The sequence below is a fragment of the Pinus tabuliformis genome, chromosome 8 (genome assembly GCF_031772625.1).
Source record: "Pinus tabuliformis cultivar Carrire ecotype Pingquan chromosome 8, CPIR1, whole genome shotgun sequence".
NCBI classification, from domain to species: Eukaryota; Viridiplantae; Streptophyta; class Pinopsida; order Pinales; family Pinaceae; genus Pinus; species Pinus tabuliformis.
This window is the reverse complement of record NC_142294.1, coordinates 923,240,095-923,312,183: the sequence shown is the minus strand read 5'-3', so window position 1 is coordinate 923,312,183 and position 72,089 is coordinate 923,240,095. Positions and strand designations below refer to the sequence as shown.

Here is a 72,089-nt window from a genome sequence, read left to right as displayed (position 1 = left end):
ACGATTTCCTTTGGCTTTCAAAGTATTTTTCACTCTTTGAATGAATGATTAAATAGGGAAGCTTTCGATTACATGCATTTATTTCTCTGCTCTAGTTTTCTTTGCAAGTTCATTTCTGGTTAGAATACTTTACATTTCATGCAAATGGTTTGGAAGCTTAGTACAGGAATATGGACTTCTTAGTACATGAATCTCTATTTTGGTACAAGAATCGATACCCTAGTATGGGAAGAGAGTGCTTTGGTACAGGAACCCATAATTATTGTATGAAATCCAAAATAGTTAGTGTAAGAATAGAACATACTTTCGGTACAATAACATCGTTTTAGTATGGGAATATCATTCCAGTGCAAGAACTTTGTTCCAATACAGGAACATTGTTGCAGTGCAGGAACGATGGTTCAGACCAGGAAGGAAAACATGTAACATAGACAAATTCACCTCACAGCCTAATTATTTATCTATCTTATGAATACACTGACGTTTAGTCTCGGATATATACTTTTCCATCTCTTAGTGATCAGGATTGTTCATGTTGATTTGAAGTCCCCTTCATTGAGTTTTCGCAATGTACTTTCCTTTTTCATTCCGACACCAAAATTCTTTTGGTATTATTTGCTTTGAAATTTTTTGATTCTACAAGTGTGATTAAGGAAGTTAGGAACATATTTGGTGAAATTTTGTACCATTGATCTTGGCATTTCCTGTGTTATGCTTCTAAGCTTACGTAGCCTCGGGTTGACAATTAAGTGTTGAAGGTGTTAGCTGAACTGAAATTCCTGCACCCAACAATTCCTATTCAACTTTCTTCCCTTGTTATGAAGATTTTACAAGATTATTTGGAAGATTCAAATGACTTTACTAGAAAAATCAATCAAATAATTGAATTAAAAAATGTTAGGGAATAGATGGATGAGACAATGTAGAAATATTAAGCCAAAATGAAGGACCTCTTTAATCAAAGAGAATAGGAAATAAATTTTTTTGAGAGAGATTTAGCAAAAATATGGGATTCCATAAGAGTGAGGAAAACATGTGAGGTTTGACAAGTTCTGGTTTGGACCATTTCAAGCTACAATGGTAAAAGGAAACAACAATTTTCTTCATTATATTTTGGATGGTGAACCATTGGAGCCACCTGTGAATGGGAAGCATTTAAAACATTTTATCTAGTTTGAAACCTGTTGTAGATGCTGCAACACCCTCCAAAATTTTGGCTTACACTCAATTTGAGAGCTTTCCTTGGTATTTTATATTTTTGTTGCAAACATAGAGCTCATTTCAGGAGCCTTCTTGCAGTGTTTTGGTTGCTTTTGCATGTTGGCTTAATTGTCGTCTTTTGGCATGGTTGGTTGTCGTACAATGTTTGTAAGCCTTTTTAGATGGCTTTGAAGGTCATTCTTTGTGTATATGAGTTGTCCCAACCATGTAAATATTTTTCACGTCCATACACAAAGTCTTGAACATTTTCCCAAAAGTGTCATCACAGTCGTACTAAATCCTATCTTAAGTGTCACACTCGTCGTATCTTGTGATGAGGAAGTCACATGGAGGGAAATTAGTTTTTATGTGTTCTGATGATCTATATTTTCATGTCATCAAAGTATCTTAAGTGTGTGATCATAGTGACGGTTCACCTAAGTTCATCACCCATCCAAGACTTAGCCGTTTTGGAAAAACCTTCCTAACCAAGTGTTATCAGGAAAACTAATGTCCATTCAGAGCTGCTAGTACCACTAAGATGGGTAGCTATCTTAGAAATAAACAAACTAAATCTACTTGTGTTTTCCTTTATGAGAGATAGATGAGAGAGAAGCAGAGAGTACCAACCTCAGTCTTTCGCTAGTCTCCTTGCTCGTTTCCTCTCTCCCTTAATAGAGCTTTTGCCACTCCTTTCTCACTTGTCCCACTTCAAAGAACACCTGTAGAGTTAAGGCAGCAAAATACCATCAAAGAATAGATATCTATAACCATAAACAATGTAGTATCAGATGTACATTAACCATATAAATGCATATACAAATACAAGATTCAGAGATATACAAGCATATGGAGGAAAACTCAAATAGCTTTATTGATAGAAGTAGTAGAAGAGAGGATTACAACCAAGATTTCTGATCCAGCATCATCCTCCCAACATGAAAGCCCTCTTCACCTCATACAAAGCAGGATCACCCAACAATGTCTTCAAAGAGAAACCAACAGCACTTCCTTGCAATTACAAAATTCCAGCCTCTGGATCTCTAGGATGAGGGATCCATATATAGATGTTTGCAAGAGAGAGAGTCAGCTTCTGGGATTTTGATTAGTGTTATTTCACTGATATTTCTTGGTTCCACTTGGAGATTTCATGATCTCTTACTCATCCCTGGGTGAATTCAGAGAGGCAAGTGTCATATGAGCAGTTTCTAGAAGATTCTCTGAGTTTCCACCTAGGAAACTGCTTCTACCATTTGTCTGCTCTTGCTCATCACGCCCTACAGAAGGGATTTTTAGTATGCATCGCACCCCCCGTGTGTAATAGGTGAGATGCATCGCACCCTTAGCATGGAGCAGTCTGTATGGTCCAGTTTTGACCAGTTCTAAGCAGTTTTTTAGGGAGAACTTCTGGGAAATGATGTAATCAACTGACCTTGTTCCTTTAGGGTATGAAACAAAACTTTTAGGGGTTTATAAGCCCTTGTTTCATGGACATATGTGATTGGGGTTGCAGTGCCCAAATATGTCTATAACACCAAGCAACTTAGTTGTTTCGTAGTCTCATCCCTCTAGGTTGTGACCTTGCTACTTCGAAGTACGTAATGTGCAGTCCATATCCTCTAGGGTTTCTCCTCTACAAAAATCCTGAGCCCAACTCCTAATCTTCACCCCTAGAATTTCGTAATTGTGTCTCCTATTTTGCCTTGAACTATGAACTTTGCATCTTCAACCCTCAATATTTTCCCTTTTCTACTAGAACTATGGAATGTGAAAAACCCCAACCTCACTTGGCATCCAAAATTATGCAGATTCTTTTCCCATTGTCATTTCTCTCAGTCGGACCCCACTGCCTCCAGAGGTTGCACAGTTATGTCCTTCACACCCCCTAAGTTGCACTTTGTGTGGTCTCAAAGCCCAAGCTCTCCTCCTAAGCTCCTAAATTAAAAATCTACGCAGTTTCCTAATCACTGTTTCCTTCAAAAATTGTGTAGTTTGTCCTCCTAGGGCCTCATCTCACAGCCTTCACTGCCTGCTTTAACTACAAATATTTTTCCCTCTGTGGGGACTACACAATTGTTTCCCTCAGTGGGGACTGTGAAATTTTTTCCCTCAGTGGGCACTACATAATTTTTTCCCTCAATGGGCACTATACAATTTATCCCCTTAGTGGGCACTGTGCAAAGTTTTCCCTCATTCTGGCCTAAGCTACACTACACAGTTTCAATGATCAAGACTAACCCTTGGCTACTTGAACTACACAATTTCACTATCGTTGGACCTTCTCTGCTAATATTCCACCCGATCCCAGCCAAATTCATGAATCCAAATGCTCTATCTTAGGATAGGGGTTTTCAGACTGATGTTGTCTCGTCATGATTGAGTTGCAGATGCAGTTACTCTCTTATACCATGACAGTAGGATGAAGAAGGAGATGCAGAAGGGGAGCATGCAAAAATACATATTTGCATTTGGAACATGCAAGCTCATCTTTCAAAGTAAAGTAAAGTGACACTAACTAGCGACCACAACTCAAGACTTAAGATCATCAAGGACTCCCATCATTAAGCCATAAGGAGATGGAAGGAAAAGTTTTCTCAAGAAGATATCAAAGACACAATAATATCAGTGGCGTGACATTGCCACATCATCAAGTAGTCCATGTCAGCAGTGTCATGTCAAGTTGTGTCATGAATTATCATATGCCACATCATCACTGTGGATCATATATATTGTATTCAAAATGCATTGTAAAGTGGAATTTGAAGGGACACATGTGAATATGAAGATTCATGTAATTTGAAAAGCTATAAGAATTTGAACGATCATGAGGTAGTCAAAGAGTCACAAGGGGGAAGCATCACCCCTTGGTAATATATACACCCTCATTGTATGAGTAGGGAAATTTTCACCTTGGCTCCTCCCACAAGGCATTAGAGAGATCAACTAGTTCTTTGAGGAGGAAGGAGTGGCCCTAATTTCTCACTATTGGGGCCAATGATGTATATTCTAAACATGTGTCTTGGAATTTTTACTTAATAAGAGAAGCCTTCAAGGCCAGCACATTCTTCATGCATGGACTAGGAATGCTTGTAATACTATTCTATGGATGTTAGTATATCATGTTTGCTTTCACATGTGCTAAGATAATTAAACTACTTCAGTTATTTTAGTGCATATCTTATTGAGAAATTTCTATAATGGTTGTTATTTTTGTCCCATCCTTGTGGACTATTTTGTGGGATATTAGACATATATTTCCCTATTTTTTGGTTGTAAATACCATCGCATCCACTATGGACTATTCTACTGGATGTTGGATGGATCCTTCTAGTTCATATGTGTCTCTTCCTGGGTAGTACTACTACCTCTCACTTAGAGGCTCACTTTTATCCACCCTTTGCATTAGAATAACCTTGACACAGTCGCAACTGCACACTCACCAAACATACCTCCCTTTATTTTCGATGACACCATTGCATCCCTCTCTCATGCTAACAGTTAGAGCCAAGGCATATCTTTTAGGTATATGGAATTCGGGCAGATATTCTGGATGGGGATCCTAAACCAAGTAGTGTCAGGTCTAATTGGTTCTTCACATTAGGGAGAACCCTTGGTTGACATATTTCCAGCACCGTCAACAAATGGTGTGAGAGGGATGCGCATATGACAAGCTGAGCCCATTGCATCTCGTTTGAATCTCTTAACTAAAATGGCTCATTCCCAAATCATACTCCCGGGTTGTTTCTCCAATTTTTCCCTTTATCAATTTTCAATCCCTAATGAGCCTCTCGATCACTTGTTCCAATTAAATTTTGATGGTGAGGATGGAACATCCATAACCAAGCACATTTCTGATTTTCTTAAATTTTGTGAATCTTACGATATCAATGATGAAGTGTTTTCTTGTGTGCTTTTCTTCCTCAGCCTTCAAGGTTGTGCTAGTCGACGGTCATGTACCTTTCCACCTTCTCCCATCCATTCCCCTTATAATTTCCTCAGGGATCTCCATCAAGCCTATAACAGGTATAATTACCGAGATGTGTGTAAAAGAATCAATCTCTTAAGAATGAAGCCTAATGAATTGGCTGGGGATTTTTCTAATTGATTTGTTCACATTTGTTGTGAAATTTCTTAAGAAGATGTGAATCAGGATTTCTTGAAACAAGAGTTTGAGTGCTTGGTTCTTATCTTTTGCATGGTGAACCTAAACCCCCTGATTTTTCTTCTTCCCCAGCTCTTGTGAATCATGTGACACCTCTAATTTCAGAGGAGGAATTTATTGTTCATTTGCTCTTTATCCTCCTCCTTTTCTAATTCCAACACGAGTGCCTCTCTACGATGGCAACAAAGTTGAAAAATATGAAAATCAAATTCCCAATCCATCTTCTCCTTCTTCTTTCATTTCTCATGACTCAAATTCAACATAGTAAACCCCATAACAGATCATGAAGCCTGCAGGGAAGACTAACTTCCCCATTCCACAACATGATGTTATCATTCATAACTCTTGCCTCCAATCTTATTAGGATTTTTGTGATCCTTTATCATAGACATGCCTTGAATCTTTGTACTGTGATCTTCCCGATCAATTTTATCCACCAGTTAGTCTTTCACACCCTCTTAATTTTTGTGTTGCTAGTTCAAATTACAATTAGGTACAAGGTTTTCACTTTAAATAGATAGAGGAGCAGGAAGGTGAAGATGCTCTCAATCTTTCTTATTTTTTTCGAGATCCTTCATTTCATGATGATGTGCTTCCATTCTTGGATGATTGTTAATCTGCTAATCTCGGTAGTGAATCAAATGCAATCAACCCTTATGATCAATATGTAGCCTTTGAAAACAATCATTCCCATGATGATGACTACGATCACAAATGCCCAGCTACATGATGTATTTTTTTGGATACTTCAGAACATGTTGATATGACCAAACTAGATCTAGAATCTGATCCTCCCAAAGAAAATGTTTGTATTACAACTTCCTCTTCATCTCACAATCCCTTGTGCTCTACCATTTTTTATGCACCTACTTGCAATAGAGATACTCCATTCTCTTCAAGTTCTTCATCCAATGAGTTAAATTATCAATTAATAGAAGGTGTTGAGATGATCCATAGTGAAAATGAACACAATCAAATCATTGAGTACTCTTCCCATCCTCATCATCTTTTCTCTTGCATGAAGACAACTCTCCAAAACATATTGCTCGTGACATTTTTCATTTCATACATCTTCATATTTTTTTATCATATGAATCCTTTAACTTGAGTAATATGGTCATTGAAGTTGAAATATATGATCAAGTTAGTGACAGAGATGGTTTCCACTCGGTTAATAGTGATCTCATCAAGATCAGTGAAAGAAACTATCCTCGGACTATGCAAAATCTGGTTCATTCTTTAGGATGCAATTTTACAATTTTGGAAAGTTCTCAGATTTTCCAGGGAGTCAGGGCACTTCAATTTTCATTGATGGTTATGTCAGGATCCTGTAGCTCTGGTAAGACCCCTAACTTAAGTCAAATCTTGTTTTCCTCAAAAAACCCTTCTTTCCGCATGGTTTCACTCGATGTAATTTCTTTCTTGAAATATATTTGGGATTGCGGATATGATCGCTCAAATTTTCAAGATCTGATTTCTAATTGGATTCAAGATGTCTTATCTTCATGCAAGTATCTTGTATCAAACTCGGTTTTGGGATGTGTATCTCTCATAGAATCATTGAATTACAAATTTTATTATCCTAAACATTATCTTTGGCTGAAGGACTCATACATGTCACACTCTTTTGAAAAAATAAACTCCTCATCCTTATTGTAAATATTCTAATGCTAATCCTTTTCTTCATCGCACCAAAAATCCTCTTGAATGTCAATGAATGCATGGATTATTTGATGAATCAAATTATTCTTCACTTGTTTTTCCCTAACTGGTTTCATGTGTTTGTTATACTAGCATTCCTGTTCACTTCTCTTGGTGATTACAATGCTAGTACAATGTGCAACCAGTCACAGGAAAATGGTTTGTTACGCCTGTTACATGAGGAAGACAATTCTGCTATGTGGAGCATTTCTGAAATAGTTTCAGTCGATTTACCTTTGTTAGTTACAAGTTTGGGATTTAATGCTTTAATCAACTCATCTAATCATTATTCTATATTTGATGACTGTCATTCATGTTATTACTTTCGCATCTGTATATCCAATGGGAGTTTTTTTACATCCTTCGATCCTCATCGTTCAACATCTTACTATTTATATTTTTGTCAAATGATTGAGGAAATTTAGTCTCTATTAATTATTATGTCAGGTCCTCACCATCTCAACATGACTATTGAATATGATCAGATTTATTCCCCCCCACAAGGTTCTCGTTATAATCCCACACCTCTAATTGAAAATCCATATTTTCAAAGATTTCAGGGTTTTCAAGAGGACCATCATGTATTTTATGATCCAATCATTGAATGGTTGAATTAATCTTACTTGGCAAGCTCCATTGTAAAAAGTAGGTTTTGGCCTTTTCTTGTGCTTTCTAAGCAGGATAACACATAAAAAGGTTCATTCGCAATAATTCTTCAAGGTTTGTCTAATTATGATTTCTGTCGGAGAGGTAAGAATGTGGATTCAATGAAAGTAGTGGTTGTGACACATCCTTCTGCCCACAGGAAATACCTTCATATGTTTGTGCAAGTTATTCAAGTTTTTATCTTTTCTATTGCACATCACTTTATATATGTTTTAATTGTTCATATCTTTGTGGATGTAGGTCGGGAACAACTATGGTGGCTTCACTGGAAATTCCATTATACGTGGCCCCGACCTCCTAGCTATTAGTTTAGGAGTGGGATTAGTTGCACCTTGTTTCCTTCTTTCACACCCATCTTGTGTTGTTCTCTTCAGTCTCTCTTTTCTTTCATGCTTTCTCTTGCATCATTCTTTAATTTAGCTTCTTTTTTTGTCTTTTAATTTTGTTCCCTTGTTGTGTGTTGTCTTTTCTTTCCTTTTGTTTATTTTTTTCTTTCTTTCTTGTTGTTTTTCTCTTTTTTCTTTCATTGTGTGAATAAGTGTTGTTTGGACATATTGTGGCTTCTTAGTATGTGTAAGGACGAACTATAAAGAGTCTTGTGACACTTCAGCATTTGGCTAGCCTTCTATCTGTTTTACTTGTATTGGTTACCTATTTTGGTTGATGAAGTTCCAATGGAAAATATGATCCCTCTGTAAGGAAATTTTTGGTCAAACCATGAACCCATGTCTAGTCTCGAAACCTCATGCCTATACTTATTTTTTTTCTACTTTGGTGTTCTCAGGCTCATCCAACTAGTAGAAACATAGAAGGGGGAAAATTGAAATGCATAAACCTAAAGCAAAGGTCTTTATATGCTTCTCTGAAGGAACAACCTCTTCTTCTCTCAACAAGTTGAGATCCCTCTTCCACCCGAAAATAAATAAGTGCCAATGCACAATTCTCTTCAAATAAATAAATAAAGGCGAAAGAAGGGAAACGATTCCTACACAGAGAGGTGAAGGAAGCAACTCCACTAGGGTACTGTCCAAGCTCACTCACAGTGAAGCAATGTTGTGTTCCTATGTGACTCTGTCAGGGTACTTTCCAGGCCTGCTAGTAGTGGAGCAACACTAGAGATGAAAAATTATACTCTGAAAATATCAAGCTCGCGAGCTACACTACCCTTCCTAACTCGAAACATTGTGATTATGTTGAATCTTATGTTGTGTGTGACTCGGAAGGTTTAGAGGGGGACATGTACATTCATGGGGTTAGTGGGAAGGCCAAAGTAATCTGCACGATGAAGCAATAGTCCCTAAAGAACCAAGGCCCTGCACGAAAGATATTAACCAAGATAGAGAAGTTGGAGTTCAACCAATGTGTCACCAAGTGTTGTAGCTGCTACAACACCCCCCAAAATTATGGCTTAAAATAAATTTTGGAGCCTTCCTTGGTATTTTATATTTTTTTTACAAACACTAGAACTCATTTCATGAGCTTTCTTATAGTGTTTTGACCACTTTTGCATGTTGGGTTAACTGTTGTCTTTTAGCATGTTTGGCTGTCATACAATGTTTATGAGCCTTTTCTGATGGTTTCAAAGGTCAGCCTTTGTGTATATGAGTTTTTCCAACCATGAAAACATATGTCACATCCATACACAAAGTCTTGAACATTGTCGCACAAGTGTTGTCACAGTCGTTCTAAATCCTATCTTAAGTGTCGCACTTGTCATATCTTGTCATGAGGAAGTCACATAGAGGGAAATGCTTTGTTTATGTGTTCTAATGATCTATGTTGTCGTGTCATCAAATTATACTAAGTGTATGATCATAGTCAAGGTTCATCTCAGCTCATCACCCATCCCATACTTTTAGCCATTTTTAGAAAATATTCTCGACGTAGAAACTTAGCTTCATCAAGCCACATGACTAAATTGTGCATTATGCAGTCTCAGCCCTCTAATTAGTGACATTTTTACTTGGAACTATGCAATGTGAAGTCCCTGTCCTCTAGGGCTATTGCTCTACATAATTCCTTAGCCCAACCCTCGATCTTGACCCGTATAATTGTGTAGTTGTGTCTCCCGGTCTGCCTTGAACTACGCACTTCACATCTTGAACCCTTAAATTTTCTCTTCTCTACTGCAACTACTCAATGCATAGAATCCCTGCCTCCATTCGCATCCAAAATTGTGCAGATGCTTCTCCCAGTTTCCATTCCCTCAGCTGAACCCCACTGCCTCCAGAGATTGTGTAGTTCTATCCTTCAGGCCCCCTTGATTTAAGCATTGCACAGTCTCAGAGACAAATATTTCCCCGTGAGTGATTGAACTGGCAATTTGTGCAGTTGCCCAGTTCCCATTTCCTCCTGATACTATGCATTTTGTCCTCCATGGCCCCATCTTGCAACCTCCACTACTTGCTTAAACTGCACAAATTTCTTCCTCAGTAGGGACTGCACAAATGTTTCCCTTAGTGGGGACTACACAAATTTTTCCCTTAGTCGGCATTGTGTAATTCTTTCCCTCAGTGGGCAATGCACAATTTTTTCCCTCATTGGGAATTACAAAAAAGTTTCCCTAATTCTGTCCTGAGCTATGCATTGTGCAGTTTCAATGATCAAGACTGACCCTTAGCTTCTTGAACTGCACAATTTTGTAGTCACTAGGCCTTCTCTCCTGATCTGCCACCCAATCCCAGTCTAGCTCATGAATCCAAATGCTTTATCTTAGGTTAGGGATTTTCAAACTGATGTCGTCTCATCATGAGTGAGTTGTAGATGCAGGTACTCTCTTATGCCATGACAACATGATGAAGAAGCAAATGCAGAAGGGGAGCATGCAGAAAGACATCTTTGCAGTTGGAACATGCAAGATAATCTTTCAAAGTAAATTAAAGGGACGCTAAACTAGCAACCACAACTCAAGACTTAAGGCCATCAACGACTCCCATCATTAAGCCATGAGGATATGGAAGACAAAGTGTTGTCAAGAAGACATTAAAGACACAATAGTAGCAGTGGCTAGACATTTCCACATCATCAAGCAATCCATGTCAGCAATGTGATCTCAAGTTTTGTCATGAGTTGTAATATGCCACAACATCATTGTGGATCATATATATTGTATTCAAAATGTATTGTAAAGTGGAAGTCCAAGGGACACAAATGAATATGAAGAGTCGTGTAAGTTGCAAAGTTATAGGAAGTTGAAAAATCATGAGGGTAGCCAAAAAGTCACAGGGGGAAGCATAATCCCTTGGTTATATATTAACCCTCATTGTTTGAGTAGGGGACTATTCACCTTGGCTCCTCCCGCAAGGCATTAGAGAGATCCACTATTTCTTTGAGGAGCAAGGAGTGTAGAATTTCCTGTAAATTCTCTACAAATCTACCTCTGAGATCTATGTAGAAAATATGACTATAAATTAACTTGATAATGCAATATACCAAAGCAAAATACTATAATATACTTCTACTATCGAACTTGAGGAAGCTTAAAGATCGAGCTGAATCATAGCTGAACACATATAACCAGAAGAAGAATAATCAATACACATGAAACACAGAAAATACTAAGGGGAAAGCCTCAGCTAAAAACCCCACTATCTGTATTATGATACAAGGTGTAAATATATCAGAATTACACAAAGCCTTAGCTCTCACAGCTAGCCAATTCTCAGTACAATCCTCCTGGATGTTCAAAAGAAAACAAGGCTTCTCACAAACCTTCTCCTCTGCCCTCCAAGCCTCCTATTTCCTTGCGCAGTTTCTCTGGGTGATCCTCCTGTTACCAAGTGTAACACTGATTTAACACACTGTCAAAATTGCACAATCCTCAAGGAACCTTCCCTTGACTGCATGAATGAGTTTCCTTTATAGGAAAACACATGCAACTAATAGTAACATGTCCTTGACATTTAGCTCAACTGGGTCTTTCTCTAAATAGACATGTATGAGTTATTGATGAGAGAATATTCAGTTATCTAGAGTACACTAGTTGGATTCATGCATGCCTTAACTGACTGAACTCACAATTAGTTCCTCAAACAATTTGGAACTAGTTTAACTGGACTTAACTCAGTAAACTGAGCTAACTAATTGCAACTCAAATATAACTCAATCTTATCTCCTTAATTTAAGGGATAACTGTTGCATGACTTCAGAAAGACTTCGAGCTTGAATTTCTCCAACTAATTAACTCAAGATGAATTAATTAATTATTTTCCAAGTAGCTGGTGAGACTAAATTCAAATTTTAATTCAAGGACAAATTAAAATTGGAATATTCTGGATTCTATTTTTATCATTTCTTGTTTCTATTTTCAACACTCCCTCTCAACAAGAAAGGAATTCAACTTGATTCCGATCCTGAACCTTTGGAATGTTCTGCATGCAACACTTCTCTCGAGTGTTCTAGCTCCAACAACTCCAAAAACAAAAAAACATCCAACCTGAATCAATATGATGCATCTGTCATCAAAGTCTCTAACTTCTATTGCCTCTGTTGACTGAAAACTCTGCACTTCTGCTGACTCTGCCTTTCTGCATTGTTGTCAATACTTCTCTGCGTGCTTCAGTTTCTGACTGCTCTAGCCTCTATCACTTTGATCTCTGACTGCATCAATCCCATTGATTCATCCCACTACTATGTACTTTGGGCTCCTGTAGGAAGGTACGATCCATGAGATAAAACCTCTCAATGGACCCTACCCAATTTCAACCTTCTTGGGACTATCACTTCACATCGGCCCACCTCACACCTAGAGGTATGGATGCATGTGATCCCTTTGCTGACTTGGCTCAAAATTTCCCCCTACTGGAGGTCTCTACATGAGTGGATGCCGCCACTCAGTTTCCTCTCAACATATCCAATTGTGGCTCCTCCAGAATTGTCTGAGACTTCTTCTGGGACTGCATGTTGAGAGGTAATTTACTCCCCCTCTCAACCACCAAGTCTCTAACATTTTCCTTGCTCCTCAAGGCTTTGCATGCATCTTGAAACTCAAGAGAATACAGGTTCTTTACTTGTGAATTGATCTTTTTCACCTGTCTCGTGGTGATGTGCCTAAGGAAAACCTTTCCCTTACTGAAGATAAGGTCATAGCCTTTGTCCTCCAACATTGCAATTGATACCAAATTCTTCTTCAGTCCAGGCACATACCTCACATCTGTCAAGGTGTTAAGAGCTCCATGTTCCCTCTAAAACGCAACCGTGCCCACTCCTGAAACACTATACCTTTCATCATCACCCATCTCTATGTGCATCTTGAGGTCTTTCTCCTCCAAGGTACTAAATAAAATTTTATCGCCGGTCATGTGGAATGAGGCTCCACTGTCAAGATACGAACCACAACCCATCATCAATGACACCATGCATGCGATGAGGGTGAAGTCTATCTCGAACTAAGAGGCTAATGCCTCACCTTCAAATCCTTCCAAGGATCCATTCTTGGACTTCTTCGATGGGAAATTAGTCGCATAATGACCCATCTCGTGACAATTAAAGCATCTCACTTTAGACTTGTCAACCTTCTTCCCTCCATGAGAAGAATTTGATTTGGAATGAGAATCATTCTCCTTCCCTTTCCTTGCCTTGCTTGCTAAGGCCATATTTTCTTCATCATCATCCTTGGATGAAGAACCATCTCGTGTTCTCCTCCAAATCTCCTCCTGCATGAGATCCGACCACAGTCATTCCTAATCCGGCAGTTTCTCCCTTCCATTGACAGAGTCTTGGTAGCTATTCCAGCTCTTTGGAAGGCCAAGGAGAGCGAGGCTCACCATATCATCATCGGAAATAGTTATTCCCACACTGCTAAGCTGATCTCTGCATGTGGTGAGCTTGTTCAGATATGTGGAAATAGTATCGCCCTTCTCCATCTTGATTCTTCGAAGCTTATTCTTGAGTGCCAATTTCCTTTGGTTGCTACTGTTCTGGTAGAGGTCCTTAAATGTCTTCCACATTGAAAATTAAGTATCATTCCCATGGAGTCTCGAGACAATATGGTCTCAAACTCCCTCAAGGATGATCTGTCTCACCCTCGCCAAACACTTCTTCCATTCATCCAACTCTTGTGCATTAGTTGAACCTGGTTTTGGGATTTCTTGATCAATGAAATCCTTCAAGCCGTTGTCTTCTAATACAACTTCCATGTGATCTTTCCATGCTATGTTATTCGAGCTGCCATCCAAGGCATACTCGATTCTCAAGCCATAGAACGCCATTGACCAACCTTGAAGTATGAGATGAATTTGATTTGCACCTGCAACCCCAAACTTCAAACTTTGAATTATCTTCTTCGTATATTGTTCACTACTCTGATAAACTTGGCTCCGATACCATGTAGAATTTCCTACAAGTTCTCTACAAATCTACCTCTGAGATCTATGTAGAAAATCTAACTGTAGATTAACTTGATAATGCAATATACCAAAGCAAAATACTATTATCTACTTCTACTATCAAAGTTGCGGAAGCTTAAAGATCGAGTTGAATAAGAGCTGAACACATATAACCAGAAGAAGAAGAATCAATACACATGAAACACAGAAAATACTCAGAGGAAAGCCTCAGCTAAAAACCCCACTATCTGTATTATCATACAAGGTGGAAATATATCAGAATTACACAAAGTCTTAGCTCTCACAGCTAGCCAGTTCTCAATAAAATCCTCCTGGATGCTCACAGGCAAACAAGTCTTCTCACAAACCTTCTCCTCTGCCCTCCAAGCCTCCTATTTCCTTATGCAGTTTCTCTTGGGTGATCCTCCTATTACCAAGTGTAACACTGATCTAACACACTGTCAGAACTGCACAATCATTAACGGACCTTCCCTTGACTGCATGATTGAGTTTCCTTTATAGGAAAACACGTGCAACTGATAGTAACCTATCCTTGACATTTAGCTCAACTAGGTCTTTCTCTAAATAGACATGCATGAGTTACTGATGAGAGAATCTTCAGTTATCTGGAGCACACTAGTTGGATGCATGGATGCATTAATTGACTGAACTCATAATTAGTTCCTCAAACAGTTTGGAACTAATTTAACTGGACTTAACTCAGTAAATTGAGCTAACTAATTACAACTAAAATATAAATCAATCTTATCTCCTTAATTAAGGGATAATCTCCTTAATTTAAGCGATAATTGTTGCATGAATTCAAAAAAACTTCTAGCTTGAATTTCTCCAACTAATTAACTCAAGATGAATTAATTAATTATTTCTCAAGCAGCTGGTGAGACTAAATTCGAATTTTAATTCTCAATTTTAATTAAATGACAAATTAAAATTGGAATATTCTGTATTCTATTTTTATCATTTCTTGTTGCTATTTTCAACAATGAGTGGATCCAATGTCCCACTATTTAGGCTAGTGATGTACATTGTACACATGTGTCTTGGAATTTTTACTTAATAACAGAACCCTTCAAGGTCAACACATTCTTCATGCCTGGACTATGAATGTTTGTAAGAGTATTTTGCGAATTGTGTTATGTTAGCTTTAACATGTGCTGAGATAGTTGAACTATTTCGGTTATTTTAGTGATTATCTTATTCAGAATGTGTTATAACGGTTTTTATTGTTGTCCCATCCTTGTGGACTATTTTGTGGGATATTAGATAGACCTTTCCCTATTTGTTGGTTGTAAAGACGGTCGCATCCATTGTGGACTATTCTATTGGATGATGGATGGATCCTTCTGGTTCATGTGTGTCTCTTCCTAGGTGGTACTAGTACCTCTCCCTTAGAGGCTTACTTTTCTCCACCCTTTATAGTGGAAGAACCTTGACACAGTCGTAATTGCACACTCACCAAGCACACCTCCCTTGCTTTTCAAAGACACCATTGCATCCCTCCCCCGTGCTGATAGTTAGATCCAAGGCATATATTTGAGGTATATGGAAACAAGGCCGATATTTCAGATGGGGTTCCTACAGAAAACAGTGTGATGTCTAATTGGGTCTTCACATCGGGGAGACCCCTTGGTTGACATATTTCCAGAACCGTCAACCAAACCATTGTTGGATTCATTTCAATGTATATATCTATTGAGGATTTACATTGGTAAGTGTCATTTTCAATAATGAAATGTATTACTCCATAGCCCAAGGTGAAGGCGCATGATCTGTGGGTTCTTAGCGTCTTAAAGGGAGACATTATCCTTAGATGTAGTTAATGTTGTGACATTAAAATGCTATTCAAATTTCATTTCAGTTAAAGAACAAAAATTGAATGCAAAGAGAAGATTTTGAACTAAGGGTTTATTCATTAGAAAAAGGAATATTTAAAATATTTTTTTCATAATAAATGGTGTATTAAATAAGCTTACATATATTATATAGATTAGGATCTCCTTTTCACAAATATATGACTACTGGCCATTTTTACTACCACAACATACACAATAATTAAAAAATGGGGGGTGGGGAGGTGGGTTCTGAATGTTTACCATTGGTTTCAGTGAGTGTAACGTGGTAGTAGTTCATTGGATCCATCCCCCCTTGATGGTTTTCGAAAACACCAATGGCCCCTCAAAAAGCACTAGGTGATGTAATGTAGTGGATAACCAATGCAACAAGGTGCCAACATATCAAGTGACATGGCAATGCTTTGGCATCTAATGTGGCACACAAAATTAGAATGATGTATGATGACAAGGAACATGGTCATCAAAAAGTGTGTTACAATTGTATCTCCAGCTAATTATCATGTGCAACACCATCATAGCTCAAATTTTAAGGAATAAAATGATAAAAAAGGTAAATGGATCACCATAAGTAGGGATAAAGGAATATGAAGGTATTATACAACACTAAGAAATGAGCACTTTCTAGCCATACTTGTATGAACTGAATAATCAACAATTGTACACTATTGAAGTAGAGTATCGACTAATCTCTTTCGTTTTTCTTGTTTTTATTTTCAGAATAAAGAACTCTCAAGTTTTCAAATCAAGTCAACCCCCATTTGTTGAGAAAAACACCTAGTACATCAATATGATAATATTTTTGATATTGCGTTATCTTAATTTGAGATGTTTACAACTAACATTTGAACACTTTTGAGAACTTCATAAGTTTTTATGTTCATGGGAATATAATCTAGCTAAATTTGCAGTCCAACAAACCTATCAATTTCCTGAATTTATGTCATGGTGTGGAATGAATCACATTGCCAATAAGAGAACTGTGATATCTAAGAATGGAATATATCTCCTTATGCTAGATTCACAATCAATTCTTCAAATGTTGAAACTCACCAAAACCCCTAATACTCAAATTCTTTAGAAAGAAAAATTAACCATTATTTACAATGATTTAACCACTAAAGAGAAAGGTTCCCTACTCTAGTCATACCTTGAGAAGATTACATTGTACCCAAAAATACACCTCCTTACAAAGTTAGCATTTTTCCTAAAATCTTGAGACAAGTGATAATTATAATTTTTCTTATCTTAGGTTATGATCACAATAGGAATGTGAATGAATAAATACTTGGTTTTATGTCTTCCATTTGTTCAACCTTTGATAAACCATCGATTAGTTTTTATTATAGTCAATATATAAATGACAAATGCATTTTCAGTCAATAAAGTTTCATGTCAATAGGTATTTGAAACGTTGACAAAATATGGGTATTACTGTGGATTCTCCGGTTACTAACTCAGAAAATATAAACCACAGATGTCTAAAATCTAGGTATTTTATGTTCCAATCGTTTTTAGTATACTTGTTACTATATTCTCAAGCTATGTACTTTGAACATGTTCAGTTAAAAATAGAGAAAGGGATACATAATCCATGCTCAGTAATTCAATGGACTCCCATAGATAGAAGAAAAACATTAAATGTAGGTTTTAGTGAGTACATCAATAAATTTGTGTTCATTATTTATGTAGACACCCATGAGGAATTACCTCCAAAGGTATTTGTTGAGTTCAAAGGACTACTTCAGTTGAAACCTTGTACAAGAGTGAGAGGCTCATAATTCTTCCAAAATCATACAGAGATTAGAATATATGGTTTTGAATCTCAGCCTTATCAACCACTAGTGTTCCTAATAATGAAAATATTTGTCATAGAGTATATTAGGCAAATATTAGAGTCACTCTATTCCCATTTTTTCTTCTACCAAATAATAGTTTACATTTAAAATGAAGAAGGAGATTTTTTATTTTAAATGCAAGTTTAATATTGGAGTTGGATGATAAAACTTAAGGAGATGGGATTTCAACTAGGAGAATCGTGGTATTATGACCCTCATATTATCATTACTAAGAAAAGAATGGAACAATGGTTTTCTCCTCATGACTATATATATATATATATATATATAGAGAGAGAGAGAGAGAGAGAGAGAGAGAGAGAGAGATATATATATATATATATATATATATATATATATATATATATATATATATATATATATATATATATATATATATATATATATAGAGAGAGAGAGAGAGAGAGAGAGAGAGAGAGAGAGATGGGGGAGGATATATAACAAGTTTTTCAAAGCCAAATCCATGATTCTTTGTGACAAGACCAATAAAATGGCTCATCTATAAGTTTCTCATACAACCTCATATATGGAAAATGCTAAGCACTTTAGTAGGAAAAAAACATGAGAGGACAAGAAGATGAAGGAGACAAGTCAACAAAGAGCCAATAGGAAACATAACCAAGCAAGCCTATCTTTTCAATAGAGTTTTTCCATTAACATATTTTGGAACTTCTATTTTTTCAAGAGATAATGAAGTTACAGTAACAAGAGACTGTCAAAGAAAGAAAATATGTTTTCCCAATACCAGGGGATGAAAAATAAAAACACTCAAATAGAGAAAGAAATGTATTCACAAATATGGAAGTAAGGACTTTCCCACACTAGATTGCTATGAAACTTGGACCTTGAGAAAAAAAAAAATCAATATGGCTATATTGGTGCCTAAAGCTTTGACTTTAAAGATTGCAAATGATTACAAGGAAACAAGGCTGACATTTGACTTACACAAGATAAACTTAGCTGACAAGATGGAATTGCATAAAAAAACTTGGAAGAGGGTATTCAAGGACATAATACAAAATTCTATAAGTGAAATAAAGTACAAACTGTGGTCACTAATATTAAGAAGTAGCTAAGAAAAAAGAAAAGGTTGGAAAATAGAACTAAACAAATGAACATTGATGGACTTCAAAAATGGACAATTGACTTGGGAACCAACCCCAAAGATGTAAAATGTGTATAGGTTTTATTTAAAATGAAAGAAAATGAAAAATTTGCTATGAGAAACAAGATGAAAATCCAATTGTAAATCATGTTCAAATTCGAGAATTGTAGGTAGTGAAACAATGGAATGATTAGTTGTCATGTCAAATGGTTCAAATGAATAAATAGCTTGAAATATATGAGTAAAAAATGGAAATATTAAAAGGAAAATAAACATAGAATCTTTTTTAGAGGCCTTCACCTTCCCAATCTATAATGCTAGTTGATCTACTGAAGGATTGGATAAAACAATAAAATACAAAAATCTTTAAGAGGTTGAAGTTGAAAATTTGAAAATAATTATTTTTGTCAAGGATGATGAATTAGGTATTCCTAAGGAATATATGGTGAAGAAGGATGGCATCATCATGTAACACCAAAAAATCAAATCCAACCTATATGGACAATTGGAAGAAATGTAATGTAGGTTAATTTGTAAGTCTTATTTAATTTGACCTAAGCATATCCTTTAGGATCCCATTATAGATGAGTTCACAAAGTTATGGAATTCATTCAGATAGATTCGAGATGAATCTGCATTAGCTTATCAAACACAATAATTAAAAAAAAATGGAAGAACTAAGAAAGAAACCCTAGATGCCAAATAGAATGATAAAGTTCTTGAATTCTAAATCTTAGGATAAGTTAAGAGCTCTTTCACTTGCTAATAGAACTTCAATGATCATGGAGGCCAATAAAGTTCTAAAAAAGAAGAGTCTAGTTCAGCAAGCTCAAAACAGACAATTAGAGATCATATACTTGAATTAAGAAGTAATTTTCAATACAAATTGTATTGTCCAAGCAAGTAATTTTGAGCTTCAAACCCCACCAAGGGATTTGAATTCAATGGCATTATATGTATGAAGCAAGATCTTATGCAACATAAAGGTGTTTATAAGCCAAGGCTTTCATGATCACCCTAACCACATTTCCAAATAAAGAACGCATACAATGTATAAAATTTATAAGGAAGAAGACTATGGAAATATTCAATGGAACCAAGCTTGCCAAACCATTAAACTACTTATGAAAACCATTTATAAACCTTACTAGTGCCAAATGTCATCTAGCTTCTAAATTATATAGAGGTGTACATACTTTACCCGCTCTAAATTTAAACTTGTGACCTATTTCAAGGAAGCACATTCTCTTAACGAGTGAGGCCACTCAATGTGTATCAATTTGAAATACGAAAACTTACATCTACTTACCTTTATATAGTACAAATTAATACGCCTACACAATGACATAATAAGTTTATTCTTGTTGTACTAAGACATTCTTGGAACACATGGTATGAGATACATGTTTATAGAGTATTTGCGTTCTTTATCTTGTCAAGGAAATATGAGTCGCCTTTGACATGTTAAGTTTTGACCTAATCAACTAAAGAAAATTAAGAAAGAAAATTCATGAATGCAAGAATACATTTGTGAATAATTACTTTCTAATTTTGTAACATGTGCTACATAGTAAGAGGTCATAGGTATAAATACAACAAAGTTAGAGTATGTACACTTTTATAAACTATAATAGCCAAATCTCTATAGAGATGAATCCCTTATTTTAGAAATAAAATAATCTCATACACCAATTTAATGTATAATATTACCATCACCTTAAAATAATAATAATAATAATTATAATTATTAATATAAATATTATTATAAAGTATTATATTAAAAAAAATTAAATGTATTAAAATATTTGTCTGAAATTTCAAATTTACTTTAATTTATATTTTTCAAAATTATTATATTTTTCAAAATTATTTATACCGTTTAAAACCAAAATTGGATAATTATATATATAATATTTTAAATTTTTATTTTTATATAAAAACTTAATTCATAAAATTGTTTATATATATATATATATATATATATATATATATTCCAAAATAAATCACTCAAACAAATTTTCACAAAATTGTTTTATACAAGGAAATTTCAAGTTTATATTTTATAATATTTGTAATTTTATATATATATATATATATATATATATATATATATATATATATATATATATATATTCCAAAATAAATCACTCAAACAAATTTTCACAAAATTGTTTTATACAAGGAAATTTCAAGTTTATATTTTATAATATTTGTAATTATTTAGATGGTTTGTAATATTAAATACTATGTATGAAAGGGCACCACAAATAAGTGGCTATTCAAATAAATAAATTTAAGAAAAGGATATTTAAATAAAACGTGTACAAGATTGTTTCAACTATCCTCTTTACTTTTCGTCCATTCAGTAAGCGTGAATAGCACGGTAACCATTCGGACAAAGTTATTTGATTTCTTTAAAGCTGCCACGTAATTGACGATGATGGTGACTAGGCGCACACCGAGGTTTTGATTCTCTATTTATATTCGGCGTATTTATAATTGCCGCTTCAAAGTTTAAATAATGAGACTTTATCTTTCGACGGACTATTTTAATAGTTGACCTTCAATATCTTATAATGCAACAACTGGCCGTAGTCGACGGACTATTTTAATAGTTGACCTTGAATATCTTATAATGGCAACGCCAATTCTGCCGCCGTGGTTTCTCTACTGCACCTTGCGTGCACTCGATTTTTATTTTTATTTTTTGTTGTGTCAACTCTACGAATGCAGATATACCTTTGCAGCAGAGCACGAATATATAGAAATTTAATGCTATATTGAAAGCGTCAGAATGCGTTCCTGGATAACTGGTCAAATAAAGTTGCAGAGAGCTAAAGCCCGTGCAAAAATAAAGAGTAGTGTAACCGAGCCACAATCTAGTCGGAAGACGATGGAAATTTCCATAAAATTGTAATAAAATGGGGTTGAAATTTTGAAAATCCAAATTACAACTGTCAAGTTTATAGCAGCCACAGCTTGCATTTGCTCCGGCCGCATGGATTCTTCATACCCATTGTCGTCCTGCAGTAGTGTCATCGTAGTCGGCGCAGGCATTTCAGGTAACGTAACTGGGTTGTAAACAGGGATGTTATGTTAAAGGTACTTTCTTAGTTTCCTGATCATCTCTTTATTTCTTCTGTTTGCTCACCCTTGTCATGTGTAACTTGGGTTGCAGGAATTTCGGCTGCGAAGGTTCTCTCAGGCAATGGAGTCGAAGATTTTCTCATTTTGGAGGCCACGGATCGAATCGGTGGGCGGCTGACGAGCCATGAATTCGCCGGCATTACAGTGGAGAGTGGCGCAGGATGGATAGCAGGCGTTGGGGGTAACAAGATGAATCCCATCTGGCAACTTGCCAACAAACACAGCCTCCGCACCTGCCATTCTGATTATAGCAACGCCGTGTTCAACATTTATGATAGCAGGTAAATCCAAACGCAGGAGCGGCACTGTATTGATTTTATTCAAGATAACTTCATAGTATGTTATTTACATTAATTTACAATTATGTCATAATTCAAATAAATAAATATAATACGATAAATATTTTATCTACTTATACTGCTTCAGCTTCTTCTTTACAGACGAGCAGAGTAATTTCAAGTCGTATGGTTTTTTTAATAATATTGATGTAAAGCTTTTATAACAGAATAATAGTTAATAATAATTATCTTCTTACTAGTTTAAAAATTAAATTATACTAAATTTTCTCATTATATTAAACAAAAATAAAACATTACATTAAACATCCCAAATACCCCTGACATCCTCTACAATTATAAGGTGCTTGTATTTATGACAGCGGTGCTAGAGTAGCTGAATCCGTTGCCGCCGCTTCGTATAAATTGGCAGTAGATTCTGCTAATCGTGCTTTGGCCATTGAAGCTGATTTCATAATGACCGACGGTACGGCAGATGATAATTCCCTTTTGCCGCTGGAAAACATGAAGTCGCAGGAATTGTAAGTATTACGACGATTAAGCCTGATTTAGCTACGGTGGTACTGTTGATTAAATTCGCAAGCTCTAATGGAGTTTTGCCTTTCATTCTTGTATTGCGTCAGCGTTCCTTCAACGCCGCTGGAATTGGCCATAGATTATATTTTGCATGATTTTGAGATGGCAGGTATGCTTTTATAATTCTTAATTTGGTAAGGTAAATTATATATATGTTGTAGTAATTAATAATTTTGAATTTATAAAAATAAAAAATAAAAGAGAATCAAGTGATTATTAATTTTCTTAACTCTTTTTATCTTTCAATGTTTTTCTTTTGCAAATTTCTATAATTTACTCTTACCAGATGCCATTAGCATTTACAAAATATAATTTTGTTCTTTTAAAAATTACTCTTTAAGAAATGCTATTAATTTTTTTCTTTCTTAAATTAAATAAATTTACCAGTTTTTATTTAAAAAATAATAATCGCTGATTCGGACGGTGTTTCGAATGCAGAAGTGGAACCAATTCCGACTTATACTGAATTTGGAGAACAGGAATTCATGGTGGCTGATGAGCGGGGCTACGAATACATTGTGCAGAAATTGGCGGAAGAATTCCTGGAATCTGACGGCGGACATGTGGTGGATGACCGACTAAAGTTGGAAAAGGTACTCCTCATTGCCAATCAGTAAACGCCGGGAATCGCTCGATTCTCAAATCTTCGTGTCAAATATTGTCGAGACAACCTATAATCAAGCCTCGTCAAAGATTGCTGTGCTGTTTTCTGACGGAAACCTCTATAATGTTTGAATTAGGTCGTTCGGGAAATACATTATACCAACGACGGCGTTACGGTCAATATTGAAGATGGGTCAGTTTACAAGGGAAAATATGCGATTGTGTCTGTCAGCCTTGGAGTTCTTCAAAGTCATCTCATAAAGTTTAACCCTAGTTTACCTGTAAATACATCAACCAACCAAATACTTTGGCAATCGATTTCAATTATTTCAAGATTATACTTTGGCAATCGATTTCAATTATTTCAAGATTATTACTTTGGCAATCGATTTCAAATATTTCAGTATTATTTTTCGCACAGTAATAGCATTTCAAATATTTCAGTATTATTTTTCGCACAGTAATAGCTAAACAAAAGTTAAGATGTGATCGGCCGTTCGGGCCCGGGAACGACAGATAATGCCATTAGCCCTCTCTGTTCACCATGGTCACGAGAGGGGTACAGAGGGATGATTGGTTTTTTGTTTTGTTTGGGTTAATGGTAGATTTTGAGAATATCTTCAAATTTGATTGTCCGGAGATATTAATTATTTGAACTATCAAATTTTAAAATATCCTCAAAATCTGCAGTCCACCTGTTGTAGCAGCAGGAGTGAAGCACTTTGTCCAGAGATATATTGGTTATTTAAACTTTCAAATTTGAGAATATTTTCAAAATCTGCCATCCAAGTTACAAAACACTTTCACCACACAAAACTTTTCAGTAATGCTGGTTACAAAAGAAAATTCACTGTTACATTTGTGGCAATGCCACCTATCTCACACCTGACAATAGTAGGCTAATCAGTGTTCAAAAGAATTTTTGGTGGAATCCACATTGTAGTTGACAAAGGCTGATATTACTAGTCATCTGCAGATTCGGAAAACGAAAGCATTCTTTAACTGCGAGATAAGAATTTATACCAAGGTATTCCTGAAGTTTCCCAACAAGTTCTGGCAGACGGGGTATGGTACAGAATTCTTTCTTTATGCTGACCAAAGGCGAGGTTATTACACGTTCTGGCAAGTAGGTATTATGACCAATTAGATGTAATATAGAAAACGAGTTCAAAATATAACATTATTACAAGTAATTATAACTAATAGATTTATTATTTATGCTGTAGCACATGGAAAACGCATATCCAGGATCGAACACCTTGGTTGTAACAGTCACGGACGCCGAGTCGAAGCGTATAGAGGAACAGGCCGATGAGAAGACCAAAGCCGAAGCAATGGCGGTTCTGCGAAGGATATTCGGAGATGGCATTCCTGAAGCAGAGCAAATTCTGGTTCCAAGGTGGTGGAATAACCGGTTTCAACGTGGAAGTTACACTAATTATCCAATCTTCGTCAACCCTAAGCATTTCCACGACATAAAGGTATGATAAAACACGACGACAAAATCGTCTCTCCATTTTCCTGCCACACCTTTTAATACTGACGTTGAGAATTGAATTGATCTGAAGAATTTTAGCAATGTGTTAGGTATAAAATGTTTATTGGGTGCAGGCACCTGTTGGTCCCATTTACTTTACGGGAGAGCACACCAGCGAGAAATTCAATGGATATGTACATGGTGGTTATCTTTCAGGTAAATCTTAATTTTAATTCGGGTGACCATAACTTATTATAAATGGTGAGAGAATGTACTATACTTTAGTGGTCAAATTAGCAGTGGACAGTTATCACCGACTATTATAAGAATTCAAAGAAAACCAGTCTCTTGGAATTCTCCATTACTCTGGCCAAATAGTTGGGCATCTTACACAGTTAAGCTTGTTGGGTATTTTTCTTTAAATGGGGAAAATACCAAAAACCATTCAAACAAATACCACAGAGGCAATGCTCTGTTTCCACTGTTCCAGGATCATTTGCAGAGAACCTCTTTCAAAAATAATAACATTACACAGTCATAAAATCATTTCAATTCATTAAAACAAAACACTGATACACATTCATCCTCTTTCACTCAGAGGGATTCACCAAAATTACTTTCACCCATCAAAACTCTGTCTTCACCTAAGAAATTGCTGTGCTGGGTTTACTGCAGTGAAACCCCTTTTCACATTACTGCTGTAAAACAAACTTTTACATATGCAGTAAACTTTACATTACATTCACAATTTCAAAATACCTGAGCGCTCTTTTCTTTTGCATTTCAATGCAAATCCAATACATTAAAAATCAACACTATTCTATGCACTGCTGTGCATCTTCCTTGTTGTTTCGCTGCCGCGAGCTTCACCACCAATCAACAAAAGGCATGCTGCTCCCTTGTTCTTCACGGATAGCACTGCTGTGCATTATCCTCTCTCACACAACACCCTTCTCATTACAATGAGCAACACACAAAAAAAAACTCATGCGCTCCCAGTTTTCTTTATGTTGCACTTCTGTAAAAATAAAAATTACATACACAGCTGCGTTCTTCACTTACCACTCTATATATCTTTAATACACAAAAATATTACATATATATGACAACAACAAAAAACATACTTCACATTTTCACTTCCCATGCTTCCGTAAAAGAAATAATAAAAATTAAATGCTTTTATCAGCTTTTACTTGTGCCCATACTCCCGCTTAAATGAAATTAAAAACTTCACCAAAACTTACCAACCACAGTAAATTGCATTTATTGTTTTACTGACATTTACTGGCGGTAAAGGAACTTTTACTTCACGTCAAATTTATTAGCTGCAGACTTGTACTTTAACCATTGACTTTATTTGCATCGCATCGCAACTTTACTCATGTCAAAGATGCCGACCCTATGACATTGCCGATAGCGAAGTGCCGATGCGATATCGGCGATCGCTCATCGCAAACACAAGAGCTTCCTTATGACTCCTTCACTTCAACTTTGCCGATGCGCTTGGTTTATTGTCCTCATCCTGCCGCAAGGTTCAACTGTCGCACAGTTGAAATTATACTTTCAACACTCCCCTTTAATTTCAACTGTCGGGCATTCAATCATACCCAAACACTTCCTCACATGGAGGGATTCACTAACTGCTGTTACAAGAATATCTTCCTCACATAGAGGGGTTCACCAATCTTCCTCGCATAGAGGGATTCACCAACTGCTTCTGCTGCAGTTCATAAACAAACAAAGTTGTCTTCCTCTTAATAGAGGGATTCACCTGAAACTGTGCTTAAGAGCACCTTCCTCATGACAGAGGGATTCACCATGTGACTGTGCTTAAGAGCACCTTCCTCATGACAGAGGGATCTACCAAACTATGCTAGAGAGCATCTTCCTCTGAACAGAGGGATTCACCAATGACTATGCTGAAAAGCATCATCCTCTTGATAGAGGGATTCACTAATGACAATGTGCTGAAAAGCACATTCCTCTTCAATAGAGGGTTTCACCAAATGACTGCTTCAAATGCAGTTCCAAAACAAACAACCATTGCACTGCTGTGTGTGCAAACTCATTACGATGTTCTTTTATGCTGCTGCATATTCTCTGCTGCATTGTTGTGCCATCTTCTTTACTGTGTCTACCTCACACTGCTGTGTCTACACTTGCTGTTGTGTTGTTGCACTTCACTTACATTTCTTTGCAAACTCTGCATTGTTGTGCATTCTTCAAAGACAAAATACTCTGTCTTTTCTGGAACAATTACTCTGTCCCACCTTACAAATTTACACTGCTGTGTGTGAACATTTCTTACACTCACTGCTGTTGCATATATTGCATTTCAATTCAATTCATTACATTTACCTTTACTGCTGTAAGGAAAATTTCTTTTGCATGTGCTGCTGTCCATAACTTCCTGCTGCTGCATTTTTTTTTATATTCACTGCTGTCCATACCCATAACCATGGACTGTCATCCCTGGATTTTTATTTGCTGCTGCGTTGCCTCTGCAATTTGCACTGTCGCTGCCTTTTTGTTTCATCATACTGCTGTGTGCCCATACTCTTGGCACTTCATTCTCCACACAAAAAAATAACACAGGCTGCTACCTTTTCTTATGCACCCTTGCTTCACACAATCTTCAGTTTCATTTTTTTAATTACACAATGCACTGCTGTGCAGTTCCTTTCATTTTTCTGCTGCCATACACATTCTCATTTATCCATGTGCATTAAAAATCTGTTGTCCCTGTTTTTCTTTATGCATTTCTTTGCATGCTGCATTGCATATGAAGAAAAACATTACATTTTTTTTACTGTTGTGTGAGAAATTTCATTGCATTCTCAGCCACTGGGCATTTACGCTCTGCTGCGTTTTGCCTTCTCATTTTCTTCTCACTGCTTTGCATTTTCATTCCCAATACAAAACATTTCATCTGCTGTGCATTACACTCATTCTGCTGTGAGTATGTTCTATCACATTACATAGAAGGAAACTACCTTCCATTGCTATGCATTTCAATGCATGTGCACCACAAAAACATTTCAAACTGCTGTTCATTCTAATCCATGTGCTCCATAAACAAATTTCAAACTGTTGTTTTATGTTCTGTCTTCCCACTGCTGTGAGGGTCTCATTGCCTTGCATACTGCTGCTCTTTACATTTGAGCGCTGCCATCTTTTCTTCTTTATGCATTTCTGTGCATATTGCGTAAACACAAAGCAAAAACATTGCTGACTGCTGCATATTACCTTCTAGAGGAATTAACAAAAATTTCATTTGCAACTGCTGCGCTGCAATACATCCTCCATAAACAAATGACTGTTAATACAGTTCAGCAAACAAAAATTACAAGCTCCCCTTTAATGTATACTTTGTCTTCTTTTGGCAAGTTTTCTCAAAACAAACTTAGATCAGCTGCGTTGCTTAAGGGGCTTTCACACTGTATTTCTTTTCTTCTCCATACTTGTGTAACTTTCTTCTTTTGCATGGGTCTAGCTTGCATAGGAGCCCATGTCAAGTTACATTCACGTGCCATATGCCCAATGTTATGACACTTGAAACATTCAACATCATTCATGAATAAGAATTCATGATTTCTTCTTGTGAAATTATTTCTTGGAGATTGTCGGGGACCACAACATCTATCTCCATTAAATGCTCTACAGTCTCTTGCCATATGACCAAAGTTTGAACAAGCATAACAATAACCATAAAATGAACTTTGGTACCTGGGAGATGGAGGTTTCCTTGATGCACTTCTGAAGCCTTGCTGCCTTGAGATCCTTTGATGATCACCATTGCCTCTTGCCTTTTTGCCATCAGCTACATTTCTTCTTGAAGCTGGTTTTCTGCTTGGAGCAGGATCTCTTCTATTGCAGCCTTCATTTTTCTCCTTGCCTTTGCTGGAACTAGGAGCATCACCATCTCTTTCTGGCTTCTTCACATCTCCTCTGCTTAAAGCATCCTCATCCTTGTTTGAGAATTCAGCTACATACCCAAGTCCTGATTTATCAGATGGAGATCTGTGATAGCTGAGCATGTCATCCAGAGCTTGAGAGCTCTTCATGATTTTGTTCATCCCTTCAACCTTCTTCCTGAGGAGGACAATCTCTTCTTCTAACTTTTCACATACATCATTTCTCTTTGCTAGTTGTCCCTCAGTTTCTTCTTTGCTACAAGTAGCTTCAGCTGCTGCTATTTTGAAGGAGATAAAGTCTGTCTTCATTTTGGAGATTTCTGCTTGACTGCTCTCCATTTTCTTCTCAGCTCCTTGTGCCTGCTTCCTGGCTTCTTGTAGTTCGGACTTAAGGGAGGAGACCTCTACCTTGTACTGTCCAATCTCTTCTACAAGCTTGTTCACTCTCATGTGCCTTTGTTCAAGTTGACTTGTCAAGGCATATTCCTGCTTCTTTGCTTCATTCAGCTGATTTGTCATAGACATGACTTCTTCATGATGTTTCCTCTTGCATTGATCAAGCTCCTTCTTGAGCTTGGCAAGCTCTTCATCCCTTTCTCTTACTTGAAGCTTGATGAGGTCAACCTTCTCACTTTCAGCTTCTATAATGGGTTCATGACTTTCTTCTTGACTCATTTTCATGGTCAGTGCTCCCTTTGCATGAAGGTCATGCAGTCTGTCCCATATATCCTTTGCTGATGAATATTTTCCTAGATTCTTCTTCACAGAATCAGGGAGTCCATCCAAGATTAGTTTTACTGCTTGTGCATCATACTCCATGGATTCTTTATCCATCTTGCTGTCATCAATCACTGACTCCCAGACTTCAATCCCCTCAGACATTAGGAAAGCCCTCATCATTATTTCCCATACGTCAAAGTTTCCATCAAGCTTTGGTGTTTCAAATAGAATATATTCTAATGGATTGTCTTCTATTTTAGTAGAGGAGGGAGACACATTTTTAACAGGCCTGGAGGCTTTCTTCTTTGACCTTGCCATTCTTATCCGGGCTTCTAATACTTGACTGTGTTTTTTTTAAAACAACTGACTGTCTTTAATAATAACTCAGAAACTTGGGAAATACCTGAATCCCTTTGGCTGAAACTTCACACTGCTGGAGAAGCTTTCTCTGCTGCAACCACACCTTCCTTCAGCTTCTTTGAGTCTTCAAAGAGCATGAACCTGCTCTGTCACCATCAAAGAGCCTGGACTAGCTCTGATACCACTGTTGGGTATTTTTCTTTAAATGGGGAAAATACCAAAAACCATTCAAACAAATACCACAGAGGCAATGCTCTGTTTCCACTGTTCCAGGATCATTTGCAGAGAACCTCTTTCAAAAAGAATAACTCAGAACAGAGTATTACACAGTCATAAAATCATTTCAATTCATTAAAACAAAACACTGATACACATTCATCCTCTTTCACTCAGAGGGATTCACCAAAATTACTTTCACCCATCAAAACTCTGTCTTCACCTAAGAAATTGCTGTGCTGGGTTTACTGCAGTGAAACCCCTTTTCACATTACTGCTGTAAAACAAACTTTTACATATGCAGTAAACTTTACATTACATTCACAATTTCAAAATACCTGAGCGCTCTTTTCTTTTGCATTTCAATGCAAATCCAATACATTAAAAATCAACACTATTCTATGCACTGCTGTGCATCTTCCTTGTTGTTTCGCTGCCGCGAGCTTCACCACCAATCAACAAAAGGCATGCTGCTCCCTTGTTCTTCACGGATAGCACTGCTGTGCATTATCCTCTCTCACACAACACCCTTCTCATTACAATGAGCAACACACAAAAAAAAAAAACTCATGCGCTCCCAGTTTTCTTTATGTTGCACTTCTGTAAAAATAAAAATTACATACACAGCTGCGTTCTTCACTTACCACTCTATATATCTTCAATACACAAAAATATTACATATATATGACAACAACAAAAACATACTTCACATTTTCACTTCCCATGCTTCCGTAAAAGAAATAATAAAAATTAAATGCTTTTACCAGCTTTTACTTGTGCCCATACTCCCGCTTAAATGAAATTAAAAACTTCACCAAAACTTACCAACCATAGTAAATTGCATTTACTGTTTTACTGACATTTACTGGCGGTAAAGGAACTTTTACTTCACGTCAAATTTATTAGCTGCAGACTTGTACTTTAACCATTGACTTTATTTGCATCGCATCGCAACTTTACTCATGTCAAAGATGCCGACCCTATGACATTGCCGATAGCGAAGTGCCGATGCGATATCGGCGATCGCTCATCGCAAACACAAGAGCTTCCTTATGACTCCTTCACTTCAACTTTGCCGATGCGCTTGGTTTATTGTCCTCATCCTGCCGCAAGGTTCAACTGTCGCACAGTTGAAATTATACTTTCAACAAAGCTGTTTCCTTAAATCTGATAAACACATGACCTCTTAACCAAGAAACAGTTTCAGGCACACTCCAAAGTCAAGTTGACATATTTACTTTTAAATAAAAAGATTAACTAGGTAAAACAAATGATCTGGTTTGTTTTATTTTTCGGATTTCAAAATATGTTCAATCAAACTTAAGTTTAAGTCATGGAAGATTATAAATTGTATGAATGTTATGATATATTTGTTTTAAATTTATGGTGGGTCGTCAACAGCCATTGATACAGCAGTTACGGTGGTAGAGAAATTGAAGAAGAATAAGCGGAATGAGGAAAAGGGTTTATGTTCACTCTGCCATAGCCGGGCGTTCCATCATGCACATCGGCATGGACATCATCAAATGCCCATGGGCTGAAACAAATTGCGCTAGTAAATTTAGTTTGGCTATGTTGTTTTGAATTGAAATATTAAAGTAAATAGTGTTATTTCCATGCGGCTATTTCGAAATAAAGATATTATTTTATTTTCAATATAATCGCAGGAGCAATGGTCTATTTGTACTGGGAGGGTGTGGGCAGTGATTTCATAACTTATCATCCAATGCAATGTTACGGTGGGGATGGAATGTTACGATTGATAGCAACGTCGATATATTGATAGCCATGTTCAATCCCCGCGACTTGGACTGTGGACTGCAGAATACCATTTCTCCGAGAAATTATATATTTTTTAAATTATTTGATGAACATTCCAGCCATGGGCGATTGTCGTCTAGTTGGGCTCGAACTCAAGCTCAGAGGCCTCGGCATCAACCTATGTCATATATTACTCGTTCAGGTTTCGACTCGAGTGTCAATCGATATTCTGCTTCGAAACGTGAACATATTTGTTGGAAAGGATTTTAGCCCTTTTTGGGCCGGCGGTACTGAAGATTCAATCTGGTCATATAGGCGCCTCTACGTGTCATTAGATATTCTTTATATAACAAAAAGAATTTTGTGATTTATTTTATAGAAACAAGCTGTGTCAACCTATTTATTATTGTTTAGATCTCTTGTGAGAAAATATTTTTCAATTTTCTGATGAGATAACTTTTGTGCCACGATGTACAGTGTTATTCTTATAGAACGTGGTTTGAACGTGTTTTTAAATTCTTAATGAAATAAGGAATTTGAGGTCACTTTGTGTTTGTCAATGTTATTAAAAAGCTCATTATTATATTTAAAGTTTTGTGAGACATATTACAAGGAAGAGTGGTGTTATTCTAAACATTTAAGTTGCAAAGGTTTTTTGGGACCACAACAACAAAACAATAAATTGTAGGTATAATTGCTAAATTACACCTAAATGTCCGGAATTTTTGGTTATTCCAAACAAAATACAGTGGAAAAATCCTCTGTTTCCACTGTTGAGAATTTTCTGATAAATTTCGAAACAACAAAAATATGAACAGAGAGCAATACTCTGTTTTCTGATAATTCAAAAACACAAGAACAGAGCATAAAATAATACTCTACTTTGCCTCAGGATCAAAAACTGATCAAAATAATACTTTGTCTTTGACGCAGAAAAATACTCTGTTTTTAACTCAGAAAAACAGAAAAATTCGTTCTCTCGAAACGGTGTTGCAGCAACACAGTTTTTTTTTTCAGTTGCTGTATCTTGTGTTGCAGCAACGTTGTTCGTGGTGTTGCAGCAACGTAAATTTTTTCAGTTGCTGTTCGTGGTGTTGCAACAACGTAAATTTTTGGTGTTGCAGCAACGTAACTTTTGACGTCAAGTATTTTTTGAGTTACGGTGTAACAACAACAGGAAATTTTTGACAAAATAACTTTTGGTGAAACAGCAACGCACAGAAAGAAACTTCTATTTATGAAAATAAACTAACTGATAAAACTAAGTCTTCCTCACGTAGAGGGATCTTCACAAAATATTATGCTAAAGAGCATCTTCCTCTTGACAGAGGGATTACAACAGGAACGCTTCAGTTCCACAAAACAACTATCTCAGAAAATTTCAGCACTGCTGTGCAATACAAAAAAAAAACTCTCTTGTTCTACACTGCTGTGTGTTACCAAAAGACTTTCAATCTATTTCCTCTCTGTTTTCTACTTCTGTTTCTGTTTCTATTTATAGTGCGGGAAAGGGTCTTCACCGCTTTAACTTGCTGATAAAGTTTATGCTGCTCATGATTAACAGATTTGATCTTTTGCTGTATTTCTTGAGTCGGTGGTGATGAAATCTATGACTGATAAATGCTACGTCGGCTCGAGGCTGGTTCTTTTCTCTTTCAGCCGTTCTGCTCATTAATATGGTTGTTGAGAAGTAATGATGTAGTGCTGTATCTGATCTTCATCCTTCGGGAACTCAAAAATAATTAAAGAGTGAAAAGATGGTAATGGCGGTGACATAAAAGATCGGGAGAAAATGTGGGGCGCCGGATCACGACAAATGAATAAAGTAGCTGCTGCTGTTCTGTTCACTGCAGTTGAAATTATAATTTCAACACTCCCCTTTAATTTCAACTGCTGGGTTATCAGTCATACCCAGAAGTTTCCTTAAAAACTCAAAACTTTTCTGATCCAATGGCTTTGTCAGAATATCTGCAACCTGTTCCTGAGTCCTGCAATGTTGTAAAATGATTTCTCCATTGTTCACCAATTCTCTAATGTAGTGAAACTTTGTGTCTATGTGTTTTGTTCTCTTGTGGAATACAGAGTTCTTGGATAATGCAATAGCTGAGCTATTGTCACAAAAAATAACTGTTGCTGTTGCCTGCTCCTGGCATAGACTTCTCAACATTCTCCTCATCCAAACCGCTTGACATGCTGCTGCTGTAGCTGCCACATACTCTGCTTCTGCTGTAGACAATGCCACAATTGGCTGTTTCTTGGAAGCCCATGAAATGGCTCCTGAACCTATGTGAAAAATGTAACCAGATGTGTTTTTCCGGTCATCTACACTTCCAGCCCAATCACTATCTGTGTATCCAACTAAATCTGAACATTCTGAAACAGTATAAAATATGCCATACCTTTTTGTACCTTTAACATACCTCAGAATTCTCTTTGCTGCCTGCCAATGTGTTTCTTTTGGCTTCTCCATGAATCTGGAAATTAAACTAACAGCATACATTATGTCTGGCCTAGTTGCAGTCAAATACATGAGGCTGCCAACTATGCTCTTGTATACACTAGGGTCAAAATCTTTGCTGTTGTCCTCTTTGCTGAGTTTTAATCCCATCACTGTGGGAGTGATTGCTGTCCTGCATGTTAAATCTACTCAACACTTCATTTACATATTTTGCCTGTGAAATAAAAATTCCATTTTTATTTTGATCTACTTCTATTCCTAAGAAGTATCTCAGCAAACCCATGTCAGTCATCTCAAATTCTTCTTTCATGACTGATTTGAAATTTTCAATGAGGTAGTCATCATTACCTGTAAAAATCACATCATCAACATATAACACAACAATTAAAATTTTACAGTCTTTTTCTTTGATGTAAACAGTGGGTTCTCCCTCACACTTCTCAAATCCGTTCTCCAGTAGATAGGAATCTATCCTACTGTACCACGCTCTTGGTGCTTGCTTCAGCCCATAAAGAGCTTTCTTCAATCTGCAGACTTTGTGCTCTTGGCCTTTCTTCTCATAGCCTAGAGGTTGCTCGATGTAAACCTCTTCCATTAATACTCCATTCAAGAATGCTGACTTCACGTCCATTTGGTAAACTTTCCATTTGTTTTGTGCTGCTATGGACAACACTGCTCTTACTGTTTCCATTCTTGCAACTGGTGCGAAAGTCTCCTCATAATCTCTCCCATATTGCTGCTTGTATCCCTTGACAACAAGTCTTGCCTTATGCCTTTCTATCTTGCCTTCAACATTACTCTTGGTCTTGTAGACCCATTTAACTCCAATGACTTCTTTACCTTTTGGTAGCTCAACTAAATCCCATGTCTTATTTCTTTCTATTGCATTCATCTCCTCATCCATAGCTTCTATCAATTTCTTATCTTTAATTGCATCTTCGAAATGAACAGGGTCATCAACGTGACAATACAAAGCAAACAGGGAATTCATTCCTTCATCATAAATATCAATTAAATTTCTGAATTTCTTACCTCTTTCATTCGGTGTGCAAGTGCTTGTAGATGCACTTGAATTTCCTCCTTATGGTGTGCTTGGAGAAGCACTCTCATTTCTCTTCAAGGGTGTCTTTTGCTGATCTGTTGTTGGCGCTGCTGTTTGGGGATGTGTTTCAGCCAACTCCTCATCATCATCATCATGAGACAAACAGTTTTTAACATTAACTGTTTTCTCTATGCTTCCATCCCAAGCTTCCTCTTCAATAAATTGAACATCTCTGCTCACAAAAAACTTCTTGGTGGATGGGATATATAACCTGTAAGCTTTGGATTCTTCACTGTATCCAATGAAAATACATTTCTCCCCTTTGCTGTCCAATTTCTTCCTTAGCTGATCTGGAATGTGTGCATAAGCCACACAACCAAAAACTTTCATGTGGGTGACTCCTTGCTTTCTCCTACTCCATGCTTCTTCTAGCACTTTGTTCATTACTGCTTTTGTAGGACATCTATTCAAAATATATACTGCACAGTGTACAGCTTCAGCCCAATAATCATTTGGCAAATGCTTTGCCTTCAACATGCTCCTCGCCATATCCATGATTGTTCTGTTTTTTCTTTCAGCAACTCCATTTTGCTGCGGGGTGTACCTTGCTGTAAATTGCTTATGAATTCCATTTTCTCTGCAAAAACGTAAAAATTCTTTGGAGATATACTCACCTCCTCTGTCAGTTCTCAAAACCTTGATACGCAGCCCACTTTGATTTTCTACAAGTGCTTTGAAATTTTGGAATTTTTCAAACACTTCACTCTTATTCTTCAGAAAATAAACCCAAGTCTTTCTGGTAAAGTCATCAATAAATGTTAGAAAATATTGGCTGCCTGCAAGTGATGGAGCTTGCATTGGTCCACATAAATCTGAGTGGATAATTTCTAAGGGTGCTTTTGCCCTTATGCTTTTCCCAGTTGGAAAACTTTTTCTGTGTTGTTTCCCCAATATACAACCTTCACAAAGGTTGTCTGGCTTTTCTATCAATGGTAATCCTCTTACCATTCCTTTTCTACTCAACAAATTAAGACCTCCAAAGTTGAGATGTCCAAATCTCAGATGCCACAACCAATTTTCATCCTTTGGTACGCTTTGGAGAGCCTCTTGTGTCACTGCTGCAATTACTTCTTTATTTTTCAGATCTGCCTTTATTCTGAGAGGGAACATCCTGTTCCTTGTCATCTTCACTTCAGCAATACAACGTTTGCTGGGTAATCTGTCCATTATGGTGCATAGATCATTCTCAAAGAAAACATTGTAACCCTTCTGAACAAGTTGTCCAATACTCAAGAGATTACACTTCATTCCAGGAACATAATAGACATCTGCTATGGTTTTCTTTTCACCTTTCTTTGTAAATATTTTAACTTCTCCTTTTCCCATAACAGAAATTTTACTATCAGTCCCAAGTGTGACTTGTGACTGCACACTCTGATCTAAAGCAGAAAACAGCGCTATGTTTCCTGTCATATGGTTGCTGCAACCAGAATCTAGAAACCATATATCTTCACTGTTTGTTTCAGCCATATTACAAACTAACAACACATTATCTTGACTGATATTTTCTCTAGTGATATTTGCACTAGATCTATTACTCATATCATGCTGCTTCTTCCTACATTCATTTGCATAGTGCCCATATTTTTTACAATAATAACATTGGACATTGGATTTTTCATACCTTTGTCCTTGAGCATGATGTTGTCCACTTTGTTGACTGCTGCCATGGCCTTGGTTCTGATTTGGATTGCTGCCTCTTCCTTGAACGTTTGCTGGACTGTTTCTTCCGCCTCTGTATTGGGTTCTTCCTCTTCCTCTCTTGTTTCCTCTGCCTTGACCTCTTCCTCTTCCAAATGACATCTGGGTCTTGAAGGCTTGCTCTAGAGATGAGTTTTCATTTCTACTCAACCTCTGCTCATGTGTTATCAGTGATGCATGAAGTTCATCAACTGAAAAATTTGAGAGATCCTTTGTCTCTTCTATGGTGGTGACAATCACATCAAACTTTGAGGGTAGGCACCTCAATAGTTTCTCCACAATCCTCCTTTCTTCAAGAGTTTCTCCATGAGACCTTATCTGTGTGACCAAACCAATTGCTTGTGTGAAGAATGAGTCAATATTGTCTGACTCCTTCATACGCAGATTCTCAAAATCTTTCCTCAGCAACTGTAGTTTTGCTGTCTTCACTTTCTCCATGCCTTGATAGGCTGTCTTGAGAGTTTTCCATGCTTCTCTGGATGTATTGGCTGCTGCTATCCTCGGAAACACACTCTCATGCACTGCTTGATATAAGAATACAAGGGCTTTTGAGTCCTTCTTCTTATTGCTCTTCAACAACTCTTTCTCTGCCTGAGTTAATCCTATAAACTCTTCTTCATTTGCTGGCTCTTCAAATCCATATTCAACAAGTTCCCATAAATCATGTGAGGCAAACACGGCTTTCATGGTTATTGCCCAGTAGTCATAATTTTTCCCATTGAACTGTGGGAGTTGGGTATTCAACATACCCACGCTGGTGCTGGCCATTCTTGCAATACTTGACTGTAGAAAAAATCACTTAATTGTCTTCAGCAGCTACACAAAAAACCAATCTGTAAAATACCTTGACAGCGTTTTCGCTCTGCTGTATAATTTGCTGCAGCAACAAATCTTCTTTCAGCTTCTTTGATGTCTTCAAAGAGCCTGGACAAGCTCTGATACCATGTCGGGAATTTTTGGTTATTCCAAACAAAATACAGTGGAAAAATCCTCTGTTTCCACTGTTGAGAATTTTCTGATAAATTCCGAAACAACAAAAATATGAACAGAGAGCAATACTCTGTTTTCTGATAATTCAAAAACACAAGAACAGAGCATAAAATAATACTATACTTTGCCTCAGGATCAAAAACTGATCAAAATAATACTTTGTCTTTGAGGCAGAAAAATACTCTGTTTTTAACTCAGAAAAACAGAAAAATTCGTTCTGTCGAAACGGTGTTGCAGCAACACAGTTTTTTTTTTCAGTTGTTGTATCTTGTGTTGCAGCAACGCTGTTCGTGGTGTTGCAGCAACGTAAATTTTTTCAGTTGCTGTTCGTGGTGTTGCAGCAACGTAAATTTTTGGTGTTGCAGCAACGTAACTTTTGACGTCAAGTATTTTTTGAGTTACGGTGTAACAACAACAGGAAATTTTTGACAAAATAACTTTTGGTGAAACAGTAACGTACAGAAAGAAACTTCTATTTATGAAAATAAACTAACTGATAAAACTAAGTCTTCCTCATGTAGAGGGATCTTCACAAAATATTATGCTAAAGAGCATCTTCCTCTTGACAGAGGGATTACAACAGGAACGCTTCAGTTCCACAAAACAACTATCTCAGAAAATTTCAGCACTGCTGTGCAATACAAAAAAAAAAACTCTCTTGTTCTACACTGCTGTGTGTTACCAAAGGACTTTCAATCTATTTCCTCTCTGTTTTCTACTTCTGTTTCTGTTTCTATTTATAGTGCGGGAAAGGGTCTTCACCGCTTTAACTTGCTGATAAAGTTTATGCTGCTCATGATTAACAGATTTGATCTTTTGCTGTATTTCTTGAGTCGGTGGTGATGAAATCTATGACTGATAAATGCTACGTCGGCTCGAGGCTGGTTCTTTTCTCTTTCAGCCGTTCTGCTCATTAATATGGTTGTTGAGAAGTAATGATGTAGTGCTGTATCTGATCTTCATCCTTCGGGAACTCAAAAATAATTAAAGAGTGAAAAGATGGTAATGGCGGTGACATAAAAGATCGGGAGAAAATGTGGGGCGCCGGATCACGACAAATGAATAAAGTAGCTGCTGCTGTTCTTTTCACTGCAGTTGAAATTATAATTTCAACACTAAATGCAAATACGAAAGTGAAGAGCATAACAACAAAACAATTAATTGCAGGTACGATTCACACAAATGTAAATGCGAAAGTATGCGAAAGTGGAGAGTGGGATCTCTCTAGCTGAGCATATCTATTTATACAAAAAAATTAGTGGGTTAGATCAATTTGAATAAATTACACATAAATCCGAAAGCTAAGAGTGGGGTGCCAGCTTCTAGCTAAGTATATCTATTTATTCAAAAAACCTTTAGTAGGTTACATCAATTGGAACGCGTAGTTTAACAAGGCGGAGGAGTTGCCCAACAAGTTATGGAAAATCCGATCATATATTGAGAAAATCCAGCGAGGATTTTTGTAAATCCAAGTTATAGTTGTTAAAGTTCAAAATTTTAGGTGTCCTAGACATTTTTGATGGTGCTGAATCTATTTCCACCATCAAAAACACAATTCAAACACTGCCTCTAAAAGGTTTTTTGAAATTTTTTTGCCCAGATTCCGGCCACTTTTGACTGTCCGAGCAATTCCTCTTCGTTAGACAACTCCCAATTGGAATATTGATTTTGCCAAGCCCCTTCAATTTTGAATAATCTAAAGCAGTGGGTGGTCGGAGGCAATAAGTTAAAGTTGTGTTGACTAAGTGATGCTAAAAGGCGGTGAAATAATTATCTCTAACATTCCCACTCTTAATTATTTTATCCAAAAAAATTGGTGAGGATTTTATTTTTACCTTAATTATTGTTACCCTGTACGACGGGGAAACATGGAAAGAGGTCCGTGATCTTGAGAAAATGAAGGTTAAGATACAAAGAAGGGAATCTGATTTTCATATATATAGGCTTTATTTCTCTTCTTTGTAGATTCAGTCCTAAGGATGAGTTTTGTTCTAGACTCGAAACGTAAACATAAAAATGCAGACTGTGGAATATCCGAACTCACAATCTCAAAAACCACACCACAGAAATCTCCAATCCATTATTGTTACCTTGCACAGAGGGGAAACCTAGAAAGAGGTCCATGATCTCGAGAAATTGAGGGTTAAGATACAAAAAAGGGAATCTGATTTTCATATATATAGCCTTATTTCTTTTCTTTGTAGATTCAATCTTGAGGATGAGTCTTGTTCTAGACTCGAAATGTAGACATAAAAATGCAGACTGTGGAATATCCGAACTCACAATCTCAAAAACCACACCATAGAAATCTCCAATCCATTATTGTTACCCTGTATGGAGGGGAAACCTGGGAAGAAGTTTGTGATCTCGAGAAAATGAGGGTTAAGATACAAAGAAGGGAATCTGATTTTCATATATATATAGCCTTATTTCTCTTCTTTGTAGATTCAGTTCTGAGGGTGAGTCTTGTTTTAGACTCGAAGCGTAGACATAAAAATGCACACTTTGAATATCCGAACTCACAATCTCAAAAACCACACCACAAAACCTCCAATCCATTAAATGTCTACAAACTAATCTTCTGATCTACATAACTCCAAAAAGCATTGTCTTGAGTTGTTATTATCTTGCCTTTGGGATTTATTCACAATATGCATTCTTATTTTCTCTCTTGTACCTACATACAATTGATTACTAATGTCGATAAAAAAAGAAATCCATATACCGAGGTACATGGGTACCATACTCACAAGTTGAATCCTTTTCACCTACATGGTTCATCAATCATGTTAAACTCTTCATGACTTGGTCCCTTAAATTCTGATTCCATTTCACATTTTAACTTCTTTGATTACACATCAAGCTTAGAGACGAGCACACCAACCACCTTCATATCTACCTAGTGGTTAATTCCACAACTCGATGTCACATCCTCTGTGTACTAAAGAGGGATAAACACTACATTATGTACTCAAAAAATACATATCAAAGCTTATATTCAAGTACACACTCACATCTACCTAGTAGCTAATTCCACAACTTGATGTAGCATCCCCTCTCTCTCTACCCAAAAGGGATAAACACAAAATACTTGGGGAAATCAAGTTTGGGGTTTTAGGTACAACCGATCATGCACCCTTTACAATGAAAATGTCTCATTACAACAATCTCAAGTCAAGTACAATTAATAATATTCCTATGTGAAAATTATCTACCCCAAGCCCATTTAGATTTCATCTTTACCTCATCTGCATTGAAATTATGCACACTGGTTGAAATTATGCACATTGATAGTGCCTTCATGAACCCTCTTTGTACTCTTCATTATCCTAATCATAATTTTATATATGATCCTCCAACAAATTGCAAACCAAATGAAATATGCTCCTCGCTAACCGCTCCATGGGGAATCTGTTCCACTCAATGTTACATACACCTTTGGGCTCGAGCTCCAGTTCCTATGCTAACAAAACATTGGCGCTTGGCTGCTTCTCACACTTTCTTGGCCACTCCAGCTCCACACACACCTTCACATTGCAAGGGGTTCCTCCTGGTTGTGAAAGTGAGATGAATATGAGTTGCTACAAAAGTTCATCCCGTTCACAATTTCTTTTTTCTACCAGCAAAAATTGCCCTTGCCAACACACTATTATGGCCTTCATTTCCATCTTTGATCTTGGAAGTAACCCTAGATGGGTCAACACTAAAACAAGCATATTTCTCTAGTATTTATCTAGTAGATTCATCGAAGACAAGTCGTCTTCCTCTTTAAATAAGAGGACATAATTTAATGTTTCAGAGGTATTGTCCCTGTCAACTACAGAACGAGGCACCTCAACTGAGAATGAATGTGAATCATCACACACTTTAGTAATAACATAAAATGTAGCTTTTTTCATTGTCACTCATTTTTTGAAGAACTAATTAGACTATCTAAAACTCCCCTCTTCCTAATTCTATACCATTAATGGTGTATTTTCCATCCTCCTAATTCTATACCATTAATGGTGTATTTTCCATCCTCCATATGTAGATGAAGAGAAAGATAATATTTTCTTCAAAAGTTGTGCAAACATAGTTACTCGCCTACGAGCGCTCCATAAGCAACAAGTATTATCTTAACCGTTGTTGTTTATATGTTTTATTTTCAAATGTCAGATAACTAATCCTTGGGTTAAAGATCGGGTTAGTTTGAATAGTTATTGGAGTCCAAGAACACCTAGAAACTAATTCAATTGTTTCATGTATGTATTAGTATGTACACATTGTACATCATTGATTGATATTATCATCAATATACAGTTTATTTGGTTTCCAATTTGATTGACTTACAGTGGTATCAGAGTGGGTGATTCATCTGCGTGTTGATAATTTGAGCCACTAGAGTTATGGCCAGCTAAGTGGAGTTTGCATAGATGTCAAAGAGATGAAATGTTGTTACAAATTTTCTGCTTTAGAAAAGACCGTGCGGGGGAGAAGCGGCCGAGAGGAGTAAACGTGTGTAGTAAGAAATAAGACATGAATTGTTTCATGGGTTTCTTGATTTTGAAGTTTCCCATGCAATGTGATGTCCCGGGTAACCATGAAGGCATTGGTCCTTAATTGTGAATGTTGTTTCGATTGCCTGCTATATTACCCGAAAAACGTTTTCAATAGTTGCTAGGAAGGTTTTGCTAACCAGTCGAGGGATGGCTAGTCGAGGGATGGCTTGTATGTACATGGGGTCGTAACCTGGTCTAACATAGCCTGGAAACATTCTTCTCATTAGAGAAGTTCAAGTTATGTTTTTGTTTGTCTTCAATTTTGAAGAAACGCCTTCTTCGCGAGATTGGAGCCGCGTTGGTTGAGACTGGGAGTTGTTGCAGATTGTTTTGTTTACAGTGAGCGTAAGTTGGAAATTGAGCTATCCTAAGTGGTGCAAGAAATAAAACCATAACTTCCATGACACAGCTGGACCACTGTTGAATGGCAGGTCGAGATTTTGGCATCGTGGTCGTGTGAGCGGCGGATCGAAGAGGGTGAAATTTCTTTCGGCAGTTCATGGCGTTGGCCTTTAACATTGACATTCATGGATGTATACGCTGCCCCCAGTATTACCGATGCGTTAGCTCTTCATCTATATTTTATTACGTAGATATTGAAGTTTTGAAATAATCATATTTGATGCTTGTTGTCAAGCTTACCTCTCGTATTTAATTTTTGGAGTCGGCACTTTATGATCACATGCATACCTTTAATGAAAAAGTTTTTCTTTAAACAAATGAAAGCCAACCTCTGATATTGGAGCTGAACGTTGAATCATTACTTTATAAATTGGAGTTGATTCGGGCATGTGGTCCAGAAAGTGAAATTCTAATTTCTAAAGGATGGCAATAGTATAAAATCTTAAAAGTAGTTTTGTATCAATTCAATAGATCAACCAAAGGTCTATAAGTTTTCCACGTTCAAGCAGAGTAGCCTGTTAGTGACTGATGTTTTGGTTGGTTTACGTCAGTTATTGGGATTTAGTGTAACTTAGATACGAGTCACTACTCTTTAATTTGATTTCTTTTTATGGATCCACTACTATCTTTTGTATGGCTGGAGTGAAGCTGAGAGAAATCTTGCACGAGGAATAGAGTGTGCTATTTTTTTTTACAGGGTTTTGAATTCATTTGTTATTATTGGGTTTGCCACAAGTGCTATACAATCTACGGTCAAACTCTATTGCAAAAGAAGATGCGTGTTGTGTTGAAATGAAAGTCTGACCTCAAATAGGAGAAACGCATGCTTGGTTGTTGTAATTGGATGCCAAACCTAAAGGCGATTTGTGATAAGTTATAGTGGTTGTTACAACTTTCGACGTATCAAGAGAAAATGAGGAGTGAGCCCCGATTTTTTGCAAATTGCGTGGAGTTAAATCAATAACTCAATTAAATCATACTGAGATTCTGGTCGCATTGAGGTATTCTTGTGACCATAGTTGGTTCTTGTTCCACTTGTATGATTCCTTCTAACAAAACAAAGTATTTTTTAGACCCCTATTTTGGCGTTTAAGGAAAGACTCCTCAAATATTTGTTAAATCCTAATCCTATTTGGGCGTTGAAGAAAAGACTCTTGAAATATTTGTTAAATCCTGTAACATGCTTTCTCTTGGGATATTTTGCGAGTGATGAAGGGGTTTATGGTCTATGAATATTAATGGGTACATGGTCATGAGAGTTGGCCTTGGATTGTATTTTGAGTAGAATAAAAGGGTAGACTTGGGAAATCTCGTAGTGTTGTTTCTTGCTAATCATTATAGGAACATAGACTTCTTGTGTCCGGAGGAATACTAAATTGAATGTAATTATTTTTTTTGGTGGCATTAACACTCCACCCAGGAGGAAGAAAAGTGATTTTGTTTAAAGATACATTAGGAAAATTTATCAGTTTGAGAAAATAACATTTTTGTGTAGAACTTTGAAGTACATTTGATTGAAGAACTTTGGGAGGACAGTTGATTAAAAGAATAACATAATTACAAAGGTATTCATGAAGTTCTTTTTCTTTTTTATGTATGTGGAAATAGTGAATATATTTGAAGGTTTGAAGGCCAATCATTCTTATTGGAGGTTTTGAATTATTTTATTTCACATTTAGGTGTCATCTATATTTATATTGTAAAAAAAGTACATTTTTTGTTGAACTCGATACTCAGTTAAATCATTGTAAATTTTCTTGTATTGGGTGCATTTTCGGTGGTAACTGACACCTTTTTGAAATTTGATTGCAAGATTTCTCTGATAGGAAGTTGGAGAAAATGACAAGAGTTAGTGATTTGTTAGAGTTGTTAAACACTCTAAAGTTGTCTACTATCCATAACAATGTCCAAATGAGTAAAGATATGCTCTCTGACATCCAAACATGTTTGAAAAATGCTTAAAGACAAATTAAATTCTTGGAGTTAGAATCTCAGTTACAACGAGACGAACTTCAAAAGAAAAATTGTGATTCTGAGCTGGTTTTTGTTCAAAACAACACTTTGTTTGAAACTGATTCTAATCTATAGTCAGGGATGGATCAAACTATTTCAAGAGAATATTTGGATGCGGTTAGAATTTCTGATATGAAACTTGTTATAAGACCATGGGAAGAGATTACACACTGTAAACATAGAACTAGTTTGGGTTACAACAAGGATATTTTGGATGTATCTTTTCACATTCCATATTTTTCTAAACCTATACAATTTCGAAGTGCTGGATTTCTAGATGGTCTTGTTCTAAAAAAATTGATAGATGCGAACAATATAACATAGTTGGACATGTGAAAGATCAGTGTTTTGATCTTCACCTGTGGGAGCATTTTGGAAACTGTAATCACCATTCCAATAGATGATCCAGAAAGAAGATTAGTGCAAGAGAGCAACTAAATTTCAGATGGACTGTTTCTTGGGATTAGACAAAAATAACCAAGAATATTTACAAGTCATACCGAAGAATATCTTCGAGAGTGATGACTAATGTTGCAGTGACGAAGAATACTTCTCACCCTGTATCCGACTAGAGAGGAATTGTTAATGGTCTGATACGAGTTTGAGTTCGAGATGTCAAGTGAGCCAGAGTCAGAGTTGAGTTTATTGAGCACTTCTATTTGGAATTGTTTGAGGAAGTGATAGTTTCATATTTGTGGTTACCATAAAGCTGCATTTTTGGTTGTTCTGAGAATTGCTATGAAGGTTCTAGATGTAGTGTTGGTTGATACTTTGAGTTCTCCTATATTGGTTTGTGGTCATCCTTAAAAATCATTCCTTGAGAGACATTCAACTCTTGGCTGAGATTCATTTTTTCATTTTGAGCTCTCATTCTTGGATTTTGCTACATCCCTTCGGATTAAGGGGAGAATGTTAGATAGCTAATCCTTGGGGTTAAATATTAGGAGTTTGAGTAGTTATTGGAGTCCAAGAACATCTGAAAACTAATACAACTATTTCCTATATGTATTAATATGTAAACATTGTACGTCATTGATTCAGATAATGATTACTATACAGTTAGTTTATTTAGTTTTCAGTTTGATTGTCTTACATCGAAGACTTTTGATATACAAACAAATCATCTTGAACTCATAATGTTTTTCAGAAAACAACGAGATTACTTTTACTACAACTGAGTAAGGGCGTATTTACACTTTCAAATGACAGTTGCGTAAATACTCAACAGTTCTGCGTTCACCTTCATATCGTAACAGTGAACAATGATTCTAATACACTCAATTCATTTGTCTCGGATGTTCTACTTGTCCTTAAGCTCTCTCGTGGGGGAGTAGACCAAGGGTCGGCTTTGATACCACTTGAAAGAAACAGAGCACAATAAAAAACAATAAACCACAACTGCAATTGTTAAATTACACAAATGCGAAAGCCGAGAGTGCGATGTCTACCTCTAGTTGAGCATATTTATTTATACTAAAACTTCACTCTTTTACATCAATTTGAATATTGATTTTTATAGGCGGTGGCCATTCTGATAAGCTAAGGCGATGGGTAGTTGGAAGCAATGTTCACTGTTCAATCTGAATAAGTTAAAGTGTTCTAGCTATGTGCTAACTATGGCCGTGATGCTAAAAGGCGATAAAATATCTCTAACATTTTGATTTGATATTGTATGTGGCCTTAGCTTCTTGTTTATATGGCTTAAAAGTTTCCTTTTCTCACATCTAAATAAATTTCCATTGGGAGGGAATTTTTTCCTTTTTAAATAAAACTAATAATAAAATATATTAAGTAATTTATTTTTCTTTGAATAATAATCGTTCAATATATGTATTTTTTTTTTTTTAACATGATCGGGTACTTATATATTATAAAACTGCTTGGAGCCAAGTCCTGTTACATAAGTGGATGGAAATAGATAAAGAGAAGTCCAAAATGGGTTCGCAGACCCTGACTTCTTATAGGCAAACTTGAGTAGTGCAGATTGGAAAAGAAAACGGTTGTATAGCCTTACAAACAGACCTGCGAGAAGACAAAATTTGCTAGTCATTAGTCAGATTACTAGAGCTGATTGACAGAGTCATCAATCTGGGGTTCTTTCTTAACGCTTGCTCTGGTTGAAGTCTCAGCTTGCATACTCTGAGTGATGGATTTGATGTGGGCGATTGCCTCCTCCATGTGTTTGCATTTTTCCTTTAGGCTTTCTATCTCTGCTTTTTGTTTTTCCAGTTTCTTTCTCTTTGATCTGCTATCTGCCTGAAAGTCCTCTTTGAGCTCGTTGAAATGTTTGACAAACCTTGCTATCATAAAGCAATGGGCTTTACATAGTGAGCAGTTGCTGTTTGCAATCACTCTGTCCAGAGGATTCTCTGGCAGCTGTTGATTTTCCGGAGCCTCAGCATGCACTCCGTTTTTCGGGATCTCTGCCATTTCTAGGGCGCTGATGGGGGAGGAGATGCAGTGCGGGAATAGGGAGAAAGAGCTGGGGTGGAGAAGAGGGAAAGGGAGACCTGAAAGAAAGGGGGAAGATACTAAGAATAGGGAGCAGAACAGGGGAGAAATCGCGCTAAAAATGAAGGACCAGGCACAGAGATTTACCAAACTGTCATGGAGGAGAGGAACAGCCGAGCTGAAGGCGGTCTTCCGAACTTGGAGATTGCTAACTTCCCTGGAAGCTTTGGAGAACGATCTCACAACAGAGTTGAACGAATGGCGGCCTCTCTTGATGCAGAACTTCTTGAGCTGATTGCCAGATATAGGACCTTTACTCTCCTGCGAGTAAAGGGACGAGTTTCTGATGTGCTCGAAGAGAGAGGGGTTGATGAATATATAGAGCGGAGTGGGAGGGTGAGCGGGCCGAGAGTGCGACATGAACTCAGTGGTCTGGCTAGGATTAGCAACCGGCTTAAAATCTTTGCAGCAGTCTAAGGAGATCTTGAAAAGACTCCTACCTAAATTCTGCGTGGGAGAGTCACGAGAAAACTGGGAGATCGAGATCCTGTGATCGGTCCAAAAATAATGAGTGGTGGACATGGAGAAGGGGGGATCGAAATTCAAAGCATGGCAGGCAGCGTGCGACTTGACTGAGTTTGGCCAGAGATCACAAGAAGGAGGGTGGGGAATGATTAGACAGAAGGTCGGGTGAATGCTGGTATGACTGGTCGGAGAGTTTGACAGGCAGTTAAGCCGACTACGGGATTGGTTTTTCATATATGAGGTCATTTTCCTTAACTTGGCCGATCTGTCTGTTGGATGCCTTAGTGGCATAGTGATCCGCTTCTGTGTTGTTGTCTCTTAGGACATGTTTGAAGGTCGTGTCTCCCATTTTTTTGACGTTATCCTCAATCCTGAGCTTTACATTATTAAGGGCCTCTTTTTTAAATTTTGTTCCCGCCACCATAGCTGCAATGACGATGGCCGAGTCTCCCACTATTATTGGATTCCTAATTCTCAGCCGGTTCAGAATGATGGTGCCTAAGTAGAGGCTGTAAGCTTCTGCCAAGTTGTTAGACATTTGGCCCAATCCCCATTCGTAGCTTACAAGAGTTTTGCCTTGGCTGTCCTTTATGATACCCCCTGCTCCAGCTTCCCCCGGGTTATTTTTGGAGGCCCCGTCGAAATGCAAAGTAGGGCGATTCTGATCTAGGATCCATTGACTTACTTCTTCCTTTGTGCCTCTGAGCTTCCAGTGTATTCTTCTCGTGCAAGCTTTGGGGTGTGCTAGTTGATTGTTGCTGTAGTTGATGCTGAATTTGTTATACCATTCCATCTCTTCTTTGTGCCAGCTTGATTGGTCTGGAGGAGCGACCAAGTTTGCACTTATTGTTTCAGATATGAGCGCTGTTGTTTTTGCCAGTATGCGGGCAGGATTGGGCTTCTTGTCATTAAAAATACAGTTATTCCTAGCTAACCAGATTTGCCAACTAAGGGTAGCTGGGATGCATTTCCACATACGGATAATATTGTTTTTACCTTTCTTAGGAAAATGATAACATTTTACCCAGTTTTTTTGAAGGGAGGATAGCTGATCAAAAGTCTCTTCAATTTTCAATGGTCTGACTATCTGAGTCCAACAACTTTGAGCGAGGGGGCAGTGGAAGAATAGGTGGTGGCTGCTCTCCTCCTCAGCGCGACAAAAGCAACATATTGATGGCCCCAAGATCCCTCTTTTCCTTAAATTTTCAGCTGTAAGCACCTTTCCTTTGAGGAGAGTCCAATTGAAATGTTTGACCTTTGGTATGCATTCTGATTTCCATATAGTTGTGAAGAGGTTCCATTTGGCTGTTGAAGTGGATGCCTGGAGGAATTTGTAACCATCTTTGACAGTGAATTTCCCACCACTTAGGTCCCATATATACCTATCTTTAGCCCCTCTGTTGGTGGGTGCAGTGCCTGTGAGGGAGACCTTAAGATTAAGCCATAGTTCTATGAGTTCATTGGGAATTTGAAGGTCTTTCCAGCCCTGCCAGGTATTTTGATCCCATGTTGAAATATCGTACAAGGAGGTTAAGTTTTTAGCTTCCATCCAAATGTGCAGAGGCTTGAGATTTTGGAGGTGGTTTCTTGGTCTGGTGCCCATGATTCTATCAGTCCAAATATTGACCTCCTTGCCGCTTCCAGGTACTTTGGAAATGTTCTCTCTGAACTGAGGAAGGACTTTTTTAATTAGCTTCCAAACAGGGGTGCAAGATCTTTCAGCTATTGTTTCGGAAAGTAGATTAGAATTTGGTCCATTCAGGTATTTCCTCTTCAATACTTCCACCCACCAAGAGCCTTTGCCGGTGAGGATTCTCCAAATTAGTTTAAAGCCCATAGCCCGGTTGGAGAAGCTCGGAATTTTAATGGCTAGCCCACCTTTGTCATAGGGAAGGATGACTTGATCCCATTTGACAAGGCTAAATTTCTTAGATTCTTGCTTTCCCCCCTGCCAGAGGAAACTTCTCATTAATAGTTCCATGTGCTTATGTGTACTAGCGGGAGCCAAAGTGACCGCATATTGGTAGATGGGGAGAGCGGAGAGGACAGCCTTTATAAGGGTCGTTCTACCAGCCAGATTTAGCCAAGAAACTCCCCAACTTTGAAGGAGACCTCTCATCTTTTCTATGTGTTTGGCCCAGATCTCAGCCTTGACTGTTTCTTTGGCTAAAGGCAGACCAAGATAAGAGAAGTAACTCCAATTCCTTTGCACTGGAATGTCCAGAATCAGAGAGATTCTTTGCCTGATTTGGTCAGAGACATTCCAGGTGTAGATCTTGCATTTTTTGTTATTCAGCATCCCTCCAGAGGCAGCTAGGAAGGCGTCCAAGACTTTCTTGAATCTTTTTTCCATTAGGCTTGAGGCTCCCCCAATGAGAAGGGTATCATCCGCAAAGAGCGAATGATTAATCTCTTTAGTCCCTCTTTCTATACCAATTCCAGTGATCTCTTTTTGCTTGCGGAGTTTTTCTAAGTGAATACTCAGAGTTTCCGCCATAATGATGTATAAGAAAGGGGAGAGAGGGCAGCCTTGCCTCAATCCCCTGGTGCTTCTAAAATACCTGCTTGGGCGACCATTAATCAGAGGAGCAGTCCAAGGATTGGAGATACATCCAGAGATGATGCTTATAAAGTTTTTTGAAATCCCGAAATTTTTGAGAACTGCTGTTAGGAAGTGGTGGTCGACTCTATCGAAAGCGTTTGCCATGTCGAGTTTGATTATCATTCCTCGTTCCTTCCTGCTAATACTGATATGAATTGCCTCTTGAATAAGTATGACATTATCTATAATTTTCCTCTGAGGAACAAATCCCCCTTGGTTCTCTGAGATTAAATGAGGAAGGAGCTTTTTGAGCCTATTGGCAAGAATTTTGGTTACAATCTTGTAGGAAACATTACAGAGGGAAATTGGCCGGAAGCGGTCAAAAGAACGAGGGTTAACGTCCTTAGGGATGAGAGCAAGATGTGAGGATTTTGTGTTTTCTCCCATCTTGTGATTTTTAAAAACGTTTTTGACCATCCGCACAAAGTCTTTTTTGATTGTGTCCCAATGGTTTCGGTAAAAGGCCACCGTAAAACCATCAGGGCCCGGAGCCTTGTCCTGTTGCATACTAAAGGTTGCCGCCCTGATTTCCTCTTCTGTGACCTCCTGATCCAGATCTCTGTTTTGAGAGTCTGAGATTTTGTTCTCTACTGCGCTGAGAAAGTCAGAGCTGTCCAACTGCTGGGGGATTGCTGCTAGAAGAGATTTAAAGTGATTGAAATCCGCCTCCTTAATTTCATCTTGGTTGTTGTACTCTTTCCCTCATGCCTCTATTTTATCTATCTAATTCCCGACGCGCCTGAGCTTTATGTTGTTGTGGAAGAAAGAGGTATTTTTGTCTCCAGCCCTCAGCCATAGGCACCTCGATTTCTGCCTTTGTTCCTCTTCCTCAGCTCTATTTTGTCTATATAGCTCCCTGTACATTTCATTTTCATGGATTATATCTTCATTTGTGGGTTGGCTATTCTCCTTTTATTTATTCCACTGCTGCATCTGCGTATACAGATCCGCTTTTTTCCTCTTCTCCATTGTTGCGTATTCCTTGGCCCAATGTTTAATGACTGCTCTTAGGGATTTTAATTTGGTTTCCCAGATGTAGTGAGGCGATCCCAACACTTCCTTTGCCCACTGATTTTGAACGAGGGAGCGGAAGTCTTCTTTATAATCCCAGATTTTATTGTATTTGAAGGGGAGGGGCCCCAGGTTTCTCCCTTTTTCCATATTCATCACCACAGGTTTGTGATCAGAGGCCGAAGCTTGAATGATTTTACTCTTGATGGAAGAGAAGCTTGCTGCGATTCTTTCCTGCACGAGAAATTTGTCTAACCTCTCTTTGATATTGTGGCAGCCTGTTCTTTTGTTACTCCATGTATATTTCTCGTTGAAGGGAGGTATGTCAATGAGATTATGAGACTGGATTATAGCCTCCAACGCCTCTCTTGAGGGGTCCGAATGAAAGTTTCCTCCGAGCTTTTCATCCACATTTCTTATGAGATTCAGATCTCCTCCCAGAATTATGCTCCTGTCGTGGGAGGACTGTAAGTCTAAGGATAATGAGTCCCAGCATGTTGCTTTGTCCCAGTAATGGTTTGGAGCATAGATGTTGTATATGTTGTAGACTTCTTGAGAGGCTTTGTTTCTGAGTTCTGTTCTGATCCACCAATTGAAAGATTGGAGGTTGATGTAAGTCCATTTGTTCTTGTTCCAGAGTGTTCCTATACCTCCTGAGGCACCTTCTGAACCTATTGAGTAACCTTCAAAATTTTTGAATCGTTTGACTTGTTTTTGAAAATCTTGGTCTGAGATTTTGGTCTCCTGGATGAGGACGAAGTCTAGCTGCTCCTGATTTATTAAGTCACGAACTGCATTTATTTTTAGGGAGGAGCCCATCCCCCTACAGTTCCAAGAAACCAGATTCATCATTTACCAGTTTTGGGGTGTGTCCCGCTCCTCTCCTTTGTTTTTTCCCCACTTTCTTTTTGCCTGTCTAGATAGGATTCCATTGGTTGCTGTGCTCCAGTAGCCATCTCTTTTGCTGCTGCCTCGTCTCTAAGTTCCTTATTTGACTTTCTACCTGCCTTTCTTGGGGGATCTGAGGGAAGACTGGTTTCTTTCAGTTTATTTCTGGTGAGAATTCTCTCTATTGTTGGAGGAGGGGAGGGCAGAGGGATCGAAGGTGGGGAGATGACAGCTAATGAGTTGTCGCGAGGGGAAGGGGGAAGGGAAGAGGGATCTTCAACTTCCAAGGATTCAAAAGGGTTGGAGGAGGAGGGAAAGGAAGGAGCTGAGCTGGGGGGGGGGGGGAGGGGCGAGGTTTTCCAGGGAGGGTTTAGAGCTGGGCCCTTGAGAGGAAGAAGTTTTTTTCTTTCTTACTTGTTCCCAATGGTCGTCCGGAGATTCTTCATTTTCAGTGGATTCATTTGATTTTAATTTGCTACATCTATTTGCAAAGTGTCCATATTCGTGACATACCTTGCATTTGAAGGGCAGTTGCTCGTAGTCTAGCTGTTGGATGTGCGTCCATTGGTCGACCTTGATCTTGATGGCTTCCGGTAGGCCTTTCCCAAGATCTACTTCTACACAAATCCCGGCGCATGCATGTTCTCCCTCGGCTCAGATCTGTCAATATATTTGCCGACTGCATTCCCTATTGCCTTTACTGATTCGTTCCCCCAACAATGGAGCGGCAGGTGTGGGAGGCGGACCCAAACCGGAACTGCGTTTGGGATGTCCATTTCCGGGTCGAAGTCTGGTGTCCATCTGTTCAGATAGAGGCCTCTTGAGTCCATGAAGTTGGGGTTGTTTCTGAATATGAGATTCCTATCCTCTTTTGTTTCGAAGATGAATGTATAATAGCCCCTTCCACAAAATTTGATGGCTATTTTCCCTTGGGTCATTGTGATCCAGTTGCGCTCCACCCATTTTTGGACTGATCTTGGAGAAGGCCAAAGGCCAGTGAACTGTCCTACGAGACCTCTTTCAGCGAGGGTGATTGCTGATTTCCTTGGCAAGGATGGAGGGAGAGATACCTCGGGGATTTCATCCAGTTTCTTGATAAACTTAGAGACAGAGGGGCGAGTTCTTGAAGAGGCATTGTCAGGGATCAGGGAAGCGAAGAGTTCTTCGTGGTTCTCTGGATCTGGAGGGGGGGGCGTTCCCAGCCATTCAAGACTGAGAAGCCAGCTCAAAAGGGCGAGAGCAGAGAATGGGCCCCAGCGTAGGGCCGGGCAGGAGGCCCGAGGGTGGAAGCGCAGCGCGCAGGAGAGAGGAAGGCAGCGACTGGCGGCAGCCTGCCAGGCAGAGCCTGGGGAGCAGAACCAGTCAGGCGCGGGAGAAAAAATTTGAAATCGCCTCCAGCGGCCTATCTAGGAAGATCGGAAGTCCCTTCTGCTAAATTTTAGCACGCGTTAATGAGCTCCGTTCAATATATATATTGATTAATAAGAAAAAACAATATTTTAATTTTTTTTATTGAAATAAGTTATATTTTCATAGTTAATTATAATTAATGTTTTCAATGTGTGATGTCATATAGTCGGCCTCAACCTGTGTTGTCATATTCGAGTCGAGTGTGAATGGATATTCTTCTTCGAAATGCAAAGGATTTTATCGAGTTTTGGGCCGGCCATAGTGAAGATTTAGCTGTTCAACCTATTTATTATCGTTTAGATTGCTTGTGAGAAAATATTTTTCAGTTTTCTAATGAGATAGCTATTGTGCAATGATGTACCACCGTATACGGTATTATTATAGAAAGCGGTTAACCAACACAAAAAGAACTCAAATTCCTTATTTGATTAAAAATTAATAAAAACACATTATTATATTACTTGAGAGATTATCACAAGGAAAGGAAGAGTGGTGTTATTATAAACATAAGTTGATAAAGTCCTTTGACATTGTATTAGGCCTTAAAATATTGTTCTATAACTTGATTAAAAGTTTGTTTTTTTCAAATGTAAATAAAATCTTATCACGAAGGGCATTTTATTTCTTTAAAGGTCACCCATAAACTACTAGTTGAAGCGGCCGTACTTTCTTTGAATAGTAATGGTTTAAGTTCTCATAATAAAAAATATTAAAAAATAAAAACAATGTTTTATTTTTTAATAAAATAAGTTATATATTTATTATTAATTATATTTAAAAAAAACTTGAATTTCTAAAACTAGTATGGATAAAATCCTTTTTTCTCCCTAGCAAATAGAAGAGAGAGAATTAAGGAATTCCGGAATTTGGATTCAAATGTGGAAGGAAAGAAGAAGTGACGGAATATTCGTCAATGTGATTGTGGCCTTTATTGGAACTATGTTAAAATCATAGAATATATATAAACATGTTAAAATTATAGAATATATATAAACAAAACTGACTAAGGTGTAAGATGTTATTTTAATGTTTAAGTTTATATTAAGACTTAAAACTTTTTGTCAATATGTTTTATTTAAATTCTATTTTGGTTTTTGATTAACAATACACTTAAATATAATTTTTTTATTTTAGAGTATTTTTTATATATATTTATATTTAATTTATTAATTAATATAAATATGAAATTTATAATTATTTTATAGGTGAATGTTGAGACACTTTACAATTTAATATAGAGGTGTATAAGTCTCTATAAATAAGAAAGTATGTATTTATGTTAACGTTTACATTTTTCTAGTGTAAATAAGAAAGTATATTTTTAAATGTTGCATTGAATTTGTATTAATGTTAATTCAATATATTAATAGTAATAGTAATTTTGGTTTCAAAGAATTAAATTTATTTATATATTAAATCAATAAAATTACAAACTTAAATAGGGTGAAAATTTGGAAAAAAACATTACTTAGATGGAAAACGTCAACACAATCAATTTCATTTCAATAAAACTTCTTCCCACATCTCTCCTCGCTAAAAGCCATCGGAAATGCAATTGGGAAATTTTACTGCAGGTGCCCAGAAACAGAGGAATATGCCAGAACCACCTATGCACGCATCTGTGTGGAAATGGATTTCAGCGCCGGATTCCCAGCTGAAATAAACCTAACAAGTAAAGACTATGTGTGGAACCAGAAGCTTGATTATGAAAGTGTCCTCTTCAGATGTCGATCGTGCTTTGAGACGGGGCATCTAGCGAAAAATTGCCCAAAAGCCTCTGAGAAAAATTTTGCTAGAAAAAACCACCACAGATCTACATGGTGGGAAGGAGCACAAAAAGAACACTACACTGTCATCAAAGAAGAATTTTCTAGAGAAAACTCTGAGTCGCAAGAAATCAAGGAAGAAGGAAACAACTCTCAAAGCAAGCAAGGAGAAAGCCCACCCCAACAAATCAACAGTTATGAGGATTTGAATACCGCAGAAAATAAACCTTCATTTAACATCAAAGCAGATCTCCTAAACCAAACTTCTCCGACTATAGATCACGAAGCTAAGACACCAATGTCCCAAGAACCAGAAGAGATGCAAGACAAAGGAAGTTGGAAGACCGTAGAGAAAAGAAAGAAAGCTACAACACCAATCTCGCCAAGAAAGACGAGGAGCCAGACAAGTAAAAATTAAGAAAATTGTAGGTCCGATAGACCAATTTGGTCTCAGTGGACGTTAACCATCATCATCATCATCATCATCATCATGAATTCAATCACTATGTCAACTTAAATTAAATTAATAATAATAATTTTGCAATAACTCTAAAATCCTCATTTTCATCTCTTCCATATATATTGAATTTATTTATATATTAAACCAGCATAGATTCATCTTAAATAACCATTGAGGTCAGCCAAGAGACATCAAATTTCAAATTTCTTCAATTTCAAATTTCTAAGTGCAAACTTCTTTAGAGTGCAAAATACAATGTGTTATTTCTCATTGTTCAATAAATTATCTTTTTGAATGCTAAATAGGGTATATGTAGGACTAAATAAACTTTTTTAACCATAAAACTTATTTTTTTCATAATATATACATAATTTTTTTAAAATGATATATAATATATACGTAATTTACATTAAAATATTTTACATATATTTTACATCATGTACATCAAGACATTTTATTTTGCAAATTAAAATAGTTTTTATTATTAATTTTTATTGAAAATAACCCACATTGAATATATTTTTATATACAACATTAAAATATTTTTTTCTATATATGAAATTGATATCCACATATATCAATTAGTATATATCTTCAAATAATTTATTTAAATTTCTTGTTAAATAATTTTTGAAAAATAAAAGTTTTAATTAATTTTTTTATTATTTTTTTATTAAAAACATAATTTTTAATTTTATTTTAAAGAAAAATGAAAAGTAGACAATCCTGTCATACTAAACTATAAAATAAACCTCTCAGTAAAAAATATTAAGATAAAAACTTAAATAAATAAAAAATTAATAAAACACAAAACTAAGATAAAAAAAGTCAACCGATACAGTTTCATTTCAAAAACTAGTTTCATCTACTTACTAGAAGCTCCGTGGTCATCTCCTCTATAAATTGAGCCTTCAATTTAATTCTTATAATGCTATTTGACTGTTGAATTTGAACAGAAGCAACAAAGGGGGTTTGAGGCTAACGAGACGCCGCTGTTCCATTCTATCCACAGTCTAAAATCCAATAAACCTAAATATGTTTTCGGTAATAATTAACTCTTCTTATTTATGATCTTGTAAGTTAAGTTTAATTACAATTAAATTATAATATAACTTATTTAATATGTAGCAATCAATATATTTATTGATATATTGTAAATAGTGATAAAATTTTTAGAGGTTAATTGAGTTATGATGTTTATATTTTCTATAAATTTTAACTAAATTATATTTTTATTTTTTTATAATGGGTTTACGTGTGTATTATATTAGATATCTCATATATATCTTTTTCTGGTTAAGTTTTATATTTATGTGATTTGTTTTTTTAGATAGAAAAAATTAATGTTTTCTATGATATTATTTGAAAATTGGAAATATTTTAAAATTAATAATAATAAATTAGAAAATTTAATTTAATTTATAAAAGTGAGGAGTTTATGTTTTCTTTTTTATCATAGTAAATTGATAATTCGTTGAAATAATCTTTTATAACTTATTTCATGAAAATGGGAGTAATTTAAGTTGTGGGATCAAATCGTGCAAACCACTCTATAGTAGAAGATTTACTAAAGGTTCCATTATGTTCCCATTAATCATTTAAGCATCATTTACCAATGTAATACTAATAAATAACATAAAAATAAAGTAAAGTAAAAAAATAATAATTATAATTAATTACATAAAATTAAAATTAAAATAAAAAAATATAAATTAATAATTATAATTATAGTTAATTATAATTAATAATCAAACCAGTATAGATTAGTCTTAATTCTAGATCTATTAAATCTCCAAAATAATCAAATATACCATTATCACACTTGATTATTCCTTACTAAAAAAACTTTTTGATTAAAAAGTCCAATCATCCACCCATCCGATACAAAACAAATTTATGTAAATATAAATTAACACATATGTTACGAACTTTTTGAATTCTCATGGTGTTTGAGAAATAGGCCAAGCACAAGGCACTTTTTTGTCTAACTTGGATAGGGTAAATACTTTGATTAGTTAAAATAAAATAAAAATAAATTTAATTTGATTTTAAAACAAAAATGCTTTTAAATTAAAATAATAATAAAATATATTTGTTACAAAAAATTATTTCAATTTAAGGTGGATGAAGATCTATTGATTTTTTTATTTTTTAATTGAGGACCTAGATTGATTCTCAAGGGAATATGCTTAGCATATGCTTAGTCTTAGTTTTAATGATTATCAAGTGTTGTAATGTATTAAAAAGTTTGTTAAGTTGCATTGACTTTTAATATATTTAAAAAATTAGATTCATGCCAAGTGGTTCTCTCCCACTCCCATAAATTTCTTATGGATTCGAAATTATTCCAATTCTAATAAGTTTCTCCGTGATAAGTTCCTCATTATTGTTTATAACATTCATTTATATATAAGAAAATTTTATTTAACAAAATGATCTGTTACTTTTAATAAATTTAAAAAATTAGATTCTTAGTAGGTGACTCCCCACCCACCAATTTCTTAGAGGTTTGAGATTATTCCAATTCTAATAAGTTCCTCTATGACAAGTTTTTCATTATTATTTATAACATTAATTTATAATTCATTTTTTTATTGCGTTAAAGTTAACCCATAACCTTTTTATACTTCGTTCAGAGCTAAAGTGTGCATTAGTAAAGCATTTTTGATGTTGCAATAGTTTTTTTGGTTATATTTATGAAGCCTTCGGCTATATCATCCACATTAATATTTTTAATCTAGTTGTACTAGTATTTATTATTATTAGTTTTGGTTAAATAGTTAAGGTAAATTTATCTTTACAAAATTTCAAATTTATTAAATATGGAAAGATGAAATCTCTTCAAATGAAAACCTCTTACAAATTGATAAAAATAAATCTAAAGTTCAATGAATTTCTACTGATTTACAAACACTTGAGTCCAATGGCTAAATCCTTGGAGAAACCTCAAAGTAACGGGCCCTAACCTAATGCACCAGGTGAGATAGAGTTCATTAGAATGATCAGTGTGCTTTCTAAAAGAACATAGACGAATGTAAACCTTTTTTTCTTGACTTTCATTTAATCCAATTTTCCAAGTTAGGGATCATTCATTTTGAAATTGATGATGGAAGTTAATTGGGAAATTAAATTATTCGTGTTTAAGTTGATTTTTTTTTTTATGATTTTAATGATAGCATCCTCCTCATGAACATATAGTTATAGTTTTTCCATGGCAATGTTGTGAGGAAAAAAATAAAAATAAAAAATCATACTCGAAAACCAAGCTAATTCATTAAGATGTGATCAACCATTCGGCCCCAGGAATGATGAGGTAAAAATAGATACATGCCATTACCCCTCTGTTCTCACTTGTATGAGGACTCACCAGTGGACAAGGAGAGCCCACCCTGGACCTTCTTCAGTGGGTTTGAATAGCCCTAGATCCAAACAACACCATGGTCATGAGAGGGGGGAGTAAAGCACTTTCATCCCACACAAGAAATTTATCAGCTTGATCGGTTATGGTGGTTACAAAAGAAAAATCACTGTTACATTTTTGGCAATGCCGCCTATTAGAATTAATGGAGAATAGGTTCTTATTGTTACGTAGTTGTGATTTTCCTTTTCTTAGTTATTCAGTTCCTATTATTCAGGGATATGATTTTCTATCCCTAAAAAATTGTATCTATTTATTATTGGAGATTAATGTGAAGCCTGTGTGGCGTTTTTCTTGTAGGAGTTCCTGGTGATCCACACCTGTGAGCTCCTCTTGTGCTGGTTTTCAATTTCATGTCTTCAGTATACAACTCTTGACATGGTATCAGAGTTGCAAGACTCTTAATCTTGTAAGCTAAGTTAGGGCGCGACTGTAGCAAAGTCGTCACGAGATTTGGGTGGAAAAGTGTGACGAGCGCACTGTAACACTCCTGCATCTCCTGTTTTGTAAACTCAATGCGAGCTTTGGGTGGAGTGTCACAAGTCCTAGCTGTAAAGCTGCGACTAGCTTTGCTACTTCCATGTGGATAAAAGCAGCGACTATGAAAAAGGTTGTGTGGAGGCGTTCGAAGGCTGTGTGCTGGGAGCTACATGTTTTTTATCTTCTCTTCTCGTCTGGTGAACAAAAACACTGTGTTTGATTTGGGTTGGTACTCTACCGTTTTCACAGAGGAAGTTCATTCGCTCACAATCATAGGACTCCACCTTACTCTTCCCTCACACATTTGTTTTCTTTGGTCGACAACTGGATTCTGCTTCTAGCTTGGAGAGGTTGCAAGGCATAACTCCTCAAGTGGCAGTTTGAAGTGAAAAGAGTATATTCAAGAGGAACGACTAAAAGGATCTCTTTCATTGGTGTCGGAAAATCTGATTTTACAATCTATGGATACAATGATATTGAATATGGCTTGGTAACACGTGGAACATTTTTTTTGTTCATGTGCCATTATATGTTAAGGTGGCCCCTTACATAATTAAAGTTTTCTAAATATTTAATTAAAAAAATCTAGGGTTTCTTTAAATTGAAGAACTCTACATTATTTGGAGGAGTTAATTATTTGTGTAAAGGGGGGCAATTTTTTTGTAAAGGAGATCTGGGGTTTGTTTAAATTATTGAATATTTTATTCATTTAAGATGAATAATCAAATTGTTGAAGCTTATCTCAATGACAGTAATAAGCTTGATGGTTCCAATTACACCAATTGGAAGTTTAAGCTCTAGACCCTGCTTGAGGGACAGAATGCCTATGGCATTGCCACTGGTGATGAGGTCAAGCCGACTACTACAACTGGTGGATCGAATACAACAATTCAAGACTAGGAGAAAAGGGAGATGAAGGCAAAGGTTCTCCTCAAGTTATCAGTCAAAGATTGCATCATCCCTCACATTCAGGATTGCAAGACAATGAATGATATATGGATGATTCTCAAAGAAATGTACGAGATCAAGAACACCAGTCGAACTTTGTACCTCAGGAAGAATATTCTCTCCATCAAGATGGAGGAGAATGAGTTTGTTTCTTCATTCATATCCCGGATAAAGGAGGTTAAATATAAACTAGCTGATATTGATCAGAAAACGACGAATGATGATCTGGTGATAATTACCATGAATGGCATGACCGATGATTATCAGATGTTTATAATGGGATTGAATGCAAGAGAAAAGCCTTGAGGCTTTGAAGAGCTCACTAAGATCTTGCTACAAGAAGAAGAAAGGAGGTTTTCTCTCAAACCTCAAAATCCAGATCTTGCATTGATGACAAAGTTCAAGCCAAAGGGGAAAGCAGTGGCTGATCACAGGAAAGGCAGCATATCACGAAAAAGGACACCACAAGGTATGACCTCGCATAAACATGACTCTACTCCTAAATGTTTTTATTGTGGTAAGATAGGCCATATTGCTAAATTTTGCCATAAGAAAAAGGCAGATGGGGAGAGGTACAAGCAGAGAAGACATGCAGGTCATTTGGCTGATGCAGATCAGAACCAGGATGTTAGATTATTTATGGCTGAAACTACACTAGCCACTGAGGAGGATGAATCAGATATTTGGTTCGTAGATTCTAGAGCCTCCTCACATATGATAGGTAAAAAGCAATGGTTTAGAAATTTTAGAGAATCCAACACTGGAGTAAAAGTATACCTTGGAGATAATAGAGGTTACGAGATCAAGGGACATGGAGATGTCCTTGTCACTCTGCCTGATGGAAAGATCATGAATATATCCGATGTGTGATATGTACCTGGTATTAAGAAGAACCTGATTTCTATATCAAAAATTATAGATCAGGATCTCAAGTTAGAATTCTTTAAATCTTATTGTATTATTAAAGACTTTTTGGACTAGATGAAGCCTATTGCTATAGGTATTCGTATAGGAGGACTCTACAAACTGGATGTGAAGAGTACACCACAACAAGCATTGATGTCATCGGATAAGTCTGCTGAAAATTTGTGGCGTCAACGACTTGGGCACATCAATTTCAGTGACCTTCTTCTATTGTAGAACAAAGGTATGGCAGATGGTCTTCCTGTTTTGAAAAATTTGCATATTTATTGTGAAGCATGTGCATTCGGTAAACAACATAGAGATGAATTTACTGTTCTTAAAGATAGGAAACTGAGTGATACACTTGAACTTGTACACACTGATTTATGTGGCCCTATGTAGACAAGATTGTTAGGTGGGGCCTACTATTTTCTAATCTTTGTTGATGATTATACAATATTCACATGGGTGTATTTTCTTAGATAGAAGAGTCATGCCTTTGAGTATTTCAAGCAGGTCAGGAACATGATTAAGAAGCAGTCGGGAAAGTTCATCAGGATTCTTCGATAAGATCAAGGCGGATAATTCAAGAAAGGGGATTTCAACAAATATTGTAAAGAGCATGGGATACAACAATAGTTTACAACACCTTACACTCCTCATTAGAATGGAGTAGTTGAGAGGAAGAACAGAACACTAGTGGAGTGTGCTCATAGTATGTTGAAAGGTAAGAATCTAACTAATGGTTTTTGGGTAGAAGTTGTCAATATTGCAGTATATTTAAATAATAGGAGTCCCACTAAAATTATTGATTATAAAACTCCTTTTGAAGCATTGTTTGGCTTCAAGCTTGTAGTAAGTCACCTTAGAGTATTTGTTTGCAAAGCTTTTGTGCATGTTACCAAAGAGAATAGGAAGAAGTTAGATTCAAAGGCCATTAAATGTATCTTCATTGGATATTGCAGTGAGTATAAGGCTTATAAATTGTTTGATCCTTCTAATGACAAGGTGTTTGTTAGTAGAGATGTAGTATTCCATGAACATGATGATGATGTAAATCTTGTTCAAAACAATGAAGAATGGCATGTACCCTTACTTTCAGATATGGATGTTGAAACAGGGATTAGTCAATAAGAACAACAGAAGTAATAGCAGCAGTAGTAGGATAAAGAGGATGAAATTGAGTTATGTTCACAAAGAGAAGAACAAAGTAGAATAGTTCACACCCCACCACTCAGGAGATCTAGGAGGCCGAAACAGTTACCAACTTGGTATAGGGATTGTGCGCTCATTACGGGTATGTTAAACATTGCAAAACCTTCTAATTTTCATGAAGCTAGTAAGAGCTGTGAATAGAAGGAAGCAATGAAGGAGGAATATGAATCTATTGTTAAGAACAATACTTGGGATCTAGTAAAGCTTCCTCATGGTAAACAACCCATAGGTTGCAGATGGGTCTATTGATAAGTATAAAGCAAGGTTGGTCGCAAAGGGGTATTCCTAGAAAGAAGGTATTGACTTTGAGGAAACATTTTCCCATGTTGCAAAATTAAATACTATTAGATTGATTATTGCTTTAGCCACTAAGCAACATTGGAAAATGCATCAATTAGATGTTAAATTTTCTTTCTTAAATGGTGATTTAAAAGAAGAAGTATACTTAGTACATCCTGAGGGGTTCGTTCAGAAGGGAGAAGAGCATTTAGTCTGTATACTAAAGAAAGCTTTATATGGTTTAAAATAGGCTTGTTGGTGAGGTAAATCCCCTCTGCGGACAGAGGCGATCCCACTAGCCCAAAATGGGTCTAGCAACAATCAATCAACGCTACCATGCAAGTTCCTAGTTGCAAATTGAAAGTGGATTATGAGAACCAACCTGAAGTCCAACGCTAGTGTTGTGGAAGAGTTGATACTCCCATTCCCTTGCTCCAGCAAGTCACGATCCTCACGATCTCCGCGAATGGATACCTGCACATGTAAAGAACGAAGCGAATACAAGCATAAAATCCACTAAATACAACCATATATCGGTCAGAAAAGATATAGATCAAACATTATCATAATGAACAATAAGATCGGAACCATAATGATAGTCGTTTATTAATGGTAATCAACAAAGAAAATTACAACCAAGGTTCTGACGTTGAATCCCTCCTCTAGCTGGGCGAACAGCTACATATGTCTTGCAACAAGCCTTTCTCTCTCTTTGATTATGAATGCAAAGCTCAGACTTCTGACAGTATAATCTCCCTATGCTCCAAAACTCTTACTATCACTCAAAAACTAGCACTATCACTAGCTTGTCAAATGCATGAGGACAGGCTTTTATAGATGGAGGAGGGAAAGAAGATACAATGAATCAAGACACCCATTATGGATTGGCATTATCCCCAAAAATCCATTGTGGATAGATGTAAGGGATAGATGATGAATCTCGACATCCAAGAGATTAGCATTATCCTAAAAAACTTCATGATTTGAAGGGAAAAAACATCCGGGCGCGCGTTTGTTAAAAATCTTTTCCAAACTCGGTTGGCGCGGGTGTAACTCTAAGACAGAGTGCCAACTGGCGTGCCCTCTTTTGAGGATTTCCTTCATTGGCACGAGTAGTACATTGTGGACCCGCGCTAATGGAAAAAGGGTACTTTTCAGGGATATTTTGCAGGAGATGTCTTCAAGGCACATGAAGTCCATACTTAGGGGAACATAATGCAAGTGTTTTTAAGTTATGTGACTGCTCACAGGTCCCGGAATGAGTCCTCCAAAGTGCGGGAAAGGGGTAACAGGGACAGTGACCAATGGTGACAAATTATTGTGTAACAGATGCCCCCTAAAGCATGAGGCCCGAGAGAGAGAGAGGGGTGAAATGCTTTACAAGAACACATGCAGCTGCCGCCGGAGAATCTGCATAGAGACATACAACTGATAGCTCAAGTACATGATATATGTGGTATGATCGCCGCCATCCATAACAGAGTACATAATAATCTAGATCCATGGTATGGGCGCAGCCATCCAGCTAGGATCGATGAATAGACTCAGGTATGGTCGCAACCATCCGGTTAGGATCGATGAATAGACTCAGGTATGGTCACAACCATCCAGTGAATGAGTCACGTAACAAGAATCCACAAAATCATAGCCTGGATTCCAACAGACAAAATCCAGGGTCTTGCGCTCCATCTCGACCCGAACAAAAGTACAAGTTCAAGCATGCGAATACATGAGCTGAAGTCGAACATGCATGAACATCGTTTGATTACCAGTCAATAATGAAAACTATTAACAGATGCGAGAAGTACCACCAATAATGACAATGGCCCTCAAGGTATTATAGGTACAATCTACAGCGTGCGAATTAGTGAGCTGGCGTCGAACACCCGTAGAATCATTCGATCAGAGGCTAATGATGAAAACCTCACGTCGAACACGAAGAACCTGCCATTGAGGCATGCAGGCTCCAAGGCACCGGAAGGGAGTCTCTAGATCAGCTTCCTGGATAATGAGTTGAAGTCGACAGGAAGTGACCTTGATCGAAGGTGGGCCATAGTGTTTCCCACATCATCGACACGAGACAGAGAAAAAATATTGTGGTGGATCAAAATTGTGTGAGCTATCAGAAAGAGGTTGTTACTCTGCAGATGTCAACTTCTCTTGAACATATCGGCGGCACGACAGTGGAATTGGTAGTATTTGAAATCAATGGATCAGAGGTCATAGTGACGAGGCAATGAGCAGATGAGAGGTCAAACAGGATTACCTAAATCCACAAAGGCAAGTGAAAAATGAGATGAGATATCCCCATCCAGACACGAAAGCAGACAAGTGCCATGTTCAAGAGCGACATACTGCCGACACGACAATAATTATGGTTCCATTTTCCCCTACCATTTCTGGCGAGTACCCCAATTATTTTTATTTACAAGCTTGATGGGGATAACATATGCTTGTAACGTCATCTTGACAGACTCCAATGTCATTAAGTTTTAACGAGTCTAACAAAGGAAAAACTCGGCGTCTTTTCATGTTTAGAGAGTTTGAAAAGACTGCGGAAAAGAAAACTTCAAAGGTGTCCTTTTTCGTAAAGTTGTGTCTCTCGAGCTCGAAAAAGTATAAAACAATGCTCGAAAGAACCGCCCGACCATTACGATCGAGGAGTACTTTTCATAAGTAGTGATTTTGACCTGAAAAAGTAAAAAAGCGATCGAAACCACGTCGTTTTGAAACCGTTAATGAACCTGAAACGACAAAGGTCCGACGATCTTTTCATTTTTACAGAGTCGGAAAAGAGTTTAAAGACAACTTCCTCTTATTTACGTTTAACGAGTCAAGAGGGATAACTCGGCGATCTTTTCATGTTTAGCGAGTCAGAAAAGAGCTGAAAGATGACTCCATAGTGACTTTTTCGTGTATTTACCGAGTCTGAAAAAGTATAAAATACAACTCGTTTCACCATCGAAGTTGCATAAAAGACTTGTCACTGCACAAGAAGCAATCGTAAAATCCATTTTCGACCACAAATATATTAAAATATTCAAAAAATAACTTTTTAAACCTAAAAATGAGTCAAAAAGTCTATAAATATGGTGAAAATGTAAAAAATAGAATTACTTTTTACTTTTTACCTCTAGAATAGTAGTAGTGGTCTGTTCGGGGGGCAAACTTCGGGCGGTGATTACAGCCAATCCGTGCAACCATTCGAGATTTCGTCAGTTCGAGGTAAGAGGCGCTTCCTTTAGCTTCATTTCCATTCCTTTTTTATGAATTTTGTCCCCTGATTGAGCCTCTGCAAGGAGGAATTTGAAATTTAGGGCCGTGCCCCATTGGCGCGGGTATCCGGCACGGGTCCGCGCCAATGGGGTGATTTACCCAAAGGTGTCGCGCCATTGGCGCGACTGTTTTAGAAACAGTCGCGCCAACCGCGCGACCTAATTTTTACCTTGAATTTCCTCATTATTTTTTAAATTTGTCTGGTTTGTAAGCTTACCAGTGTTCCAATAATGACTTATTCATCCTTGTGGGTGCAGGAAACAAGCAAAAATGGTGGTGGAATGGAAAGAACGGGAACATGATGCTGTAGATGCCTTGGCCATCGAGGATGAGGGATGTATGAACGCCTTGAGGGACTGTGGTCTCAAGAAGTTCTTCCTCACATCTTATCTGCGAGCTCAGCCTGAGTTATTGCAGTTCATAGTGGATGCTTGGGATGTTGATGACCAAGTATTTCGCTTACGGGACCAAACCTTAGAGCTGGACGTGTCTGATGTGTATTTCATTACTGGGCTATCACGGAGAGGGGTGAGCCCTATTTTTACCGGAAGCAGACCTTCCGGAGAGAAGATAGGTGAAGTGAAGGCCCGAGTGTGTCCAGAGGCACAATTTGGGAGAAACAGTGCCAAGGTGGATATTGCCACCATCCAGGATTTGGTTCTTAAGGTGATATTGTTCACCGTCACGTGTGCAGCTGGGGTACAGGCGCCCCATGAGGCGAGCAAGAATCATCTGTTACTAGCGACAGAATGCCTCAGCCCCACCATCTTTGACTGGGCTACAGCGGTGACTACCAATATCAAAAGGCAGCTTACAAAGTGTAAGCGCGGAGAAGTGAAACAGTTCGGGTATGGCTCAATTGTGGTGTTGTTCTTCTTGGAACGATTACCCCTCTTTCAGATCCAGGGAGCTGTAGTGGCTGATCAATTGCCACGAGAGCCTAGGATGACACGCTGGGCAGCATTGATGCCCAGAGGAGGAGGGGGCCAGCAGATGTCTTGGCGGCCGGAGTTCTTTATATGGCTCTGTCGTCAGCTGATCGTAGTGGAGGATTGGCCATACGCGGGGACTAATTTCATGGGGGATCCAGACCTCCCACTGCCAAAGGAAGAGGAATGGGACGAGGAGCTGGGTATGATTTCTTCATTTTTTGATGTTTTATGTATTTTCATTTTTTTTTGTTAATACATGCATGTTCTGATAACGGTCATATGTACATGCAGATGTAGGCCCAGAGCGACTAGTCGGCTTGTCTCCTATAGCGCGGAGGGGCCAACCCACAACCGACCCTCAGGCAAGGGGTGCCGTGGGGGAAGAGCTGGTGCAAAATCTCGAGGGACTCACCCAAGGGATTCCGGGTTACGCTAGACTGGCGGACGTGCCCTTTTCATACCAGAGGCACACAGTGGGAGTGCCGACTCGTAACCATCATTTGTTGAGATGATTGGTGCGAGCGGTGACGTGCTATCATGAGCACCACCATGACTAGACTTCTAGGTTTCTTTCATGCATATTTTTGAGGGACATGTCGTCCCAGGATGTATCAGGATGAACATGTATTATTTTTTGGAATATGTAACGCACGCGGTGCAAACATTATGACACACACACACACACACACACACACACACACACATATATATATATACACATATGCCTATGGTTTATTATTGTGCTTTTATGTGCTTGTTTGTACAATGTTTTGATTATAAATTACGCAAATGTCTATCTAATACATGATTAGCCAATGCATCAGATAATGTGTTTAATCGTCATGGAATATGTTGATATGTGATAAAATCAAAGTTCCTTTCTAACAATCTCACACGTAAATACAACCTTAGAATGCGATGGTCTCTGACTGAATATCACCCGTTGAGCTGGTGGACGACAAGTTGAGAGTCTGGGTTCACTACCAATTCACGAATGCCGAGATTAATTGCTTAAGCAAGTAGCTCAATTACAGCACAATATTCGGTGACATTGTTAGTGGTACAACCCAAACACACACCTTGAAAATCTATCAACTCGCCATGAGGATCATAGATCACCCACGCCGCAGAGGACAAGTTGCGAGTACTGCGGCAAGCACCATCAACGAAACCAACATAAGGTGCATCAGACATCTGCACAAGAAGCGAAAGACACAATAAGCGGCAGTCATGCCTTTAAAACTGACACACATACACACAACACACCTGCTAAAGTACATGTATGTACAAAATAAAGTGTACAAGCATCATGCATAGTACTTTTTCAAGTACAGCCCGTTTCGGGGCTTCTCGAGAGGGTTCCCTTCATAATCAATTAGCTCGTAGGCCCCTTTTTGCAAAAATTTCTTGACAATGTAAGGGCCTAGCCACATAGGCTCGAGTTTTCCTGCTCCCAGCTTATCGTTTGCCTAATCGTATAGCAGGACTAAATCTCCCTCAACAAAAGAATGTGGATGGACAGTCTGATCAAAGTGAGTCTTGACTCGTTTCTTTTGTGTTTCGATGGCAAAAGAGGCTAGGCGACGGGTCTCATCTAGCTGTTCCAGGTAAAGAAGGCGTTCTTCTAATGGAGTAGTGTTGGGAAGTAGCTCGACAACCAATTTTAATGAAGGGATTTCGCACTCGATTGGAAGGGTAGCCTCTAGTCCATAAACTAGTTGAAATGGAGTGAAACCAGTGGCATCCTTCACGGAGGTTCGGTAGGCCCACAAGGCAGGGAACAACATCAAATGCCAGTTAGACTTATGCATGCCAACGGTACGCTGAAGCATTGTAACCAAAATCTTATTGATAGCTTCAACTTGGCCATTGGACTGAGGGTAGTATGGAGTCGAACTATCGTGCTGTAAGCCTAGCTGGGTTGTTAGTTCCGTCATCATATGATTACGGAAATGCTTCCCGTGATCAGTTACGATGGCTTGAGGGACGCCGAATCACGAGATAACATGGTTGAATAAGAATTGCGCCGTTGTGTGACCATCTTCAGTTAATGTAAGCATCGCCTCGGCCCATTTAGTAAAGTAATCGACGGCAACGATAATAAACCCATGCCCCCCAGCCGAGCGAGGGTTACAGGTCATATAATCAATGCCCCATTTTGCAAAAAGGTCGACGGTGACAACAGGGTGCAATGGAGTGGGAGGCGCTCGCATCTTCCGCTGGTATATCTGGCACTCATGACAAGAGCGGACGGCAAGAATGCAATCTTTAAAGGTAGAGGGCCAAAAGTAGCCAGCACGGAGGATTTTTTGGGTAGTAGCATATTCGGACATGTGACCACCACAGGCACCAGAGTGGCAGTCATTCAAAACACGTTCAGCTTCCTCGAGAGTTAGACATCGGCGGAGAACAGAGTCGGCGCCGAGGTGATAAAGTGTGTCCCCAATGATACGGTATGGTTGAGACTGATGACGAATCCTTCGCCGAGCGTCTTTGGACACGCTAGGGTGAAAGGAGGACGTTTGCATATATATAATGATATCCCCGTACCAGGGATCGAGGGTGCTAATGAGGAATAAAGTCTCATCCGGAATATGATCCTCTGAGTGAGAGGGCGGGGAAGAAGATGGCAAAGAGCAAAGTAACTTAGCGAATACAAGGGATTTCTTGGACTTGGCAGTGGTAAATTCCAAGTCTAACTCTTGGAGGATGACAATCCACTTTGATTACTTGCCCCCCAGCAACTGGCGTGACAAAATATACGTCATGGGGTTGCAATCAGAAACCACGGTGGTAGTGCGCAGCAGAATATAGTGACGGAAGCGTTGGACAGCACAAATGACAGCCAAAGCCAACTTCTTGACATAAGCATATCGAGTTTCCATGTCTAAAAGATTGCGGCTGAGATAATATACAACATGCTCAGTGTCATCATCGTCAGTTTGAACGAGAACCATGCCGATAGTGGTGTCGACGACAGCCAAATACAGAGTGTAGTCGCGATGATAGTTCGGAGGACGGAGCAATGGAGCAGAAACAAGGAGACCCTTGAGACGCTCAAAAGATTCCTGAGCGATGGTATCCCAATGAAAAGGGACATCTCGCTTTAGCAACCGTGTGAAACCTTTAGCCACCTCGGCATAGTTTGGAACGAATCGTCTTAGAAAATTTGCTTTACCCTACAAGCTTTGCAATTTCTGTAAAGAAGTAGGGGGAGGAAGATTTACTATAGCCTCGACTTTAAGGGGATCCAAACGGATGCCCTCTCAGGAGATGACAAACCTGAGAAGTCGGCCGGATTCAACGCAGAAGACACATTTGTGAGGATTGAGTCTGATTCGGTAGTGTCGATAGCGAAGAAAGATATCGTGAAGGTGAGTAGGGTGGTCCTGACGTTTGGCTGAATGAGTTGGGAGATCATCTAGGTATGTCTGTACAATGTGTCGAATGTCATGAAAAGAATAGGACATTACACGTTGGAAGGTAGCACTGGCATTTTTGAGACCGAAAGGGAGCTTCTTATAGGCAAAAGTGCCCAATGGACAGATAAAAGCGGTTTTGTGTTGATCAGCGGGAGAAATATTGATTTGGTTATATAAAGAAAAACCGTCCATAAAAGAGTACATTTCGCTTCCGGCTCAATCGTCAATAATTTGATCAATGAATGGTGTGGGGAAATTATCTTTAGGACAGGCTCGATTAATATCACGATAATCGACACAAACACAGATGGTACCCTGTTTTTTATTCACAGGTACGATATTGGAGACCCAATCTGTGAGTGGGATAGGATAAATAAAACCGGCTTTAAGAAGCTTTTCTACTTTCGCCTTAATAGCTGCAGCCTTTCGGGTGTGTACAGGGCGTAAACGTTGACGAACAGGCTTAGCACCCGGGTATGTGATTATCTCATGCACCACTATGCTAGGATCAATGCCGGGCATTTCTTCGTAGGACCATGCAAAGACGTCACGAAATTCGCGAAAAAGATTGGTATAAAGTCGAATCTCCTCTGGAGTACAAGTGACTCCAATGTGAAGATGTTCAACAATCCCTGGTTTCACAGAGATGTCGATGGGTTGGGTTTGCGTAATGTTTGCCATATTTCCTTCAGAGGACACTTGATAAACTTGGATAGGTCTTTGAAGGGTTTGAAATGGGAGACAAGGAGAAAACCGCTCGAGACAAGTAAGCTTATCCTGATGGGCAGGGAGAAATGAGGAACGATGGTGAAAATCATGCCAAGGAGGTTCCTCGGGAGACATAGTCTCAATAATGGCTTCGTCGGAAGGGAATGTTTCTTTTAAAGGGTTCGAAGAAGTCTCATCTACAAGCCATGAGGATGGAGCGAACGAGTG

At 37.6% G+C, this 72,089-nt stretch overlaps 1 protein-coding gene across 1 annotated transcript; it reads left to right on the top strand.

Annotated features, from left to right (window-relative positions):
• Positions 1-21,888: 21,888 nt before the first annotated feature.
• Positions 21,889-43,345, top strand: LOC149238544 (polyamine oxidase 1-like). Its single transcript, XM_089369597.1, has 12 exons — positions 21,889-21,952; positions 22,069-22,318; positions 22,696-22,824; positions 22,957-23,018; positions 23,348-23,502; positions 23,650-23,793; positions 24,489-24,638; positions 24,739-24,993; positions 25,124-25,205; positions 31,601-31,663; positions 34,523-34,596; positions 43,184-43,345. The coding sequence occupies exons 1-12, from the start codon at positions 21,889-21,891 to the stop codon at positions 43,343-43,345; spliced, it is 1,590 nt and encodes a 529-aa protein (XP_089225723.1).
• The last annotated feature ends 28,744 nt before the right edge of the window (positions 43,346-72,089 follow it).

Excerpts from the sequence above, each read along its gene's own strand:
- LOC149238544 (XM_089369597.1), top strand. The coding sequence starts at position 21,889 with ATGGATTCTTCATACCCATTGTCGTCCTGCAGTAGTGTCATCGTAGTC. Across the intron at positions 22,319-22,695 it reads TTCAACATTTATGATAGCAG|CGGTGCTAGAGTAGCTGAAT; the intron begins GTAAATCCAAAC and ends TATTTATGACAG. Across the intron at positions 23,794-24,488 it reads AGTTTAACCCTAGTTTACCT|ATTCGGAAAACGAAAGCATT; the intron begins GTAAATACATCA and ends AGTCATCTGCAG.